This window comes from Budorcas taxicolor, chromosome 6 (genome assembly GCF_023091745.1).
Source record: "Budorcas taxicolor isolate Tak-1 chromosome 6, Takin1.1, whole genome shotgun sequence".
Taxonomy (NCBI): domain Eukaryota; kingdom Metazoa; phylum Chordata; class Mammalia; order Artiodactyla; family Bovidae; genus Budorcas; species Budorcas taxicolor.
The window spans coordinates 87,387,461-87,459,549 of NC_068915.1; the positions used below are offsets into that span (position 1 = coordinate 87,387,461).

At 39.5% G+C, this 72,089-nt stretch overlaps 1 protein-coding gene across 1 annotated transcript; it reads left to right on the forward strand.

The window, feature by feature from the left end:
* Positions 1-28,835: 28,835 nt before the first annotated feature.
* NPFFR2 (neuropeptide FF receptor 2) lies at positions 28,836-35,892 on the forward strand. The gene is made up of 3 exons (XM_052642356.1): positions 28,836-29,160; positions 31,815-31,914; positions 35,058-35,892. Exons 1-3 carry the CDS (start codon positions 28,836-28,838, stop codon positions 35,890-35,892), a joined length of 1,260 nt encoding a protein of 419 aa, XP_052498316.1.
* Positions 35,893-72,089: the final 36,197 nt, after the last annotated feature.

Below are 72,089 nucleotides of genomic sequence, written 5' to 3' on the forward strand. Positions count from 1 at the left end.
CATCACCTAAGCACAATAAGTAGTACAAGGATGTTACTGATTTTCTTCTAGGAAAGAATTTTTCTGCCTCTTTTTAGAACATGCCTCTGACAAACTCTCTTTGGACATGGATAAGGCATTATGTAGTCTGAGAAGTAATTGAGGGCCTTACTGAAAACATGAAAGAAAGCCATCTTTAGAATAAGTAGAAACAATGGAAGACAAGTATAGACAAACACAAACCAGTTTCTTTTTGATGCAAAACTATTGAATAAAACTAACTGTAGTTGACCCTACTTCTATTAATATATTTTCCAGTAATGTAAGCCATGAATCACTCTTATTATTAAACACATCTTTTGTGGGTCTCCTCTTGGATTGGAGTATGTAATAGATTGTAGTAATCAAAATAAGATTTAAAACTTTCAGTTGAACTGAAATTAGTTCTAAGAAATATTTTAAAGGCAAAAAGCAAGATGCATAAAGATTATGATGTTCCATTTAAATGAATGATTCAAAAATACTTAGAAGTGAGAGATTATAGACAAAGGGAGAAGGCTAGAATGATGCATATGGTAAAGGATTAGAAGTGGAGGTATCAGTATGAACTCACATTTAGGTTAATATAGAGAAACAGGGTGGCATATAAAAATAGGTGTGCATATATAGGTGCTGGTGTACATACTTATATTTCCCTGCTCTGTCAGCTAAGAGGGCTTAGAAGCAATGTTTCTGTTCTTTCCCTCCAACAAGCGCACCTACACCTAGAGCTGGGTTTCTAAAACTATTCTCAAATAAGCAAAGCTCCTTAGAGAAAAAGCTAATTATGAGATTGGGACAAGAAACTCACTAGGTGGACCTGAAACATCTCATAGTGCCAAAAAGTAAGAAAGTGTCCCCCGTCACTTCGAGAAAAAAAGATCAGGGGGTATGTTAAAGGAAACAAATATGAGAGCTCCCACTAACCAAAGCTGAAACAATCTGAGCAACAAAACAAATGAACTAGTATTAAATGACAACCCAAAGTATAAGGTATATCTCATGAGTCCATCTTGATAGAAAAATGAATAAAGAAATGGGAAAAAGGAGACAATTCTCTCATAAAGAATTCCTAATAATTTATATAGCTGTATACTTCATCTTCAAGATGCTGGAGGATACTGCTCAACTCCTTTAAGCGTGGGCGATGCATAGTTACTTCCTTCCAAAGAGTACAGTATGGAGGGTGGGGGGACGAGTGACTCTATGGAAGAAAAATCTGACAAATACACCTCAGTCAGGAGATTAAAGTCAATGTCAAAAGTGATAGTCATACTAATAATAGATACCCTTGATGTATAATTAGAATGACACTGTTTCTGCGGTCTCTCTCCAAAATACACAACCTTCACGTAATCATGGGAAAGACAGGAGATAAATGTCATTTTGAGGGACTTTTTACAAAATACATGACCAACACTCTTTACAACTGTCAAGGTTATCAGAAACAATGAAAGTGTGAAAAGTTGTCACATCCAAGTGGAACTTAAGGAGATGTGATGGCTAAATGCATTGTGATATTGTGAATGGGGTTCTGGAACAGGAAAGGACAGTAGGTAAAAACAAAGGAAACATGAATTAGTTAGCAATAAAGTACCAGTATTGATTCAGTAATTTAACAAGCATACCATATTAATATAAAATATCAATACTAGGGGAAACTGAGTTTAGAATATATGGAAATTCTCTGTGCTATCCTCTAAGACAGTAGTCTAAGTATCATGTAATAAAGATTGAGGGAGTGAGGAATTAGAAGGGAGAATCAGAGGGAAAAAGACTAGCAACATGGAAAATACCCAGAGCATAAATCAATCAGAGCACAGAATGTAAAATATATCAATCATATTGTAGCCATATGATACTTAAACATGCTTGTGAACAATTCAAATATTCCAGAAATAAACAAGAATATTGATGAAATCTTAGGATCAAGCAGGGAGGTTTTTATTCTTTTATTTATGTTATTTTTTATGCAGTACCAATAGTAAAATATTAGGACCAAATAATGTCGACACTAGATGAGGGAAAAAACATAATTCTGGACATCATCCACAGAAATTATGATCAATTGATCTGGGGTTATTTATCTTGAAGAATTTGCTTTTCTTTTTTTTTCAGCAACCCAATCCCTCAGGCCCCAGTGTTTCTAATACCCTAACATCTTTAATAAACAAACTGAAATGAACATCAGTACTTGTGGGTAATCTCACCCAGCAGAGCCATGGATTCATGGAGAAGAGTATAATTAAATATAAAGATCAGAAGGACATGAAGGAACTGATATTATATTGAATTTTGACAGGTGAGTAGGATTCTGGGCTGTAAGAAAAAGAATGTGGCCTAAAAACAAAATACAGATAGCACAGGCAAGGTAGGGAGGAGTGAATGACATACTTTTTGTGTTTGGGAAAAAGCAAAAGGGCCCCTCAGGCCACAGGGCATAAGGGATGGGCAATAAGTCTAGGAAGACTTGTCTAGTCACTCAGTTGTGTCCGACTCTTTGAGACCCCACAGACTGTAGCCTGCCAGGCTTCTCTGTCCATGGATTCTCCTGGCAAGAATACTGGAGCGGATTGCCATTCCCTTCTCCAGAGGAACTTCCCAGCCCAGGGATTGAACCCTGGTCTCCTGCCTTGCAGGCAGATTCTCTACCATTTGAGCTACAGGGAAGGAAGATAGGTAAATGCCAAATGCAGCAAATCATCACTTGCTACTCGGTGAAGCCTTTTGCTTATAGTTTATCATGAATCCATTTTTGTATTAAAGAATGAAATAACCTAATTTGGTCTATGTCATAGGAAAAATACTATGAAAGGATTGATTGCAAGAGAGTTGGGTGAGACATGTTTTGTATATTTGATATTTGGGGAAAACAATATTTTATCTTTCTTATAACTAAATAAAATTGATTTTACACATTCGTTTATATCTCACTTTTAGAAAACTGCATGCAAACTACTCCCCTAACAAGCATGTACCCCCAAGATGGATATTAAGCATCAAATGCATTAGAATAGACAAGAAGTCAAGATTAGACTGAAAAGAAGTCATTGGCTTTGACCATTAGGAAGTAGCTTTAAGAACAGATTCACTGAAGAGTGAAGGCAGGCACCACTATGGACTAAAGACAGAGAAAACTATTTTTCTTCAGGAAAAATGATGAGTGAGTGCTATACAGAGAGGCAAGTTTGAGAGTCATTTTAGCACAAATATGACCTAATGTATCCAAACCATGAGAGAGGAAGAGTCCGTGTGATAATCATCCCCAGAGAAGAATCACTCATCACTCACTTATGTTGCACTCCTAGACTGGAGATCTGTGATGTAATCATAGAAGGGAGTTAAAGAAGCAGTGTACACCATCAGCAAAAAATATTTTAAATTCTTATTCAATGATGCTGCCTATAGCATATAGAATTTTTAATAAAGAGTAAAATATTTCCTTTTTAATTGCAAAGTAATAAATGATCTAAATGTAATCTTATATTTTCTTCAAAATGAGAAAATATCCCCCCACCTCTGTGTATCTAGTTATGACTTTCCAAGGTACATAGAAAAATAAAATGTTTTAAAATAACATCTTTTGTATATGAGTTCAGTCAGTCAGTTCCGTCAGTTGTGTCCGACTCTTTGCGACCCCGTGGACTGCAGCACGCCAGGCCTCCCTGTCCATCACCAACTCCCAGAGTTTACTCAGACTCACGTCCATCGAGTTGGTGGTGCCATCCATCCATCTCATCCTCTGTCGACCCCTTCTCTTCCTGCCTTCAATTTTTCCCAGCATCAGGGTCTAGGGTCTAGGTGCATGTGCTAGATTCCCATTAGCTACCCCTACATTTATCCTAATGTTCAAGGTATTTCAAAATTTGTCATTGTTATTTAGTTGCTAAGTCATGTCCCACTCTTTTGTGAATCCATGGTCTGAGTCCGCCAGGCTCCTCTGTCCATGGGAGTTTTCCAGGCAAGAATACGAGAGTGGGTTGCCATTTCTGCCTCCAGGGGATATTCCTGACCCAGGGATGGAACCTGAGTCTCTTGTGTTTCCTGTGTTGGCAGACAGATTCTTTACCCTTAGTGCCACCAGGGAAGCCACTACTTAAAAGCACTCCTTTCCTAAATCAACTATAGTCCAATGAAAGTTTTTTTAAAGGTAAAGTAAAAATACTCTTTCCTGACTTTCTTTCATCCAGACTTTCACCAATGTAACCTGTGTATGTAATACGATATATTTATTGCATTTTTCTGTTTGCAGGCATAAACTACTATTAGAAACATAGTGTGGGACCACTTTAAGTACTCCTACTACCTCTTCCAGGAGCTGGGGTGGGCTAGCAAATGGAAAAGTAATGGCAAATCTAATAAAAAGTAAAATTAAATATAAAGAGAAGGAATATTCAACCACTCTCTTATTCACCGTCCTCTCACAGCTGAGGCCCCTTGCTTCTCTTCTCAGATGACCTTCAATGAAGAGAATACAAAATTTATTTGTATGAATTTGGTCCTGGGGTAAATAAAGCTCTTTTAAAAAGAGGTAGAATATTAATGCAGGGCTTTCCTGGTGGCTCATTGGTAAAGAATCTGCCTGCCAATGTAGGAAACATGGGTTAAATCCCTGGTCAGAAAGATCCCCTAGAGAAGGCAATGGCAACCCACTTCAGTATTCTTATCTGGTGAACCCCATGGACAGAGGAGCCTGGTGTGCTACAGGCCACAGGGTCACAAAAAGTGAGACACAACTTAGTGACTGAACAACAACAACAAAGAATATTTAGCATCCCAAAATGTTGTTTACTTTGCCAGTCTTTAACACTAAAATGAAAGTGCTACAGGCTTTGCCAGGCAGCCATGTAAAACCCTCACCTGAAGGAGCTCACAGCTCAGATAAGAGCTTCATCTGGAACCATCCAATCTCTTAGTAGAGATGTGTCTGATTTCTACAGCAAAGCTTCCATGAGGTTCTAATTTTCACTTCATTCCATTTGCCTGTTTAGATATGACAGTTATTTTTAGACATTTTAGCTCTAAGGAAGCCAGTATTTACTGACATATTCTTATAAAAATTTGATTTGCCTCAGAGGATATTTCACTCTAAAGTGAGTGTAAATTAGGTTGAGTTTTCCTCCTCATAGATTTTAAAGGTCATTTATATTGTACGTATGTGTGTTGGGATGGAATGGTGGTGGCATTTCCTCCTTTCTTTGATAGAACTATTCTTATTTTAAAAGTAAAAAGCACATATAAATTAGAAAAATAATGGTATCTGATCTCTTACAATGTATAGCTGATGTGTTATCTCAATGTTTGTTCAAAAAGGCATATAGTTCATCAGACAAACTTAACATGCTTTAGCATTTTGGAATTCCTCAGTAGTAGACTGTCTTATCCATCACTAAAACACAGTTTTAAAAAACCACATTTTTATTTCAATGTAGCAGCTAATTTGTAATAAAAGTTGATCATGTAGATTATTTAGCTATATGTTTTATTTTACAGTGAAGATTTTAGATACCACTAAAATTTTTAAAAGACAGTACTATTTGAAAGCATACAATATTTTTTTTTAAACTAGGAACCAAAGAAATAAAGGCCAAATCATTTCTCTTCCATCTTTTTAAAAAGCATTTCAGTTTGAGATGATTGTCGATTCACATACAGTTGTAAAAATAAAACAAAGAGATTCTATGTCCACTGATCAAGCCTCCCAAAATGGTAATATCTTACACAACTATTGCATACTACGATAACCAGGAATTTGATACAATTCATTGACCTTACTCAGATTTTTCCCATTTTATATATTCTTCGGTGTGTTTCTCTTTAGTTCTATGCAGTTTTATACCATGTGCAGATTTGTTGGACCACCACAATAGTCAAGATACAGAACAGGTGCATCTCAAGTGTCCCTCACGCTACCTATAGTAACAGTCACCTCCCATTCTCCAACCTCCTTAGGCCCTGGCAACCACTAATCTGTTCTCTATCTCTAGAATTTTGTGACCTCTAGAATGTTATATAAGTGAAATGACATGGTACAAAAAAGTTTGAGATTGATCTTTTCCACTCAGCATAGTTCTTCTGAATTGCTTTTGCACAATAGTCAAAAAACAGTTGGGCATGTTTATGTAAATCTACTTCTGGGTTCTCTATTCTGTTCTGTTGATCTGTGTGTCTATCCTAAGTTGATCTATACTTTTATTTCATTTCTATCAAATCCACACAAGATATTTTGTGGACATAGGCAAGTTCTTTCTGAACTTTAGATGAAAAGGCACAGCGCCATGAAGAGCTTAAACAACTTTGGAAAGAAGAAAGTGAAAGGAATCTCTCTTACTCGATACTAAGGCTTTCTATGTAGCTACATTCATAAAGGAAATGTGGTAGCGGTACAAACATTAACTCATAATGGATCGGAGACCTGAATGTAAAGAAAAAAAGAAATCTAAGGACTTCCCTGGTGGTCCAGTGGCTAAGACTCCAGGTTCCCAATGTAGGGGGCCTCAGTTTGATCCCTGATTGAGGAACTAAGATCCCATATGCCACAGCTAAAGATCCTACATACCATGATGGAAAAACAAACAAACTCAGAGTGCTGCAAGAAAGACTGATGATCTCTCATGCTGCAACTACCACCCAACACAGCCAGACAGCCAAATAAATAAATCAGTTGCTTAGTCGTGTCCAACTCTTTGTGACCACATGGACTGCTGCGTGCCAGGCTTCCCTGTCCATCATAATAAATAAATATATAAATGTTATTTTGAAAACCTAGAAAAAAATAGGAAGGAACATTTTGTGATCTTGGTTAGGAAAAGATAAAATCCATAAATTAGACATCATAAAAATTATGAACTTCAACTCTTCAAAATTCTGATTGAACCTTTACCAATATACCACCTGACCAGGACATGTAAAGGAGAAAGCTAATAACTGATTTCATAAATTTTAGATGACCTCCCAATATCCACTTCAGAAAAAATTTAGAGAGGCCGAGTGCCGTGAACACTTGAAGAGAGTATTTTGCTGAACAAAACTGGTAAGGGATGATTAGGAGAAAATATTTGCAAATGAACGCATCTGATGAATGACATATCTAAATATATAAAACTCTCAAAATTCAGTATTAAGAAAATAAACAATCCAGTGAAAGCTTGGCAAAAAATTTAAGCAAACACATAAGATATATACATAATATATAAACACATGGAAATGTGCTTCACCACCATTATCATTAGGGAAATGGAAATTAAAACCATACTGATTAGATAAGGCCAGAAGACAATGGAGTTGAAAACCTTCAGCTCACCTCCTCTCTAAGAGCACACCAAAATCACAACTATCTGTAGAATAATCATTTATGAAAAAGACCAAAACCTACCAGAAAACAGCTACAACTAAAAATAAGATGAAGGAACCATAAGCCAGGCAGACTCATAATACAATCAAGTCCCCTATCCCCAGGTGGCTAACCCACAAACTGAATTATATTACAGCAGTTCTCCTACAGGAGTGAGGATTCTGAGCCCCAGGTTGGACTCCCTAGTCCAGGGGTACTGCACTAGGAAGACCAGCCCCCACCCCGCTACCTCCCACTCCCCACCCCACCCCACCCCGCCTCAAGCATTTGGCTTTGAAGGGTACCAGTGTTTAATTTAAGGCATCCCACAGGACTAACAGAATAGACTCTGCCCTTAAAGGACTCACAAATAACCTCACTTGCCTCAAGACATCGAGCGAAAGTAGTAATTTGATAAGAGGCTGAACCAGTCTTACCTCTGGTCTTGAAGCGTCTACTGGAGAGGCTGGGTCAGCAGTGGTTCAGCCTTCAGACATAGTCAGTCTGTCGTGTCTAACTCTTTGAGACCCCATGGACTGTAGCCCACCAAGTTTCTCTGTCCATGGGGTTTCTCTGGGCAAGAATACTGGAGTGGGTTGCCATGCCCTCCTCCAGGGGATCTTCCCAACCCAGGGATAGAATCCTGGTCTCTGGTATTGCAGGAAGATTCTTTACCATCTGGAGCTCCCCTGATGACTCAGATGGTAAAGCATCAATCAGCCTGCAATGCGGGATACCCGGGTTCCATCCCTGGGTCAGGAAGATCCCCTGGAGAAGGGAATGGTAAGCCACTGCAGTACCCTTGCCTGGAAAATCCCATGGATGGAGGAGCCTGGTAGGCTACAGTCCACGTGGTTGCAAAGAGTCGGATATGATTGAGCAACTTCACTTTCTTTACCATCTGAGTAAAGAAAGCTCTGATTGCTAGGGGAGCCTAGCAATCAATCAGGCTGGGGCCCAACCAGGCCTACCAGACTATGGCACAGTCAGCCTGCCATGACAGGGGGACCCAAGCAATTATCTTGGGGGAACCCTTAGAGCATATATTGGGTTGGCCAAAAAGTTTGTTAGGTTTTGGTGTAAGATATTATGGAAAAACCTGAACGGACATTTTGGCCAACACAATAGTTGGGGTGAGGAGCTGGGAGTGTACTGCTGGGATGCACAGAATATTTCCTACAGAAGGCCACCTCTCCAAGATTGAGAAACCTAACTAACCCACCAGAGACCTAAAAATACCAATAGCAACCTTGACCAAATGAGGCGGCAGAGGAACAAGTTCCAGGTGAAAGAACAAGGCAAAACGCTCAAAGAAGAACAAAGTGAAGTGGATATAGGCAATCTACCTGAGAAAGACTTCAGAGTAATGATTGTTAGGAAGATGAAAAACTCAGGAGACTGGATTCACAGTGCACAATGTTAGAAGTTTTTCTAAAAGAGTTGGAAATTATGAAGAATGACCAGAGATAAAGAATGCTGTCATTGTTCAGTCCCTAAGTCCTGTCTGACTCATTGCAACCTCATGGACAGCAGCATGCCAGGCTTCCCTGTCCTTCGGTATCCCTCTGAGTTTGCTCAAACTCATGTCCTTTGAGTTGGTGATGCCATCAAACCATCTCCTCCTCTGCTGCCCCCTGCTCCTCCTGCCCTCAATCTTTCCCAGCATCAGGGTCTTTTGCAATGAGTCAGCTCTTTACATCAGGCAGCTAGAGTACTGGAGCTTTAGCTTCAGCATCAGTTCTTCCAACAAATATTCAGGGTTGAGTTCCTTTGGGATTGACTGGTTTGAGCTCCTTGCTGTCCAAGGATTCTCAAGAGTCTTCTCAAGGATCCCAATTCAAAAGCATCAATTCTTCAGTGCTCAGCCTTCTTTATGGTCCAACTTTCACATCCATACATGACTACTGGAAAAACCATAGCTTTGACTATACAGACCTTTGTCAGCAAGGTGATGTCTTTACTTTTTAATACACTATCTAGGTTTGTCAAGAATATAATCATTGAAGTGAAAAATACACTAGAAGAAATCAACAGGAGATGGCAGAGAAGGGCAAACTAACTACAGCTCCACTGCCTGTGTGTGTGTGTGTGTTTTAATGAAGTTCTATTACAAAATAACTCTGCTTATTTGTTTAAAAATTGCCTACAGCTGTTTTGTACTGTACAACAGAGTTGAATAGTTTATTACAGGGAACTTTTGACCCACAAAGCCAAAAACATTTACAATCTGGTTTTTTTTTTTTTTTTAACAGGAAACATTTGTTCACCTCTGAATATAGTTTCTATAAGAATTCCTTTTCCCACATGGTTCTTCCTTCCTGGCTGAACCCTTACTGATACAGCACCTGTATCAGTGGACATATAAAGAAGAAGGCTAATAATTGATGTAGTAATTCTTAGTTGGCTTCCCAGTAACCACCTCTGAAAAAAATTAGAGAAGCTAAGAGTACAGTGAACACTTGGAGAGGGTATTTTGTTGCAGAAAATTGGAGTTCTATCTCATTTTCCCTTGCCTATGGTTTCCCTAGCCACCTACAACATTCACACACTTCATAAGCAGGAGACAGATATAGTCCTACCAAATCCAGCCTAGTCACTGAGTGGGATGGAGATAAGAGGGAATTCAAGAAAACCACCTTGAGTTTGAGACTGAAGACTCATAACTGACTCAGAGGGCAACAGACTGCCTGACACTACCTATGGCAGCAAATAGATGGTTGTTTTTGGAAAATAACTGTACTCCCAGTCAACTTCTATAGCATGACTCTCAGGTAAACACAGAATTATTACTATTATTTACTCCTAGCTTTATATCTTATGTCATGGGTATCTCAAACTTCTTTGTTGTTTAGTCACTAAGTGGTGTCCCACTCTTTTGCAACCCCGTGGACTGTGGTCCACCAGGCTTCCTCTGTAGTGTAGTCCACCAGGCTTCTTGCCTGGGAAATCCCATCCCTCTGTATGGGATTTCCTAGGCAAGAATACTGGACTGAGTTGCCAGTTCCTTCTCCAGGAGATCTTCCCCAACCAGGGGAACGCCCAACTTCTGTACTGGCCAGCAGATTCTTTATGATTGAGCCCATCTGAAACTTCTAGAAAACTAAATAATCTTCAACTATGAAGGAGGAGGAAAGAGAGGCTACTGGGACAAAGGATCAACAGCTTGGATTTTTCATATATACATATTTTGCATTTCAACATTTAGTTATGAAGTTGTTTGGTTTTTTAATTCCCAGCATTTTTTTTCTTCCCTTTCCCTTACATGTTCTATGTTTTTTTCTTTTGTTCAACTAAATATACGTCATGCTGAGATTATCACAGAATAAAACACTTTTAATTTTAGACTTGTTTCTGCCTAATTGCCTGGGCAAATGATGTTCTTTTTTTTTCACTTTTTATTGACATAATTACTGATTAACAAGAGCAACTGAATTATGTCAGGTTCAATGAATTAGATCTGTGAGACAGTTTAGATGTAAAGAGTTGTTAATTGCTATCTAACTAAAAACAAAAGCTTCCAAACCCTCCTACAATGATTATACTCCCACCCCTCTCAGTGGTACGCAATGCCTTAGTAGAGAAAACTAAAATTTTGAAATGAAGCGAATGTCAAGTGACATTTTTGTAATTCTTGGGGCTACCAATTAAGACATGCATGCATATAGTCATAGCAAGCCAAAATCTAAGAAAGGAAAGAATGGGCTGAAAGTGGATTTCCTAATTTTATAAACTGAAAGAGGGCAGGAGCTGTGTATGACATTTGCATGATACACACTAATAAGAGGCTCAGTAATGACTCCTGGTCAACAGTGTGCCCTACAGGGTCTTTATGGACATTCTTTATGTGAAATAATGCATCAAGAATTGTTGAATACCAAGTACACAGTAAGGGCTTCCCAGGTGGCTCAGTGGTAAAGAATCTGCCTGCCAATGTAGGGGCTGCAGGTTCAATCCTAGGTTAGGAATATTCCCTAGAGAAAGAAATGGCAACCCACTGTACTATTCTTCCCTGGAAAATCCCAAGGACAGAGGAGTCTGGCAGGCTATGGTCCATGGGTTGCAAAGAATCGGACATGACTGAGCAACTGATGAGCACTGAGCACAAGTTCCTAATAAATGTAAAATAAATGTCTTTTCCTTGGTATCACCTATTATGTTCTTGGTGATAAAATGTCAACCATTGCTCTCTACTGAAGGCAGAAAGTATTTTAAAAAGTAGTCCATGAACTAGCTTAGACAAGATACAAATATTTAGACACTCTTTGTTTTGCAATGTGGAGAAGGTTTTAGCTCTTTAAGGCTCTCAAAGTCTTCTAATAGTTCTGATGGTCTTGTGCATGGATGTCATTAACAGCTCTATTTTCTGTCAGTCTAACTGTAGGCAGGCTACATTACTTAAAGCTATTCTTGCTATCTGTAGTGTTCTACTGAGGCCTCTTAGCATGTGAGTTGATAAACTGACCACTGAAAAATATATCTTAATTAGGTAAAAGCGTGCTAGAAATTCAGATATAGAAAAATAAGCTACATATATCTACATAGTTTTTTTTTCTGATTTTTCCCTGATTATAAGAAAATAACCTCATGTCTATTTATTTGAACATTTTAAACTCTATAACAAAGAAAAAAATTTAAATTGATGGTTGTATTAGTTCTGTTTAGTATTCAAAATACAATCACATTACTTAAATAATATGCAATTCTTCAAAAATAGATCCTCTTAAAGATGTTTGACAGAAAAGCACAAAATTCTGTAAAGCAATTATCCTTCAATTAAAAAAATAGAGTGGCAAAAACAACCAAATAAAGAAAGATATTTTAGAAGAATATTAACAGCTTATTGATAATGCAGAATAAATGCAAAATTATTGTTGGTAGAGACTGAGTTGAATATAAATAGTGTAAGATAACACAGGGTTTTAAAAAGTTATGTTTGGTATGAGAACACAAAAGTATATATTTTAAATCACTAAACTGTTGATGAACTTTGAAATGCATATTTAATGATAAGAAAGTTAGTAAGTATTTTTACAAGTCTATAATTTCCTTATAAATATTCTTAGAAATACTGGGAGAAAAAAGGAAACAAGTTTAAAACTATATAACATTAATAGACTGTTAGACACCATCAGAAACACCTGTAGCAGTTGAGAAGCTATTTCAGGCTAATATTTCAGTGGTGTCCATGAGTATTTTGATGTGTGGGTGTGATCTGAAGGTACATGACAGCTTGTAGTTCAATTTTTAACACTAACCTCTGAGCTTTGAAAAATATGAGTTGTGGTCCACACATCAGCTTGTTAGAAATATGTTTAAGACCCACTATAGTCTGTGAATTGCTTTGATAAATGCCTTGCTGTTTGCTGCTGTGGTTAATACACTGGAAAGAAAAATTAAAATAACATTCAAAAATTTTCCATGGCCCTTGATGTTTCTCCTGGAAAGATAGCTAATATGATTTCTACTGCTTTCAACTTACAGAGATTGTTTCAGAAGTAGACAGACTTGGCTAAAAATATAATTGAGGAAAAGTTAAACCAAAACTTGAAATTTTGCTGTTGTTTTTCTTTTTTAATTGCTAGGATTTAAGCATTAGTAAATTATCTTATTTAGTTAATTTTTATTTAGTTATGACAAGTGAAAAGCCCTCTAAAGGATCTAAAAGAATCAGAAAAATACATTAACTTTCTGAATAACAAATTAACAAGAGTTTGAGATTTTCCCCTAAGCTGACGATAAAAGGGCATTTGTTTGCTCTCTGGAAGCAGGTGGCTAGGACTGGACAAGAGAAAATGAAGGGAATGAATAGGGAGTGTTAGAGCAGTTCCCATCAGTTGAGGTTAAAATAAATTTCCCAAACAAAACCTCTTATTATGGTAGGTATGGCTGGGGGGACTGTAAGAAAAATGCGATGTAGCGTTAAGTTTAAGGTTTTTTCCATCTCTAGCTCTATTGCAATTCCCCAACATCATCCCAGATTAAATACCCAACATAAGCGTACTTTGAAATTTAGGCCAAGAAGACTAAAGGAATACAGAATTTAGTGAGGGCCAGAATCAGGGACAGGTCCCATTTCATCACTTTTCCCATATGTTTGCACACGCAAATATATGTTAGTATTCTCAACACAGACCTAATGTCTGGATTTGTTCCTTCAGAAATACTAAAATATTTTGATTCCTAGAATAATTTTAGGCTGTTTGTGCTTAAATTCTAATTTCATATTTGATATTGTCAAACTTTATAATAAACAGGTATATGGTTTAGCCAGCAAAATCACGTTTATTCTGGGATAGCAGAGGAATAGGCTTCCTAGGTGGTGATAGCGGTAAAGAACCTGCCTGCCAGTGCAGAAGACCCAGGAGACATGAGTTCCATACCTTGGTCAGGAAGTTCTCCTGGAAGAGGGCATGGCAACCTACTCCAGTATTCTTTCCTAGAGAATCCCATGGACAGAGGAGCCTGGCGGGCTACAGTCCACAGCGTACAAAGAGTCAGACACAACTGAAGAGACTTTATACACACACACACAGCAGAGGAATCATAATTTGAGACAAACTCTGGTTCACCATAAGCAAGTCTGGAACACAAAAAGGGAGAACATTCTTTTGCAGAGGAAAGGAGGAAATTGGACTATTTTGAATGAAAGTTTACAGGAGAAGAGCAAGCCTTTGTGGGTGTGACAGCTTTTCATTGGCTGAGTTGCAGCAGTTTTTTCATAGGCTAGGTTGTTGCTAAACAAGGAGAAAATCTTGCTTCTTCCTGCTGGGATCTGTAAAATAAGATTCTTCCTGCTGGGGTGTGTAAAATAAACTGCCACAGGTGGTACAAGCGGTATATATGAGGTAAATGCTCCAGCGCTCTTGGAGGCTTTCTGACTCCATTTTGAATGGAGCTTTCCTTTATCCGTTTCATATAAATTTGACATTTAACTTAATATTTGATAATTCTACTGCAGTTCAGATACTGTATTTTCAACATTCAATACTCTGCTTCAAAAATTAATAGTTTTCCATTATCCATAAAAATCTATATTTTATTAATACAAATGGGGAAACTGCTTACTTCAGACTAAAATAAATCAATAACTCAAGAACTGAATCCATAACTTAAGAACTGATAATAGACTGTATAGAATTTGCATTTAGACTTGAATTCAAATTTCACCTTTGTTGTTTAACTTCTGTATGATGATGAATAAGAATATTTTGAACTTTCAGTCTTTTTCATTTATAAAATAGGGATAATCATACATGAATTTCAGAGTTGCTGGGATCATTAAGTGAAATAATAAATGTAAACCAACTAACATGTAACTCAACAAATTTTTAACTGTTAGTAGAATATTCTGGTCTCTATAATAGGAATAATAATAACAACAATAATCATGTTAAATTACAATAATAATAATATTATTATAAGTTTTACCAATTTGTTTGAGTCATCTTTAAGTTCAGATAGGACAGGAAGTTTTGCTTGTTTTTCTCATTGTGTATCATTAGTAGGAGATTGAATTTTAGGAAGGAGGTTTCCTGTTAATATAATTTCTTGAATTTGCTTGCACGGTGTAATAAAATGCCATCTGAACAAAAAGGTAGTTATGCTATAATTGACACATAAGGAGCAGCGAATTGAAAGTGATGAAGACTTCAGAAATTTCTTAAGTGTTTGTTAGATAACTACTGCCAAGAAGATGGTTTACTTTTGGGCTATTATCATTTTCAACCAGCTAGAGAGAACTCAGGGTCTTTTCATAGCTTCATATTGAGATAAATGATTCTATTTTCTTGTCATGACAGTATCCAGTTGCTAAAATATAATTACTTGAAAACAGTTTTCAAGAGCTAATTTTCTATAGAGGAAGAAGAAATATCTGTGCTATTTCCACTCATTTACACATTAAGTAATGAAGTTCCATTAAGAAAAATAAAACAAATAGTTGGTCATAAAAATCTGTCTTTGTCTGGTACATTACTTCGTTCTAACAAATTTATTGGGATAATTCATATACCATTCAATTCACTGACTTCTGTACATTAATTCTTTTTTTGAAGTCATTAATTTATTCATTCAATATTGTTTACCTACTAGTAATCCTTAATGAAGGTATGCTTAGTCCCATTCAATCTAAGATTCCAAAAACAAGGTCAAAATAAGTATATTATATTGAATACCAAATCTGTAAAAAGAACTAAAGGAAATAGAGTAGGTCCTCAAATGAGACAGATATTTACAACATATTTTTTTCCTTGAGGCAATAACATTAAAATTAGCTGAACTAGACATAGGTACATAAGAAAGATATTTAAACAAGGCATTTAAACAGGATATATATATGACAGAATAGATACCATAAGATAGTCAAGGACTAATAATCAAATATATGGCATAAAATTAAAATGATTTAGGGATTCAGAGGAAGAATATATATTTCACACTAGGTCAGTCAATGACAATTTCCAAGATGAAATAAGATTTATGTTGTGACTTCAAAGAAGGCAGAGCAGAAGAGAAATAAATATCCTTGGATAAAGATGAAGGAAGGGGTGAAAACACAAACAAAAGCAAAGGAATGGAAAACCATAACACATCCACCAGGACTAATGTGTGAAAAAAGTCAGCTGGAGTGGAATGCCCCTCTTGAGGAGAACTGCACATATCCAACTGATATGCTCATGAGTAAGGTTGTTAGTCAGGAGTTTCACAAAGCCACAAGGTATGTAGCATACTTTTTAGAAATGTTATATTTTTACAGGAGAAATTAATTGAAAATAGGATTTTTTATTTTGAAAAATTCAGATATGAGGTGAAAATTTATAAGTCATTCTAAGTTCAGCTACTTCCCCAGATTTCATGGGTATGGGTCCATTCTCCTTAACCATGAGTCCCTTAGTGAAATAACCTGAGTACTGAGAATTGAAGATAAGGCTCATGAGGTCCATTGGGTATTGTTTGTCAAAGAAATTAAATGACAGATTAGTGAGTTTGGAGTTCAATTGGTAGGAATGAGAAGCCTTCAAAGAATGCTAAAGAGTGGGAAACCCCAAAATACACTATTTTAGGAAATTACTACCTATACTGCAATAATTACAACTTAATATACAAGATGAGAAAGAATTTACAGGATGGATGAATGAAGAGAAATTATAGGCTGAGACCAACTTAGAAAATGTAAACCCAAAGGATTTAAGAGAATTGCCTTGTTTTGAGAGTCAGTTCTATAATGTGATTCATAAGAACTGTCTAGGGTTCCTTCTTGATTATTCTTGAAGATTAAAAAGATTATTTCATTGGGTCCCTCATTTACTAATCTAAAATCTGAGAATAGTTTATAGCGAAAGAGAAAACCTATGAAGTTTCGACTTTAAGGGAATAAAAAGAGACAGTAAGTTATAGTGGCATGTCATTTCTAAACTGTACTAATGAAACAGAGCAAAACCCTATGGTCCTTCTCCACCATGTCCTCAGCCTGTCTTTAGTCTGTAGAAAAACTTTAGCCAAAGAGTAAGTTTAATCAAAGAAGCGAGAAAATGTAGAAGCAAAGAATAACAAGACAAAACTATAATAACTGAGTCAGTAAGAAAAATGAAAGACCTTTAGTTCCTTTTCAAGGGCTATAGATAATATTCTGAGCCTTTATCTGTGAGCTGTCTTATAGATACTGAAACCCTCACCAGGTGGAAGAAGTTAATTCCAAGAATTGGCCCCAAAGAAATAGGAACAAACCAACCCTGGAAGTGAAGATTAACTGTACTTAAAGCAATCAAGATGGTGCAGGTCAGACCACCCCATAACCAATTTCAAGATGACTGTCAGAACTCACTGTGCTCTTTCTCCACATAGATCCCTCCCTCTGTCTATAAAAGCTCTTGACCTCTGATTGTCAGAGTTGTGGGGAATTGGCCTTTGGACAGGCATCTGCCTTCTCCCCCCACACCACCCTGATTGTTGGCATCCAAAGCTCAGATGGTAAAGCGTCTGCCTACAATGCGGGAGACCCGGGTTCGATCTCTGTGTTGGGAATATCTCCTGGAGAAGGAAATGGCAACCCACTCCAGTATTCTTGCCTGGAAAATCCCACGGACGGAGGAGCCTGGTAGGCTACAGTCCATGGGGCGCAAAGAGTCGGACACGACTGAGCAACTTCACTTCACTTCACTTCCTTTCCACTAATCTTGTCTCTTTATTGTCTTTTGAGGAGTGAGCAGCCAGACCCCACTTTCAGTTACACCCTTAGAAAATAATGACAAATTAGTAATCTGTGTTGATTTGTCTTCATCAGAAAGAAATACACTTTCCAAATAAATCTTATCAGAAGTTATTTTAAAAAATACATCTTATTTACCATAAGAAATTGAAATAGACACAATCACAAGCTACTCTAAATAGCAAGCTTTCTTAGAAAAATAGCAGTGATCTCAAAGGTGATATTTTGGAGGACTGGACTTGTTGGTAGAATATTTAATGAGCAGTTTAACTGTGGCTCCCTGGGGATAAAGAGGTCTTAGAATCATAGAAACTATGACAGAGTAACTAGCCAAGTCTCATTTCTGCCCAGCTGGATCTGTGCTTCAGCCACCTAAGCCTCCAGCTGTATTTAATTCTCTCCATTTCTGTAGATGGTAAAACATTCCTACACAGGAAGTAGAGAAGTGACCATAAGAGCAAAACTCGTGGTGTTCCCCATCAGTCCTAGGCCCCTCTTGAAGATAAGTCTGTTATTTTTGACCACAAAAGTAAGTGTCAGCTTCAAAGCTCTGTCCAAGCCAAGGAACAGCCCAATGGCAACCCTAGAAAGAAAACTGAGACTTTTTCTGGTCCTTTCCACCTCCCTAACCTCTCCACCTACAACTCTGGCAAGGATGGAAACAGATTGATGAGATGAAAGTGGAGCTATGCTACAGCAAGTCAGCAAAGAGAAAAGACAAGAGGCATCCTTAGTGGAGATTTAAAATTTTGTTTATTATACTTGTATGGCTATGTTAATAACTATGCTGCTTTTTATCATCAGAAAATGATTAGAAAATATTAAGATGTCTTCCAAATTTTACCCAGGGACAATGGGGAAATTAGCCTTAAATAATAAAATTAAATGGTCAGTAGTATACAGAAAATGAAGATCATGGCATCTGGTCCCATCACTTCATGGGAAATAGATGGGGAAACAGTGGAAACAGTGTCAGACTTTTATTTTGGGGGGCTCCAAAACCACTGCAGATGGTGACTGCAGCCATGAAATTAAAAGACGCTTACTCCTTGGAAGGAAAGTTATAACCAACCTAGATAGCATATTCAAAAGCAGAGACATTACTTTGCCGACTAAGGTCCATCTAGTCAAGGCTATGGTTTTTCCTGTGGTCATGTATGGATGTGAGAGTTGGACTGTGAAGAAGGCTGATCACTGAAGAATTGATGCTTTTGAACTGTGGTGTTGGAGAAGACTCTTGAGAGTCCCTTGGACTGCAAGGAGATCCAACCAGTCCATTCTGAAGGAGATCAGCCCTGGGATTTCTTTGGAGGGAATGATGCTGAAGCTGAAACTCCAGTACTTTGGCCACCTTATGCGAAGAATTGACTCATTGGAAAAGACTCTGATGCTGGGAGGGATTGGGGGCAGGAGGAGAAGGGGATGACAGGATGAGATGGCTGGATGGCATCATTGACTTGGACATGAGTTTGAGTGAACTCTGGGAGTTGGTCATGGACAGAGAGGCCTGGCGTGCTACGATTTATGGGGTCGCAAAGAGTTGGACACGACTGAGCAACTGAAATGAACTGAACTGAACTGAGTATACAGATATAACAGTTTTTACATTGCATCTCCAAATCATGCTTGTTCAGTGTAGCTGCTGCTGCTGCTGCTGCTAAGTCACTTCAGTCGTGTCTGACTCCGTGCGACCCCATAGACGGCAGCCCACTAGGCTCCTCTGTCCCTGGGATTCTCCAGGCAAGAACACTGGACTGGGTTGCCATTTCCTTCTCCAATGCATGAAAGTGAAAAGTGAAAGTGAAGTCGCTCAGTTGTGCCCAACTCTTAGCGACCCCATGGACTGCAGCCTGCCAGGCTCCTCCGTCCATGGGATTTTCCAGGCAAGAGTACTGGAGTGGGGTGCCATTGCCTTCTCCACTGTTACATTCAAATAAAACTGTCTCCCTCCCATGTGTTTTGGAGAATCCAGTATCCACATATCTTCCCTACCGCAGTGTTTCCAGGAATTCTCTGGATAAATATGAAGAATTCTGTTCCAATCTTTTCCTTTATAGCTGCTCTCTTCTCTCTGCCCTACACTAGCCCAAATATTAGAACATATCCCTTGATAATTGAAAAATACCTCACAAAGGCAGTTATATCTAACAGATTTGCTGACAGTTTGGGAATCTGAGCATGGAGTGATATAAGAGTGAGTTTAAAATTAAATATTAGGCATGATAGATCTTATGACTTCCCTGGTGGCTCAGATGGTAAAGAATCTGCTTGCAATGCAGGAGACCTGGGTTCTATCCCAGGGTTGGGAAGATCCTCTGGAGAAGAGAATGGCAACCCACTCCAGTATTCTTGCCTGGAGAATTCCACAGAGGAGCCTTGCAGGCTGCAATCCATGGGATCGCAAAGAGTTGGACATGACTGAGCAACTAACACTTTCACTTTCATAATGGAGTCTAGAACTTCCTCAGCCATATCCATCTCATTGAACTTGATTCTGGCCAGTTTCCAACTTTCAAGTTATCCACTCCCTCAGCTGTGTTGCTGACCCTCCACTCTTAGGAGACCCTTTCTGTTTCCCAGCTTTTCCAGTTATAAGCTGTGGAGCCTGCGTCAGGTCGCTTAACATTTTTCTTACTTTCTTTATATATTAAATTGAGATACAGTTAATATCTACCTCATACTGAGATTAAATGACATACATAAAGCAATTACCACAGTTTCCAGCACAGAGGTGATATTAAAATACTCTAAGGTAATAAAGTTCTTAAGGTAATTTAAAAATGTAAGTATAATAAAGTATTTAACTGTATCTTTGGTTATTCTACTCAAAGTCTTTATGCCCTAGAGGGTAAGGTTGTATGAGGTTAGTCACTTTCTTATATGCAGAGAACTGTTCTAAGTATTTTTCTAAGTGAAACATTTTTCACTCCAGTAGAAGCCATAACCTCCTTGAAAATAATGTTACTATTCTTCAGAGGACATTTATGGAAAATATAAAGTAAAAATACTGGTAGGAGATAAACTGAAATATTAGACTGTGCCTTTCTAGATATAAGGATAGGAGAAGTTATTCAATTCTCTGTGCATATTGTATTTTATAGCTAAAACCTGAATTACTTTCTTTGAAATCTTACTCATTTTCATGACTTAGTAATAATTTCAAGGAAATTAAGGGGCTTAATTGAAGAAGGTCTGGAATACTGAAGGTGACTCCTTAGGAACACTCTTCTGGCATTAGATGCTTACTCTCTGGCCTGGAGTAATAGATGAGGTCTCCAAGTTAGGTTTTGTAGTATCACCTATCCAGCAGAGTGAGTGTTCAATCCGTGAAATATCTCCATTTTATATCTCAGCTTTCATGACATTTTCTAGGGAGGCATACCTTCTCAATCCATAGACTCTAGGTTTATTTATTATATGCAAGTCTTAGGAATATCCTATTAAAACCTTTAAATAGATAAGCCCATAATCTTAGATAATAACATTACTTTACCTGGAGGTCTAGTTATTATGTTCACTTAGTCTGAATCATCAGCCTTCTTTTCTTCTCTGAAGGCTTTCTCAGGATGTTTGGGGGAAAAGTGGGCTACCAACCAGCTGCTTCAGCACCTCCAACCAGTTCACTCTCTAACCTCAGTTAAAATTTCTTTGCCACAAGTTTCTGAAATTATTATTATATCATCACACCCTTTAATATTTTAAACAAAGAATAGTGCTTCTCGTACCTTGGCGATCACCAATATTTGAAATACCCGACAAGGAGTAGAAATAAGCCATGTTCACAGTGAACGTAACTCTTTCAAGATCTTTTGATATGCTTTGGCAATCTCAATTACTGATATCTTCAATTGTGCATAGCTATTTGAAACTTCTCCCCTGGTGGTTCAGTGGGTAAAGAGCATGCCTGCCAACGTAGGAGACACAAGAGACACAGGTTCAATCCCTGGGTTTGGAAGATCCCCTGGAGGAGGAAATGGCAACCCAGTCCAGTTATTCCTGCCTGGAGAATTCCATGGACAGAGGAGCCTGGCAGGTTATGGTCCATGGAGTCATAAAGAGTCGGACATGACTAAAGCTACTTACCACACATGCAAACTTCTTTATTCAGAGGAAAGAAGTCTAAGGGTTCTCTCCCAACACCAGCTATTAATCAGCACCAGATATGAGAGTGGTGTTAGTAAAGTTCCTCTTACCCTCTCTGAGGCTTCCGAACTTTTTTTGATCTAAGGGAGTGCTGGAATCTCTGCTCAACTGGAACTTCTACAGAGGCTCTCTCTTCTGTGGGTATCTTCCCTAATCAGCATCTTGCAGGTTTTCCCAGCTGTGGTTGAAGAGAGCTGGAACCAGTTCATGGGCTCCTACTGGTTCCAAAGCCCATATGAAGTTTGTCTGCCTATTAAGCAATGCCCAAGTGGGAGAGACTTCTCCAGAGTCCTTTGGCATTCAGCACTGGACCCCACAGTGGCACTTTTGTTCATGAATGAATTCCAAATTTTAGTTATTAAATGGGGGTGGAAAAAGGAAGGACATTTTGTACTTACATGATACTGCTGTCCTCTGGTGATATATTTGAAATTGTTTTGAAAATTAAAATATTAGGCCATATTATTCTGTCTCTTGTAGTTTTTCACCCCCAGTTTAAGCATGTGCCTTTACAGCATCTCTGTTATTGCTGTTTTCTCTGTCTCAAGTCAATGATTTTAGCAATCTAAGTTGTCATAACTGCTTGTATTTAATTTAGTCAGTTCATAATTATTAAATTAGTTGCTTAATAACTGCAATACCTTTTAATGATAATCATTAGACTTTAGATAATCCAAAATAGATAGAAGTAAATGCCAACACCTTCCTGTCCTTAAGTCCTTATACAAATACACAGAAATAAAAAGGAAAACATGAAGAATACAGTAAAATTAATAATAAGAACAATAATAATAGAGGCAATAGGGGAAAGGTCAAAGAGAGAAGGATGACAAAAATGTAGAGGGCTGGCCACGGTCAGCTTTGGTGTGTCTCACAGTCTAAGTAAACAATGCTTGATGACAGTTGCCAACTTGGTCCATTTAATGAGTCTTTGATGTAAGAATAAAAAATATAGACTCTTCTTTCAGATGGATAATTCTTTCTATAGTATGTGTGAAACACTATATTATAGTATATTTAAACCTAATAAATCAGAGTCTCTATGGATTCTTTCCTAACTGAAATTTGGGAGATACAACTATTTTGGGTAAAGTATAGCCAGAAATGAAGGAGACTTACAGGAGACTTGGGTTTGATCCCTGGATCAGGAAGATCCCCTGGCATAGGAAATGGCAAACCATCCTAGTATTCTTACCTAGAGAGAACCCATGGACAGAGGAGCCTGGCACGCTACAGTCCATGGGGCTGCAAAAGAGTCAAACGCGAGTGAGCAACTAAACAATAGCAACATATGACTTATTACTATTGTGAACTTATAAGAGGAACCTAAGCTATGTCAAGTGGTTTTATTCTGTACAAATGAATTCAGATAATAATATGGAAGCATTTTTTCCAGATTATAAAAAAATCTGGAAATAGGAAAAAATTTGAGAAATATAAATAAGTAAAAAAAATGATATTATCCAACCATTCCATCTTCCAGAGTAATCTATCTGCTGTCAGTGTTTTGGCAAGTACAATTCCAGAAGAAAAACATTTTAAATCATTTCTTCTCCTGACTTCTCTTCCTGAAGACCTACATACTCTTCCTATAGATGAGTCTGAATAAATTGTCAAAACAGGATTGTAAATGGAACTCCTGAAGTTTATCCTATTATTCTTATTTTTTCTCCCCAGAATGGAAGATGAATGAATGAACAAGAAAGCTCACAACCAAGTATTTTATTCATCAGGTATTTTCCCATGTAGATATAGAGAATATAAGACTAATTTTTGGTAAAATGGCTTATATGTACAATTTATCTACTTAACATGTATGTTCTAACTTGTAACATTTAGACTTTCTGTTATTAAAAAGACATTACACATTTTCAGTGAAGCATTTTGAAACTACTGAATCATCAGTATGCGTAAATTTGCCTTCCTCAAACTGATATACTCAAGTTTCTTACTCCTTATGTTATTTCATCTAGAAATGAATATGATTCACAGAGTATACTTTAAATAATTTTAGTTTTAAAGGTGTTCGACCAGGGGTACATTTCATTTAAAGCTTTTTAATCAACTGTATGGAACTTTTAAGTGCCCAGTAAGAAAGATGCCCAATGCATGAATAGCAAAGAGCAGTTGTCCCTGATGTATTATTGAGATAAAACAGGATCTGACTTTTCTCCACTTCACTATAGTAATTCTATGAGTAATGATCTTGTTTCCAAAGTCACATTATTATAGGTTAATCTAATGGTCAAAGCTCTGACCTCATGTGCAAAAATTTTATAATTGAATGTTAGGAGAAAATAACACTTAAAATGACAGACTCTTTGTTTAACTCCCTGCATTGCATTTTGCATGCTATTTTGCAGTTCAGTTCAGTTCAGTCGATCAGTCGTGTCCAACTCTTTGCGACCCCATGAATTGCAGCATGCCAGGCCTCCTTGTCCATCACAACTCCCAGAGTAAACTCAAACTCACGTCCATCAAGTCGGTGATGCCATCCAGCCATCTCATCCTCTGTCATCCCCCTTTCCTCCTGTCCCCAATCTCTGCCAGCATCAGGGTCTTTTCCAATGAGTCAACTCTTCGCATGAGGGGGCCAAAGTATTGGAGTTTCACCTTTAACATCAGTTCTTCCAATGAACACCCAGGACTGATCTCCTTTAGGATATACTGGTTGAATCTCCTTGCTGTCCAAGGGACTCTCAGGAGTCTTCTCCAACACCACAGTTCAAAAGCATCAATTCTTCAGTGCTCAGCTTTCTTCACAGTCCAACTCTCACATCCATACATGACCACTGGAAAAACCATAGCCTTGACTAGATGGATCTTTGTTGGCAAAGTAATGTCTCTGCTTTTCAATATGCTATCTAGGTTGGTCATAACTTTTCTTCCAAGGAGTAAGTACTGCAGTAATTTCATGGCTGCAGTCACCATCTGCAGTGATTTTGGAGCCCTCAAAATAAAGTCTGACACTGTTTCCACTGTTTCCCCATCTATTTCCCATGAAGTCATGGGACCAGATACCATGATCTTCGTTTTCTGAATGTTGAGCTTTAAGCCAACTTTTTCACTCTCCTCTTTCAATTTCATCAAGAGGTTCTTTAGTTCCTCTTCATTTCTGCCATAAGGGTGGTGTCATCTGCATATCTGAAGTTATTGATATTTCTCCCAGCAATCTTGATTCCAGCTTGTGCTTCTTCCAGCCCAGTGTTTCTCATGATGTACTCTGCATATAAGTTAAATAAGCAGGGTGACAATATACAGCCTTGATGTACTCCTTTTCTTATTTGGAACCAGTCTGTTGTTCCATGTCCAATTCTAACTGTTGCTTCCTGTCCTGCATATAGGTTTTTAAAGCGGCAATTCAGGTGGTCTGGTATTCCCATCTCTTTCAGAATTCTCCACAGTTTATTGTGATCCATACAGTCAAATGCTTTGGCATAGTCAATAAAGTGGAAATAGATGTTTTTCTGGAACTCTCTTGCTTTTTTGATGATCCAGAGGATGTTGTCAATTTGATCTCTGGTTCCTCTGCCTTTTCTAAAACCAGCTTGAACATTTGGAAGTCCACGGTTCAGGTATTGCTGAAGCCTGGCTTTGAGAATTTTGAGCATTACTTTACTAGCATGTGAGATGAGTGCAATTGTGCAGTAGTTTGAGCATTCTTTGGCATTGCCTTTCTTTGGGATCGGAATGAAAACTGACCTTTTCCAGTCCTGTGGCCACTGCTGAGTTTTCCAAATTTGCTGGCATATTGAGTGCAGCACTTTCACAGCATCATCTTTCAGGACTTGAAATAGCTCAACTGGAATTCCATTACCTCTACTAGCTTTGTTCGTAGTGATGCTTTCTAAGGCCCACTTGACTTCATATTTCAGGATGTCTGGCTCTAGGTGAGTGATCACACCATCGTAGCAAAACCAATAATAGGATTAGTGAAATCCATGTTGGCTCCCAAGACAAAATATGATTTTAGTTTATCAAAAATATACTGGGGGACTTCCCTGGTTGAGAATATGCCTTGCAATGCTGGGGATGTGGGCTTGATCCCTGGTTTGTCGGGAACTAAGATCCCACAAGATTTAGAACAACTAAATTCACACATCACACCTAGGGAGTCCATAAGCAGCAACTGAACATCCCTTGTGCCACAATGAAGACCAGAGGTAAAAAATTTAAAAAACTTATATTTAAAAAAATCTATTGGAATAAGAGGAAAAGAGACTTTTCTGTCTTAAATGACTGACATGAAGTTTAATATAATACACTGGAAGATTCCATATTAATCCTCCTAACCCTTTAATCTCAACAGATACATCATGAATGCATATCTGCTTTGGACACACGTGGTTGCTTTCAGCCTGGTTATAAGAAAAAGAATGTGTAAATATAAAGCATTACATCTTATGGTATATTCTACCCATATGTTTGCCAGCTGTAATTGAATCCACAGAAAAAATGTTTCTTATTAGTAACTCTTAGCTTCCTACATTTTTCTCATGCCTTTCTCATTTGTATTTAAAGTGCTTCCTTGCCTTAGGTACAAATATCTTTAAATATTTGTGTGAAAGCTTTTCTTTTGGAAACTTTAACTAAAATGATTTTTGTCAAGCTGGTAGGTTTTCTTACTGAGTCTCTGGACCCCAAAGACTTTCTCAGCTTGAATTTGTATAGCAGGCTACAGTTGGTTCTACTCAAATTCCTTTCATTTTCTCTCCTCCAGGCCCTCAAAGTGAGCCTTCTTATCCCATGCTCACTTTGCTTTTCACTTTGGTTTTTATCTAACTTTAGGAATATGAAGTACAGAAAAGCAAAGATGAATTTTAAAAATTTGAGGAAAGGGAAGAAATTAAATGGCAAAATAATGGGAGCTGTTGGAGAAAAATTATCCTCCTTGAGTTATTTTATATTAGTAAAAAAGTTGTTTACCCTTTCCTGTACCTAAAATACAAAAACTATCCAAAGTCAAGTATCAGAAGTAAGTAACACATATATTAATCTTATGTAGCACTGACAAAAATAGACATGCTCCCCTACTATGATGTAAATGTGTACCTGGTAAAAGACTAAAAAATGCTAAGTGATAATAAGGTCATGGTTCAGTCTTCTGCAAACTGGGGTCTGACTATCTACCTGTAAAGACATTTGGATTTATCCTCAACAATTCCTCTACTCCTAAAAACACAAATATGGGAGCTCCATCATACATGTCCACTGTCAAGCTGATTTTCATTTAAGGACACATATAACATTCTATCCAATTTACAAGGCATGCAGAAAAGAGTTAACAAGTAGGCCTGAGTCTGCTGTCTTTAGAAAGGTCCAGCTTGCAAGCTGGATTAGAGTCTGGGAATTTAAATAAATTTGAAACAGCTCCCTATCTTGATACCAGGTTTCCTTAAATGGTAGAGTGGGTCACTGGGCCTAGTTTGTTTATACAATCACATGGTTCATGCTGCACATTTAATTATTGTCTGGGAGCCTAGAATTTTGACACATACTAAAAAGAAGTTGCCCATATGATCGCTCTCTAAAAACCTTGGAGTTGAGTAACAAGCTTTCCTCCTAGACGACTTTAACACTTGTTGTCAAACTTGTCACAGAAGGAATGAAGCATGTCCTGTGAGACTCCACTGCGCTAGGACTCTTGGAACCTTGTGCCTGGTTTCCTGCAGATTTTACTCCATGTGCCTTTCTATTTGCTGATTTTGCTTGGGATCCCTTTACTATAATAAAACTAGCTGTGAATACACTATATGCTGATCTTCCCACATGGCCCAGTGGTAAAGAATCCACCTGCAATGCAGGAAATGTGAGTTCGATCCCTGGGTTGTAAAGATCCCCTGGTATGGGAAATGGCAGCCTCACTCCGATATTCTTACCTGGAAAATCCCATGGAAAGAGGGAGCCTGGCAGGCTACAGTCCATAGAGTTGCAAAAAGTCAGACACCATTGAGTGACTTAGCACACACACACAATATGCTGAGTCCTGTGAGTCTTTCTAATAAACCATCAAAATTTGGAGTGTTACCCGGGACCTCTGACACCCACTGATTTTTATCTTCCTTAAGATATATAGATTTTAAATAAATATTTATTCAATAAATACTATGTGAATTGAATTATGCTATGTGAAACCAAGATAAGTAACCCAGACTTATTTTAAGAAATTCAGTTTTGTTTTGCAGAGCACCAGGCTCCTCCGTCCATGAGATTTTCCAGGCAGGAGTACTGGGGTGGGGTGCCATTGCCTTCTCCTATGTCTACATACAGAAGTATATAAAAAGAATATCCAATTAACTGAGTCAAAGCAGAATAAGGAAAATACAGTAAGCTCTTTTCAGTGCAACTTTTGAAGATGTATACATTTCATCTCATTCAAATATCAGGAAAGCTCAAGGCATGTTAGTTAGAACAAGTAGATTTTGACAGGCTATGATATTTGAAGGCAAGAGAAAGAGGAGTTTGGAGAAATTTCCCTTGAAATTTTGCAAGTGGATAGAAAGTATGGTAAAGAAATGAATAATATAGAATATACCAAGGAAATAGACATAATAATAATTTTTACTTATATCACAAAGTAGAATTTTCAAATGCTCTTGATTAGAATCCTAATAATTTGAATGTCTGATTTGTAACTCATTTATATTACTGGAGTGGGTAACCATTCCCTTTCTGCAGGGGATCTTCCTGACCCAGAGATCAAACCTGGGTCTCCTGCACTGCAGGCAGATTCTTTACCATCTGAGCCACCAGGGAAGCCTTTTCAAGCAAAACTTATGTGTCACTGTGTGTGTGTTTGTGTGTGTGTGTGTGTGTGTGTTTGCTCAGTTGTGTCTGATTCCTTGCAACCCCATGGACTGCAGCCCACCAGGCTAGAATACTAGAGTGGGTTGCCATTTCCTTCTCCAGAAGATCTTCCTGACCCAAGGATCAAACCCACATCTCCTGAACCTTCTGTATTGGTAGGTGGATTCTTTACCACTGAGCCATCAGAGAAGCCCAGGGGTCCTTATAGAAAGTCCATCAAAATTCCATGGACTTTTAAAAGCATATCTCTAAAGCTCTCTTAAGCTTATATTCTCTTGACTTTTAATCATGTTTTTCTTTTCTGCCTCTTCTTTGTTCAGGTCCATCATGAGTGAGGAATGGGATTCAAACTCTACAGAAAGCTGGCATTACATTTGGAGCAATGACACAACACATGATCTGTACTCAGATATCAATATCACCTATGTGAACTACTATCTTCACCAGCCTCAAGTGGCAGCGATTTTCATTATTTCCTACTTTTTGATCTTCTTCCTATGCATGGTGGGAAATACAGTGGTTTGCTTCATTGTAATGTGGAACAAACATATGCACACAGTCACTAATCTCTTCATCTTGAACCTGGCCATAAGTGATCTACTAGTTGGTATATTCTGCATGCCTATCACACTGCTGGACAATATTATAGCAGGTATGTTGATCCACTCCAGTATTCTTGCCTGGAAAATCCCATGGATGGAGAAGCCTGGCGGGCTACAGTCTTTGTGGTCACAAACAGTTGGAAATGACTGAGTGACTTCACTTATGTTGATCTGTGTACAGCTCAAAGATAATATGAACAAATATTTGTCCCATGTCCCTGCAGCCATGGTACGGTCATCCATTCATTTCCAACATTAGAGTTCCAAGAACTTCTCCAAGTAGCTGTCCTCATGAGGCTTACATTATAAAGGAGGATAAAAAAACAACAAACAAAAAGCTGTATAAACAGTCAGAGAATAAAAAGAATCATGAGGAGAAGTAAAGCAAGTGACAGAGATGAGATGTGGAGACTGATATTTATAGAGTTCACTGAAGGTCATCCATGAATGATGATACTTCTTACTGAAGACTTTGAATTTCCTCGGCAGTTCTGAGAACATATAGTATGGTAGGAATGTTATTGAGACTATTATGGATCCTAAAGCTCAAAGAACTGCTAAGTGTGGTTTCCATTAATACGATGTCTTTGATATAATGTCAATAGATATTTAGACCCGCTTGTGGTTAACTGGGCTTCCCTGGTGGTTGTGAGGTTCCCAACAGTTTTTGATGGAAGGCAAGCAGCAGGACCAACGATATGTCACAAAGTGATAGTTTCATTCATGGAGTAGTAATTTACATGTGCAACATAAACAATGGTTTGGGTGCTACCCTAGAGGACTTCTGGGTCCGTATTACCACTTCCTAACACAACTTTATGTCCCTCCCTTGTGGCTCAGCTGGTAAAGAATCCACCTGTAATCAATCCCTGGGTTGGGAAGATTCCCCTGGAGTAGGACATGGCAACCCACTCTAGTTTTCTTGTCTGGAAAATCCCCATGGACAGAAGAGCCTGGCGGGCTGCAGTCCATGGGGTCGCGAAGAGCCAGACACAACTCAGCGACCAAGCACAAAACATCACATTATACACCCCAGAAGTATAGGAATCTACGTCTCCTGGTAGAGTTTTGGTACATAGTACCTGATTAATAAATATCTGTTGTATTAACTAATGAATAGCACTCAAGATACTCATATTCCAAATCTGCATAAGAAAATATAAAACGTATTTAGATCAAACAAGCCATATCATGGGGCTACTGTGGTGGCTCAGGAGTAAAGAATTTGCCTGCAATGCAGGAGATGCAGAGATGTGGGTTCAATCCCTGGGTCGGAAAGATTCCCTGAAGGAGAAAATGGCAACCCACTCCAGTAATCTTGCCCAGAAAGTAAACTGATGTTGAATGCCATAAAGGGAAAGAACTGCGGTGTGGTTTGTTGTTACTGCTATTTAGTCAGACACAACTGAGTGACTAAACAATAACAAAGTCATATCACAGTTCTTTTCCATTATGGCATTCAACATAGGTTTACTGGAAAATAGGAGATTTCTCTTAAGAATTTATTTCTGTTTCTTTCCTTTCTCTGAAGTGGGAGTCAGGGAATGTTTACAGTGGCTATTCTATCATAATATACTCCATAAATTCTGTGCTTCCATGACACTTGTCATTTAAAAGCAATATTTATTAATGATGTACATTTTTAAGTTGTTCTAGACAAAAAGAATTGATAAAAATTGTTGTCTCAATAAACTTAAGAAATGATCTCAATATGTCCCCCATAAGTATCTATAATTAAATTACTAGTTAAGTTTTTTTCATATACAGTACCCTTCCCTACCCCTGATTCCTATTCCCAGGAGGCAGCCACATTCAGCATTTTTGCATTTATTTTTGGTAATTACTATAATATTTCTGAATAACATGTTTTTATTCTAATATATTATCCAACTGCAGAAGATGCAATTTAGTTCTCATTATCCTCTTCTACCCCAAGAGATAGCTTCCCTCACCAAACTCCACTGAACTGACAGCACTAGGGCAAAACAATATAAATCCATAGAAACTGTCTGAATGTGAAATTGGAAAAACAACATGACTGGTTGAAATTTGGCATAAATGTCAACAGACACGTTTATACAGAGCCACAAATATACATTCATTTTTTTACCTCCCTCATTCTCTCAATATGAGCATATCATTGTTTTTCATTAAATCAAGATTTATGGTACACATTCCTATTATTATATGTACCTTACCCCTGCTGAACCATGTAGAGTACTATGATAGCAGCCTTTTCTCTTATAAAATGTTGTCTGTTTTCCTGGGCTTAATAAGAGCACCATATTTTGATTTGTTCAATGTTTTGAGTATAGCTATCAATAATGTATTCTCAGATTTTCTTCCAGGAGAGTTAAGTTTCTTGCCAATACCTTCAAACATATAAAAGCACATCAAAAAGATGTAAATGAGTTGAATAATAAAGCTTCCAAGCTTGTTGTGGGGATTAGATACGTTAATAGATACAAAATATTTATTAGAGCATATAGAATGTTGAAACTACTGTATAAGCTTTGACATTATTAATATACTGAAAAACAAAGCTCTGAATATATTAATGAAAATAATGGGAAACATTGATTGTTCCCTGGATCTTTTAGGAAACAGTTGCATCTAATTTCATGTCTTTCTCTTCGAAATTTCAGTAAATTAAAACATACATGTATGATCTCTCCGAAGACTAACTGTTCCATTTCCCTTTCAGGATGGCCTTTTGGAAGTACAATGTGCAAGATCAGCGGCTTGGTCCAGGGAATATCCGTTGCGGCTTCTGTCTTTACTTTAGTTGCAATAGCAGTGGATAGGTAGGTCAACCCCACACTCTGAATCCAAGAAATTGAGCATGTCTGCAACTATTCTACCTAACCAGTGAAAAATGTGTAATCTACTACATTTGGGCATATCTGTTGAAAATTGTATTCATAATATATCCCTTTATATATATATATAGTATATAATACATATGCATAGTATATATATTTATATATTATATATACATAAATTGTATCCACAATATGTATCCCTTTATATATATATAGAGAGAGAGAGAGTGTGTATGCATGTATACGTTCAGTCACTCAGTCATTTCTGATTCTTTGTGACAACATGGACTGGCCTGCCAGGTTCCTTTGTCCATGGAATTTTCTAGGCAAAAATACTGGAGTGGGTTGCCATTTCCTACTCCAGGGGATCTTCCTGAGCCAGGGATCCAACCCATGCTCCTGCATTTGCAGGAACATTCTGTACCACTGCACCACCTGAGAAACCACACACACACATGCACACACACACACACACACACACACACACACACAAAGAGTTTAGTAATAAAATAAAACTAGTAAAGTTTTCATATATTAAAATTAAATAATTAGAGATGATTCATGTCTTAGTTTGGCCTGCTATAACAAGGTATAATATGTTATTTGATGAATGAATGAATGAAAAACTAATACTTGAAGTTTCCATAATTGGTTTACAAAAGGAGCAAAAATACCTAGAACAGCACCTATGAAGTTATCTGTAATTTAAGGGTGAGTAAATGGGAGAATTCACTGATTAGAAGACTAAATGAAAACTTGGAGGTTAAGACAGAAGACCTATCACTTCGTGGAAAATAGAGGGGGACAAAGTGGAAACAGTGGCAGATTTTATTTCCTTGGATTCCAAAATCACTGTGGGTGGTGACTACAGCCACAAAATGAAAAGATGCTTGCTTCTTGGAAGTTACGAGGGAAGCCTCATGACAAACCTAAACAGTGTATTAAAAAACAGAGACATCACTTTGTGGACAAAACTCATAAGTCCAAGCTACGGTTTTTCCAGTAGTCCTCTAGGGATGTGAGAGTTGGACTATGAAGAAGGCTGAGAGCCAAAGAATTGGTGCTTTCGAACTGTGCTGCTGGAGAAGACTCTTGAGAGTTCCTTGGACTGCAAAGAGATCAAACCAGTCAATCCTAAAGGAAATCAACCATGAATATTCATTGGAAGGACTGATGCTGAATCTGAAACTTCAATACTTTGGCCACATAATGTGAAGAACTGACTTATTGGAAAACACTCTGATGCTGGGAAAGATTGAGGGCAGGAGGAGAAGGGGACGACAGAGAATTAGTTGGCTGGAGAGCTTCACCAACTCAATGGAGATGAATTTGAGCAAACTCTGGGAGATAGTGGAGGACAGAGGAGCCTGGCATGGTGCAGTCCATGGGGTCACAAAGAGCTGGACACAACTTAGCGACTGAGCAACAACAAAAACAAGACCTTACATATGCTTTGAAGGAGTTGTAAACAAAGACAACAGAGCAGTCAAAGCTCAAGCTAACTAGTCATTATATAAAGATATTAGATAAATTAGTTTGGGTGGCTTCTAAGCCATTTAAAAACTCTGTTTTCTTACCTGCAGATCTGGGAAACAGTAAGTTTCATAACATTTTAGTTTTATAGAGTCATCACAAAAATCCAAGAAAATTTAATAGATGATAATACTTTGAAAAATATATTACGCAGTTGCATAATTGTATGGTTTTCTCATACTGGAGAAGGAAATGGCAACCCACTCCAGTATTCTTGCCTGAAAAATTCCATGGAAAGAGGAGCCTGGCAGGCTACAGTTCATGGGGTCACAAAGAGTCAGACATGACTGAGTGACTGAGCACATGGTTATCTTATAATGAACATAATGAATATCAATAAGAACATTAAGAATCACAATGACAAAAATCAACAGCGTTAAAATGAACCAGTGTTACTCTTCATATGGATATTGAATCTTCATGCTCCTTAGAAGATATAGAACACCAGGAAGGTGTATAAACAGAACTCATAATCAGAAACTCTCAGACTCTTGCAGCTTTGGAAAAAAACACCATAACACTTGGTGGCTCAGAACAGTAGTGTTTAGTACTTCCCACAACTCTGTAGATTGGCTGGGTGTGGTTCTCCTACTCTCTGTCTGAAATCACTCATGGTTCCACTTATACCATGCTTGCTAATGTTCAACTAACTGGCCAAAGCAAATTCCATGTCCAAGCACACAGATCATATGTGGGCATGAAGGGCATGAAGGAGAGTATAAGAATATGGTCTCTGGAGCCAAACCACATGTGTGACTATGGGCAAGAATTTTTACCTTTTCTAAGCCTTTTCCCCATAAAAGGCTTAAAGACACAATCCATGCAAACCAATGGAAAGGACCCTAGAATAGAACATTAAATGTTCAATATGGGCTGCTTAACACTAACATTTTTATTATATCTTTTAAATTTTTATTGGAGTAGAGTTGATTTACAACGTTGTGTTAATTGCTGCTATACAGAAAAGTGAATCAGTTGTAAACACATATACATATATCCATGCTTTTTTTTCTAAAGGTTTATTGTAGTTATTTATTTAATTTACTTTTTGGCTGTGCTGGGTCTTCGTTGCTGTGCATAGTCTTTTCTCTAATTGCAGCGAGTGGGGCTACTCTTCGTTGTGATGCACAGGCTTCTTGTTGCAGCAGCTTCTCTTGTTACGGAGCACAGGATCTAGGAGCCCAGGTTTTAGTAGCTGCAGCACATGGGTTCTGCAGTTGAAGTTCTCAGGCTCTAGAGCGCTGGCTCAGTAGTTGTGATGCATCAACTCAGCCACTCTGTGGCACGTGAGATCGTACCGGACTAGGGATCAAACCAGCATCCCTTGCACTGCAAGGTGGATTCCTAATCGCGGGACCACCAGGGGAGCCTGAGTACTTTTACTATTAATAGTGTCTGATATACTCCACTTATTCATATTTTGAGTTGAAATTAATCTCATATAATAATTACAGAAAATACCTCTCTCCTAATTCTAACTTTCTACGTTTTAGGGAGAACGTGGATGGAAGAATGTAATTACTTAAATTTAATTAATTACTCAGCCAGAAGTTATGAGGCAGTCCTTCACTGATATTTGCCTTTAATTACAGGTTCCGGTGTGTCATCTACCCTTTTAAACCAAAGCTCACTATCAAGACGGCATTTGTCATCATTATGATTATCTGGGTCCTGGCCATTGCCATTATGTCCCCATCTGCAATAATGTTACATGTACATGAAGAAAAAAATTACCGAGTGAGATTCAACTCCCAGGATAAAACCAGCCCAGTCTACTGGTGCCGGGAAGACTGGCCAAGTCAGGAAATGAGGAGGATCTATACCACAGTGCTGTTTGCCAATATCTACCTGGCTCCCCTGTCCCTCATTGTCGTCATGTATGGAAGGATTGGAATTTCACTGTTCAAGAGGAAAGTGCCCCACACAGGTAAACAGAACCAGGAGCAGTGGCACGTGGTATCCAAGAAGAAGCAGAAGATCATTAAGATGCTCCTGACCGTGGCTCTGCTTTTCATTCTCTCCTGGTTGCCCCTGTGGACCCTGATGATGCTCTCAGATTATGTTGATCTGTCTCCAAATGAACTGCAGGTCATCAATATCTACATCTACCCCTTTGCACACTGGCTGGCCTTCTGCAACAGCAGCGTCAACCCCATCATTTATGGTTTCTTCAATGAAAATTTTCGTCGAGGTTTCCAAGATGCTTTTCACCTCCAGCTTTGCCAAAAAAGAGCAAAGTCCAAGGAAGCCTACACTCTGAGAGCTAAAAACACTGTGGTCATCAACACGTCTCATCTGTCAGCACAGGAATCGACAGTTAAAGACCCACGTGAGGAAATTGTACTTTGTAGGATAAGTGCTGAAAAGCCCTTACAGGAATTAATGATGGAAGAATTAGGAGAAATTACCAGTAGCAATGAGATGTAAAAAGAGCTGGTGTGATGATTTTAACTCTGCTGTGTGATATATATTGAAATATGGTTGACTTCTATGGCTTTGTACTTCCGTTCTTTCTATGAATGTTAGAAACCCTCTCTGGAAAAAAGTAAACAAAATGAACCTCCTGTTCATAATCAATCTTACTGTATTTAAAATATATACAGAAACTCATACACAAATTGGCATGGATAAATCTATTTTCTAGGACTAGTTTTCAAAGCCTGATCTTTTCCAACTTTGCTATTTATGTATGAGTCAAGCAAGTGTTTTATGTGTGTATATATGCAACACACATATACACACATTTTCATCAAATGGTGATAATGGGCAGTTCTTTGCATGAGAGCATGTTTTGCGAATTCTCCTTTTGCTTTTGAATTGGAAATTTTAGACTACAGAACTATTTATCTGTGTGTGCTTTTAAAATGTACTCAGCTTTCTTAGAAATAAGAACTGCAATAGCAAGTAAAGGGACACTGTATATCTTTGTATTTAAAGGTTGACTTTTTTCCTTTTAAAAAGTACAAAGTTGGTAACTATCGCTCCAAATGAGTTATTGTTGGGTTTTAATACTTCCATAGATGAATTTAAGCCCTAGCTGAACCACTTTTCTTGTAGAGATGATTCAGGATCCCAAGTTGACCTCCTTTCTAATAGAATCCCTGACGTAAAAAAGTCAATTTTGTAATAAAGCAGCAGTTGTCAGAGGAAAGCAGTTCTCTTTTGAAGGGCTTGATCAGAGATGTTCAACAGTCATCGTAAGACTCTCAGAAAATTTGAACTGATTATTCCAGATTTCCTACTGGGCAGGACATTTAAATCTGGAAGTCCCACTGGATTAGCAAATTAATACTGCTACTAAGAGAATGGTGAACCCCTGAATTCTTCCTGGTTAGGATTATGTAGTGATAATAGTCATAAATGCTGGCTTTTATTCTGGGGTGAGATAGTCCCTAGAAAATTGGGAATTATAAAATAACAAACAATTTTGCAAATAAAAATAAATCTCTGGGCTTGGACCTATCACATTTTCTAGGGCTGTAATGTGGTTCAGTGTAAAAGCTTTCCAACCCTATAGGCCTTTGAGAAAATAATTGTTTCCATTGGGTTTATGCTATATAATATTTAAATCTTTATGTGTTATATATTTCCAAAACCTTTTTTGAATTTCATTATTTCCTCTATATCATGTCGTCTATGTGTTCTGAAGAACTTATTTGGGACTTCCTCAATAACCACTTTTCTGATTATAAAATAATAAAAATTACATATGAAATATAAAAACAGTTATTATGAAAACAACACCTGTTACTAGTAGAGTTTTCACGAAAAACAGAATGGTCCAAAAATTGCATGTAATTCCTCTTCAAAGGAAAAATAAAACAGTGAAAACACTATGTAGATCAGCATCCTGTATGTATGTCTTTGCCAAGAGTGATTATTCAGGAATGACTATTTTGCCGTTGTCCACCTTAGAATATCATTAATACATACTACATTTCTACAATTGTGCTACTTTAATGGTGAAAAATCATTTAAACTTGTGGCTTTGATTACTAGTGTGGCTGAATATTATTCCATGTTTCTTATTGATTTGTATTTATTCCTCTTCCCATTCATTGGCCATTTTCCCATTGTAGTTTTGTTGTTGTCTTTTGTCTATTATTATGTACTTTGGGGGGCTTCCCTTGTAGCTCAGTTTGTAAAGAATCTGCCTGCAATACAGAAGACCTGTGTTTGATCCCTGGGTCAGGAAGATCCCCTGGAGAAGGAAATGGTAACCCACTCCAGTATTCTTGGCTGGAGAATCCCAAGAACAGAGGAGCCTGGTGGGCTACAGTCCATGGGGCTGCAAGAGTTGGACACGACTTAGCAACTAAACCGCCACCGTGCACTTTTTGTATCAACCATCAGTAATAGGCAGAATTGGTCTTTTTTTAAAACACACACACACACACACACACACACACAAATGGTGTCTTTTCTCTGCTTAAAAGCTATTAATCATTTCTTTTCAAATGAGGGGAAAAACAACAACAAACTCCTTATCAAGACTTACACTCATTTCTTTAGTTTTTCTGCCCCCCTGTCCACCTCTTAACCTTGTCTCATACCCTGCACTCATCATTCACACTCCCGGGGCTTGTGTTGTTGCATTAGGCACTCAGCCATGTCCAACTCTTTGTGACCTCATGCACTGTAGCCCACCAGGCCACTCTGTCCATGGAATTCTCCAGGCAAGAATACTGGAGTGGGTAGCCATTCCCTTCTCCAGAAGATCTTCCCAACCCAGGGATCAAACCCAGTTCTCCTGAATTGTAGGCAGATTCTTCATTGACCAAGCCACTAGGGAAGTGCCCTGCCTGCCTGTATGTTCCTCTGCCTTTACCAAGCTCTTTAATGCTTCTGCTCCTGCTGCTGCTAAGTCACTTCAGTCGTGTCCGACTCTGTGCAGCCCCATAGACAGCAGCCCACCAGGCTCTCCTGTCCCTGGGATTCTCCAGGCAAGAACACTGGAGTGGGTTGCCATTTCCTTCTCCAGTGCATGAAAGTGAAAAGTGAAAGTGAAGTCGCTCAGTCATGAATGACTCTTCGAGATCCCATGGACTGCAGCCTACCAGGCTCCTCCGTCCATGGGATTTTCCAGGCAAGAGTACTGGAGTGGGGTGCCATTGCCTTCTAGATTGTACCTATTTCCTTCCTGCCAGAAACATTCTTCCCATTGGCTTCTGTTGGTTCTCTCATCCTTTAGGACTCAAACTAAACCTCACCTGAGCCCTGTTTATTCCTTCAGAGTACTTCTCATTATCTGTAATTATCTTCAGAATTCTTTTATTTACTTGTTTATTATCCATATTCTCTACCAGAAGGTACACTCTATAAGGGCAAGAATTCTGTCTTGTGTATCATTGTGTTTCCATTGTCTGGGCAAGTGTTTGGCACATAATGGATGAATAATAAACATTTATTGAACAAATTAAGTAATTGCAAATATTTTCCATTTCTAATTTGCATTCTAATTTACTATGATTATATTTTATTTTTAGATAATGAGAAAAATTCAGAGTATAATAGAAACATTATATAAAGTAGAAAAACATGTGAAGTAAAATGACTTCTTATCTAGTTACCTAGTGGTAACCATTCTTACTGTAATTTGGGGGCATATTTACATGCTTTCTTTAATAAAGTTATGACTCTGGGACATGTACTTTATAATTTCTTATTCATTTAGTATATCAAGAACACATGTCCATGTTTTTTAATATTCTTCAAATATCCATTCCTTAATTTACTAAATTTCCTTTCTGAGGCTGAAAATATAAGCTATTTCCTAAATCTATAAAATGATGCAGTTATGTGTACCTTGTATAATACTGGGCATATTTATAATTATCTTAGACATATAAAAACACAACTGCATGACCAAATGCAGGTACATTTGATAATGTTTTAATACACATTGTCAAGTATTTCTTAAATAGGTTTTAATATTTCATACTTCCCTTAGTGGTGTAACTGAGCTTCCAGAAAGCCTACCCCACTCCAGTATTCTTGGGCTTCCCTGTGGCTCAGCTGGTAAAGAATCTGCCTGCAATTATTTTGCAGACCTGGGTTTGAACTCTGGGTTGGGAAGATCCCCTGGAGAGGGGAAAGGCTACCCACTCCAGTATTCTGGCCTGGAAAGTTCCATGGACTGTACAGTTTATGGGGTCACAGAGTGGAACATGACTAACTTTCACTTTCACTTTAGTGGTGTAACAGGGTTTGCTCATTTACACACTTATAATATGGCATATTCCATAGAACAAAATTGTCAGTTTGGTAAGAGAGAACTTGTATACCTATGTTTGTTTCATTTCATTGTTATGCAGCTGGGCATTAAAATAATCTTCGTTTAATTTGATTCATTTGTATTCACTTGTCTTCACTTGTATTTGTAGCAGAAGAAAATGTTTCCCTTTTCTTTTTAGTTTGTTGGCTGATCTATAATTAAATCGACATAAGACGGTACAGAAGGGAAACAAATTTAATTACATATGTATGGGAGCCCCATGAAGACATGACAGGCTCCTGGAGAGTCAGGCAACTGAGGCTTTTATGCCATCCTGGACTAAGGAGAAGAAGGGTAGGGGGTGGAACATCAAAGGGGAGGAAGATAATTCACAGGAAAATGGAAAGAGAAAATATTTGTTGAAGAAATGTTTGTCACACCATGCAGTCTTTTTTATGTAAAAAAATATATATATGTACATATATATATACATATAGTATATATGTATATATATATCAGTTCAGTTCAGCTCAGTTGCTCAGTCGTATCTGACTCTTTGTGACCCCATGAACTGCAACACACCAGGTCTTCCTGTCCATCACCAACTTCCAGAGTTTACCCAAACTCATGTCGGCAATACCATCCAACCATCTCATCCTCTGTTGTTCCCTTATATATACGTGTGTGTGTGTGTGTGTGTGTGTGTGTGTGTGTGTGTGTGTGTTTACAATAGCTTTCTTCTTGGTAGGCTCCCATCTAAATTATTTTAGGCATTTAAGGGAGACAGAAAAAGTTCTTCCTGAGCCTTTATCGTGTTCAGCTTGAAATAACACACCGGCCACAATGGCATATTCCAGGGTGGCCTCTGAAACCCACCATATTCACTTGTATCTCATTCTTAGTTAATTCCCTCTTCCTGTTCTTTACTTCCTTTTTGGTTAGATTATTTGATTTTTTTCTCAACAGTGTATAAAAGTGCTCCCTAAGTCAGGATATTAATCTTTGACTATCAGACATGTTTCAAACATTTTTTCTATTTGATGTGTGACTATGTATGTGTATATGCATAGATATGAGGACAAAGTTTCAGCCACTATGACAGAATCCTGAAATACACTGGATTCTTAAAGGATATAAATGTTAATTTTGTGCTTGATGTTAGCAGTCCAGCTCAGTGGGGACCTTATTACCACATAGTAGCAATTTTACAGATGAGGAACTGACTTCACAGAGATAAAGGAAGTTGTTCAGGGTTGCATAACAAGTGACTCATGGAGCCAAATTCTAACCCATTTCAGCATTTAATGAATATTTATTATGTGGCAGGCACTACATTAAGCTCTTTACAGGAATCATCTCATTGAATCCTTATATACTAGGAAGTAAGTTTTAATATTCACTTTTTCAAACAGACACAAAGGCTGAAGCTTTCAAATATTAACATAGGGAAGTATTTAAGAATATTTATTCAGGATTCAGATTGCCTAGGGTTGCATCTTGGCTCTGCCATCTAGATATCAGTTCCTGCTAAGTTGCTTCAGTAGTGTCCGACTTTGTGCGACCCCAGAGGCAGCAGCCCACCGGGCTCCCCCGTCCCTGGGATTCTCCAGACAAGAAGACTGGAGTGGGTTGCCATTTCCTTCTCCAATGCATGAAAGTGAAAAGTCAAAGTAAAGTTGCTCAGTCCTGTCCGACTCTTAGTGACCCCATGGACTGCAGCCTACCAGGCTCCTCCATCCATGGGATTTTCCAGGCAAGAGTACTGGAGTGGGTTGCCATTGCCTCAACTGTAAAATGGACATAATAATAGAATCATTTGGAAATTAAATGCAATGCCATATGTAAATAGATTAGAACTATACTTAGTATTCTTCCATTTATTAAGAGGAAACATAGTTTGTATCAGCCTAATGTCTGTAATCAATTTTTAAGAGACTTATTCCTACTTAGGTAAAACTCAGAGGTTAAAGATAACTGTTCTAAACTGGCTGCTTGGATAATAACCATAAAAAACAAAGAATATAAAAACTCAATCTTCTATTGCACCTTATGTACTAGAAAATAAATATAAGATGCATCATGATTTCCTACTTTATTGCTTGCTTTCTTATATATTTCTAGCTAACTTTCTTTTTCAAGCAGTATTTTTTTCAAAAAGATATTTACCTCATTACAAAATGAATTATCCTATACATATGTCTTCCAAAGATGTTTCCATGTAAACAAATAGTTCTCAAGTATACATTTTCACAGACAGTGGGAAAATAATGGAATGGTACTGCAGAAAAACAAAATGGTGAATGAACACAGCAATGTAAAAGTAAAGGCCTAGTGGGTCACAGTCCATGGAGTCGCAAAAGGGTCGGATATAACTTAGCAGCTAAACAACAACAATAACAACAGTATTTTCTATTCAAGTTCCATTTATAAGATTATAACCCAGGTATAACTAGGACCTGATAGTTATATATTGATTACAACATTGTATTGTTCTTGTTTTATTTCAGCCTTGGGGCAGGATTCAACACTTTTCTTCACTTCTTAAAATAAATCCTCACAATAACTGCAAAATATATACCAGCCACATCACATCAGAAAAATAAAGCCCATAGAGGCCAAATGAGGTTACGCAACAAATAAATTTGAAACCAGTATTTAAATTCAGGAGTGCTGAATGCCAAAACCCATAAAATAATTGGTTTAAAAAAAGTATTTTATGAATTCCTGTTTGCAAACAAACCTATTTTTTGTTTTTTTTAAAAATATAAATTTGTTTATTTTAATTGGAGGCTAATTACTTTACAATATTATATTGGTTTTGCCATACATCAACATGAATCCGCCACGGCTGTACACGTGTTCCCCATCCTGAACCCCCCTCCCACCTCCCTCCCCATACCATCCCTCTGGGTCATCCCAGTGCATCAGCCCCAAGCATCCCGTATCCTGCATTAGATAAAGAGCACAGACTGGAATCTGAGGCATTGAAATTTTAACTCTGCAACTTGCTAGCTGCATAACTATAGGAAATTTACTAAGATATTCTAAAGACTCACTTTCCTTATGGATGAAAAAGAATATATTTCTCACATTATTTATAGAAAGTAGTACAGTATTTGATACATATGGGAAGTTGGCTTTATCAGTTTAAGTGGCAAATAATTTCAAGATATTTGATTTTGTATGTGTGTAAGGCTGTAACAACTTAAGCCCAGAGACCTGAGACAATAGTGAAAAGATAATTCATCAAGTTTATCAACACTGAAAAGCCTTAAGTAGACTTACTCAAAATAAGTAAATGCTTTTCCATCTTAAGTACTTAAAATCAGCCACATTCATCATCTCGTAACTTTCAAAGAAATGTTACATTTTTCTATTTATGAAATATCAGTTCTTTAAAGAAAATGATGCTTTGTAGGTTCAGATGAGTTGGACTGAATGGATTACATCCATTGTCAAGGTGTAGTTCATGAGCTTTAGGAGGTAAATAGAGTAAGTGTTGTTGTTGTTTAGTTGCTGAGTCTAGTCTGCCAGGCTCCTCTGTCCAAGCAAGAATTTTGGAGTGAGTTGCTATTTCTCCAGGGGATATGGGCTTCCCTGATGGCTCAGAGTTAAAGAATCTGCCTGCAAAACGGGAGACCTGGGTTTGATCCCTGGGTCAGAAAAATCCCCTGGAGAAGGAAATGCAAGCCACTCCAGTATTCTTGCCCAGAAAATTCCATGGACAGAAGAGCCTGGCAGGCTATAGTTCATGGGTCCCAAAAAGTCAGACACAACTGAATAACAAACACTTTACTTTTTCTCCAGGGGATCTTCCCAAGCTAGGGATCAAATCTGTGTCTCCTGCATTTTCAGGCAGATTCTTTACCCCTGAGCCACCAGGGAAGCCCTTATGCCAGATGAGTCCTGCCCCAAAGACTGTAAACTTTTCTCTGAACAATCTCGAACCCTTTCACGCCCCTGTATTTTTGCTCATGATGTGGTCACTTTAACAAACAAAAAATGTTTAAGGAAAATGATAGTGTTTTTTTTTTAATATTAAAAAATGCAAAGACTAGTCTAGCTTTTCATTATTCAGGCAAAATTGAGTGGGTCAGAAAATATATTCCATCTGCAATAACCACATAATTCACCAATTTTACTGCTATTTACCGCTCCCCTATCTAACGGCAAACTTTCTACGTGTGCATCCTTCTCACTTATTCAAGAGCTTTCCTCCCGTGATTATGCATCATAAATTCCCTGTCTCATTCTTTACTGGATCATGTCTTGAGAATCAAAAATACTGTAGTGGGCTTCCCTGGAAGCTCAGTAATAAGGAATCTGCCTGGCAACGCAGCAGACACCGGTTTGTTCCCTGATTCAGGAAGACTCCACATGGAGAAGAGCAGCTGAGCCCGTGCACCCCAGCTATTGATCCTGTGCTCTAGAGCCTGGGAGCTGCAACTATTAAGCCCATGTGCCTTGACTACTGAAGCCTTTGCACCCTGGAGTCTGTGCTCTGCCACAAGAGAAGCTGCTGTGATGAGAAGCCGGAGCACCACAGCTAGAGAAGAGCCCTCTCTCTCTGCAACTAGAGAAAAAGCCTGGGCAGCAATGAAGACCTAGTACAGCCAAAAATTTAAAAAAAATTAAAATTTAATTCAGAAAATACTATAGTATCTGCAATTACAAAATTAAACACAAAAATTTTCTCCTGAGTGCTCATCTTTTTCCTAGTTCTTCTGCTTCACTTTACAGCAAAATTCACACGGGTATTTTAAAAGTCAGTGTTTACTTTCTTTGCCTTTTCATACTGTCCGTGGGGTTCTCACACCAAGAATACTGGAATGGTTGCCATTCCTTTCTCCAGTGGACCACGTTTTGTCAGAACTCTCCACCATGACCCATCTGTCTTGGGGGCTCCTGCACAGCATGGCTCAAATCTTTATCAAGTTATGCAAGCCCCTTCACCACAACAAGGCTGTGATCCATGGAGTTGTCAATTGCAATCCTTTGGCCACCTGATGCAGAAAACTGACTCATTGGAAAAGACCCTGATGCTGGGAAAGAGTGAAGGCAAAAGGAGAAGTGGGCAACAGAGAATGAGATAGTTAGATAGTATGACCAACTCAATGGACATGAATTTGAGCAAACTCCAGGAGACACTGACAGACAGGGAAGCCTGGTGGGCTGCAGTCCATGGGGTCACAAAGAGTCAGACACAACTTAGCAGCTGATCAACAACAAATTACTATTTTCAGTTATTCTCCATGGAGACCACTTCAATCAATCTCTTATCTCTTCCACTCCACCGAAAATGCTCTGGTCAAGGGAACATTGACTGCCATGGGGCTATCCAGTGGCCATAATAAGGCTATGATCAGGTCTTATTATACCAGACCACTTGTCAGCATTTTTGCCAACTGATCATTCCTTCCTTCCTTCTGAAAACACTTTCTTCACTTAGCTTTTGAATCATTACTACCAAGGAATTTATCTTCTACCTTACAACATATTTCCATCGTCCTTTCTGGGACCTTTCTCCTGTTGGAGATCAGGAACTCAGATATTTCTGCTGAGACTTAAATTTCATGTGCCAAATGAAAGGAAATTTATCTGGTAGTTAACAGAGTGATATGATGAATGCTGTGGATGATGCGATTAGAAGATGAAGATTTTTTCAGCTTAGTGAAAGTAACAGTAAAGGACAAAGGCTCATATCAGGAAAAAGCCTTTCTCAATTGTTTTAGTGGGGGGCTGTTATTAAAATGGAGAGGAATAGTCGAAGGCTGACAGAAAAATCAATAATATTTGGAAATTGATAGGCAGTGGGAGGAAAAAAAAATTTTAACTGTTATTTTGATAAACTAAGTATCTTCTTGGCATGGTTTGGAATATTTTTAGAAAATGCTTTATTATTTTAAATACATAAAAGAGTGATCAGGGCAAATAATTTGTAAGAGAAATCCCTTGGTCAATGAGGATTAAAGTAACAAATGTGTTTTGGCGTATTGTGGTTTGTGGAAGAAGTGAATTGAATTCATTTTTGTGGAGGACATTATATGCTGTATTTAGTCGCTCAGTCATGTCCGACTCTTTGCAGCCCCATGGACTGCCGCCTGCCAGGCTCCTCTGTCCATGAAATTCTCCAGGCAAGAACACTGAAGTGGGTAGCCTTTCCCTTCTCCAGGGGATCTTTCCAACCCAGGGATGGAACTCAGGTCTCCTGAATTACAGGTGGATTCTTTACCATCTGAGCCCCCAGGGAAGTTCAAGAATTCTGGAGTGGGTAGCCTATCCTTTCTCCAGGGGATCTTCCCAACCCAGGAATCCAACCAGGATCTCCTACATCGCAGGCAGATTCTTTACCAGTTGAGCTACTATGGAAGCCCGGAAGACATTATGCATTGGATTAAAAAGGAAAGAGATACACTTTCAGAGAACCCCATCTGGCCTTGTTAGGAAGGCAGGGGCATTTGGTATTGTTATTTGTTGTTGTTTAGTTGCTAATTCTGTCCAACTCTTTTGTAATCCCTAGGACTGTAGCCCACAAGGCTCCTCTGTCTATGGGATTTCCCAGGCAAGAATACTGGTGTGGGTTGCCATTTCCTCCTCTGGGGGATATTCCTGACCCAGGGATTGAACCCATGTCTCCGGCATTGGCAGGCGGATTCTTTACCACTGAGCCACCAGGCTCCTGCTGTCATTATGTAAACAGGTTTTGGCAGGAAAGAGCTTTCTGCAGGAGGCCCTTTTCTGCCTTGTCACTAACCTTAAACACTCGCCACCCCCCGCCCCCCGACCTGTGCTGTACTCACCTAGCTCTAGCACACATTTCAGATCTTTTGATCACCCAATATCTTGCCTAACCTGTTGCTTCTTCTGATAAAAGAAACAGAAATGGTGAATAAGTAATTAACAGATGACTAGATCTCTCCCCTAGCCTTCCTTTCAGTAATATCTAGAACAATCTGTGTGAATACGATAGCAGCTAAAGAAAAATGACAAGACATTGACAAGCCTGCCCACAAGCCTGCATGCAGTAGGGGAGGTTACTTCTCTGACCTTGTCTCATTGATTTACTGAGATTACTTACTTGTGTCTCTTTAAAAGGCTTCATGGCCAAGCAGAATCTTCATAGGTCATTTTTTTTTTCATTTCCCCAGACTGCCAGCATTCTGATTAAAAACAACTAGTCTTTCTAACAACATTGACTTCCCTGGTGGTTCAGTGGTAAAGAAGCCACCTCCCATGTGGGTTTGATCCTTAATCCAACAAGATCCCCTGGAGAAGAAAATGGCAACCTACTCCAGTATCTTTGCCTGGAGAATCCCATTGACAGAGGAGTCTACAGTCCATGAGGTCGCAAAGAGCTGGACATGACTTAGTGACTAAGCAGCAGTCCTTTCTACCAACACATCTCTCTCTCACACACGCACACACCTTTCATATTGAATTAAATCATGCCTAACAGCTAATTTCAGAACAAAATCTGATAAAATCAGAGAAATGCAAACTTCTCTGTACCTGTCCTCTCTGAGTTGTTTTCTTCAGTGTCCTAATATTCATTGCTGTGAAAGATGGAGAATGAGAATTAAATTTCCCACAGAATGAAAATTTTAATTTTTCTAAGGTTAGGTTAAATAAATGTCATAGGACCACAGGTGGTTATAAGCACTCTGATTTCACATAAGAAAAACAACTGATGGATATGAAAAACAATGAAAAATGTGAAAGTGTTAGTCACTCTGTCATGTCCAACTCTTTGGGTCCCCATGGACTTTAGCCCACCAGGCTCTTCTGTCCATGGTATTTCCCAGGCAAGAATACTGGAATAATACAGGCAGACTCTTTCCTGTCTGCGCCACCAGGGAAGCCCAATGGATGTGAAGAAACTTGAAATCATGTGCTCAAGCTGATGAAGTCGAAGTTGCTTGGCTGGCCGTTGCTGGCTGTCAGTGGAACGCATTGTGAGGCACATACAAGAAAAACAGGGCAGCAAAGGAGAGTGTGTTTTGCTGGGAGCTTTCTGATGAAGGTGAGCAATTTGCAAACTACAAGAAAGACTATAGAAAAAGAGAAGAGTGATGTAATTGGGCTGCCTCTTGATCAGACCTACCCCAACATTTAAAATGAAGAGTGACACATGTCAACTGATACTTGCTGCACTTCTATTCAAGCCCTGACTTTTAACTTTTATCCTTAACAGACCACATGAATGCTAATGTCTTACAGTTTTATAGCCTTATATCTATAGCATTCCCCCACCCACTTCAGTGGAGTAAACCCTGGATTATTTAACCACTAAATAATTTTGCAATTAGTTTTCTATTGTTTAACACTCATGCTTGAGAAGCCAAAGTAACATATGACATGAAACAAGGATGTATAATACACTTTTTAAAATTGAAAGTATGTTGTGTTTAAAGTATTTGAAGGAATAAATCTGATGATCTTCCTTGTATCTCATAATAACACTGAAATTTTAATCCAAAGTATATTTTGCAAGAGTAAATAAATGTATCACATTATGAGGACAGGAAGTGGTAATTAGCATATAAAGTATTTTTGTAAATATATAGAAGATGGTAAACAGACTCACATTGATGGATGAACCACAAAAGAATACAGAACATACAGAGAGGAAGACTGCAGAGAAGTGACAAATATTTTTCCTGAAAAAGAAAGGTTTATAGGTCCTGACAACCCACCCATCATACTTCATATCCTCTCCTACCTCAGGCAAATACAGAAACATTTGCCTGCAAGCTAAATGGCAGTTTCATTATGTATACACTGCTGAAACAGAAATATAAACTAAAATATTTAAATTTAAATTTTAGTTTTAAATGTGTTGAAATAAGATACTTTAACACCCTACAAATTCAAACATAAAATCAGATTTTTAAAAACTTTCTATTTTATATTGCAGTAAAGCAGATTGACAATGTTGTGATAATTTCAGGTGGACAGCAGAGCGACTCAGCCATACATATACATGTATCTTTCCCCCCCGGAAACTCCCCTCCTATCCAGGCTGCCACATAACATTGAGCAGAGTTCCATGTGCTATACAGTAGGTCCTTGTTGGTCATCCATTTTAAATATAGCAGTGTGTACATGTCCATCCCAAATTCTCTACTATTTATGGTAACCATAAATTCATTCTCTAGGCCTGTGAATCTGTTTCTGTTTTATAAAGTTTTGCAGATTGTTGAAAGAAACATAAAATTGATGGAATTCCATAAGATGTAATACATCATCGACTACAGAAGATGGATACACCAGTTCTCACTCTGCCCTAGATTACTACTGTCTAGAAAGTTTCCTACAGAAGCTCTTCTCACCTCACACTCCCTGCCCTACTCCCCAGTCCTATCCCAAGACAGAGGGCTTTTCCCTCAGATGGCCTTCCTATTCTTTGTTTTGTTTCAGTATATTTATCCCTGGTTGCACAGATGGTAAAGAATCTGCAGGCAATACAGGAGACCCAGGTTTGATCCCTGGGTTGGGAAAATCCCGTGAAGAAGGAAATAGCAATCCACTCCAGTATTCTTGACTAGAGAATTCCATGGACAGAGGAGCCTGGCATGCTATAGTCCATGGAGTTACAAAGATTTGGACACAACAGAGCCACTAACACTTTCACTTTCCATGTGCCATAGCTGGTAAGGGTGAAACTAGAAAAAAGGAGAGTTTTTCTCATCTACGCCAATGCTATTTGATTGTTATCATTTCTATGGAGATAACATAAGTAAGGCCAAAGAGATAATTTCAGGAGGCAAGTATTTGAATTTTGTCCCAGGTGGCTCAGATGGTAAGGAATCTTCCTGCAATGCATGAGACCTGGGTTTGATCCTTGGGTTGGGAAAATCCCCTGGAGAAAGAAATGGCAACCCACTCCAATATTCTTGCCTGAAGAATTCCATGAACAGAGGAGCCTGGCAGGGCCCAGTCCATTGGTTCACAAAGAGTCAGATGCAACTGAAGCAATTTAACACACACGTAGTCCTCTTAAAGGTTAAAAACAATGTCTAACTAATTACCTCCATATTCTGACCAGCTGAGTAATTCCTCCCTGGAGCCACTGGAAAAGACAGCCACAGGTCTGTGCACCCCTACTCTGGTGGCTGAGTTGCCCACATTGCCACCAGTAAAGTTTGGCACTTGGTCTGAAGGGCAGGGGCTTCCCTGGTAGCTCAGATGGTAAAGAATCTGTTTGCAGTCAAGGAGACCTGGGTTCGATCCCTGGGTGGGGAAAATCCCCTGGAGAGGGCATGATAACCCACTCCAGTATTCTTGCCTGGAGAATCCCATGGACAGAGGAGTCTGGCAAGCTACAGACCACGAGGTCGCAAGGAGTCAGATATGCCTGAGTAATGAAGGGCAGGGCCTGCTGGCATTCTCAAAGTGTCCGGCAGGTGGCAGTGTTTCCCTCACCAGTAGAGCCTAGTAGGGTCTAACACTGAGGGCTCTGGAAGAGACCTAAAGAAAAAGTTACCTGCCCAGATTTTGTTTGTTTGTTTGTTTTGCCTTTTTCTACATTTTATTTTTGAAACATTTTAGTAAAAATAAGCAAGGCAGGCTTTTGTGAAGATGGTAGAGATAAGCAGGTGCCTCCCTTCCCATGTCATTAGATATGCTTGACCTCCTGAGCCCCTTACTGTGATGTTCCCAGTGGAGCTGTCCTAGAGACACCCAGGAAGACGATTTCCAATCCTTAACGTCCTCCACCTGTCCTGCCACCCCAGCCAATCTGCTGCCCCAAATCCTTCAAAGCTGGTTCCCAGCATTGGTCACTCTCCTCAGCTGCAATTCTTCTGGGACACCCAAGCACACTTTCTGGAGGAGGCTGTGTGGGAGACCAAATCATCTGAGAAAAGGAGTAACTAATGGCCACAGCTACTGGCTGCAAGGAAAACCTGTCAGGACTGATGGAGACTTTGCCAGGTCTGTGCCTGCCTGGCCCATGGAAAACTACTGCTAGTTCAACCACAAGTGACAGTTGAGAACTGTCTCATTTTCCACCCATAGCCTCCATATAAATATTTCTTTCTACAATCAGTCACACAGCCTGTTAAGTCTCAGTACTGGAGATATACTTTTGATTTTGACAATGGTCAGGTTTTCAAGAACTTGCTGTTAAAAATTTAAATGCAGCATGTGCGCTAAGTCGCTTCAGTCGTGTCCGACTCTTTGTGACCGCATGGACTATAGCCCTCCACGTTCCTCTTTCCATGGGATTCTTCTGGCAAGAATACTGGAGTGGGTTGCCATGCTGTCTTCCAGGGGATATTCCCAACCCAGGGATTGAACCCGCATCTCTTATGTCTCCTGCACTGACAGGCGGGTTCTTTACCACTAGCACCATATGATGCACAGATATATCAACATATGACGACCTATGACATCTGACTGTTGTCCTGTGACTCTTGATGTATGACCCCTGACTTTTTGACCTATGACTTCCGACCTTCGATCCTTGACATTTGATCCTAGACACTTGACTCAGCACATTTTATCACTGGCCTTTCGACCTCTGATTTTGACCCCCAGTGAAGCAAACTATTTTGGTTAGTGAATACAAGTTCATGTGCCCGATGCACAGTGAGACTAAATAAACCCAAAACATTGGAATTCGGAGCAGCGAAATGTTTGCTGCAAGGAGATACTGAACTCTGAACTCCACAAAGTGTTTCAGCAAAGCATTTTAAAAGTCCAGGAGTGGGACAGGTATCCTAGAGTCTGAAAGGGCAGCAACTAGAGGCCCTTGATCTATGAGTTCTGACCCTTGAACTGTGACCCTTGACTACCATACAAAAAGTGAAATGGTGCAGCCACCACTGTGGAGGACATTATAGCAGCAATTCAAAAACTTTGCATAAAATTAACATATGTTGATTTCTGACATGTCTTTTGAAACCATGGTTTCAAGTGAATTATACTAGGTGTCAGAAGATAGCCCTTGCTTCCCCTTTTCTCTAAACATGAATATGAGCAAAGGCTATCACTGGCATCAAGGAGGAGCATATATCAGATCTTCCTCTGTTAATACTGTTGTAAGTTCCCATTGTTTATACTTCAGTTTGGCTTTTCTGGATGATGCTCAATGGCCATACCACATGATGTTCTCCACCACTAGAGGGGCAAATACAGAAAAATGACAAGGCCATCTCTTTGCCCCTATTGCGCAGGTTTATGTCTTATTTTTTTCCTCCTCTCCAGAAAGAAGAGAATCAAGATCAACAAAAAATTTAAGAAAAATACTATATACAGTAACATCTAATTACTATACAAGGCTATAGCACTTAGAGCAGCTGGGAGAAATAAAGGGAGGAATGACAATAGGTGCTCTGTTTTGTGTTCATTAGCTGAGCTGTTGGGTATTTGTATATGAGTTAGTCTTTTTAATCCCTGACTTAATTGCATTATCTGTTTTGTGCTTGGAGCCACACAGGTTTTATTGTGACTTTCTTCCATTGTATAATTGATGACTCACCTATGCATAAACACCAACATGACATGCAATATTAATAGACATTAACAGCAAAATTACCATAAGACAGTTTTATTCCATTTCACACAGTAAAGTTACCAGGTGGTTTAACTTACTGTTGCAAGTGATTTTTTTTTCATTCTCAGAAACTTCATGAATTTGTTATTGAATATTTAATGAACTTAAGTACATAGCTTACCATCTGTGCCTCAGGTTTTTCATCTTTCAAATGACAAAATGAGTGGCTTTCCTTCTATTTTTTCAATTGAAAAATCTTTCAACTGAAATAACACATTGGAGGATAAAGCAAACCAAAAATGTGAAATTTCCTCATTGGAATGGATACAAGGCTTTCAGCCTCCTCTGCACCCACCTCCTCTTTCTCCACACTTCCTAAGGGTTTCTCTCAGGACTTCCAGCTCTGGAAACACTTCTGAAACTACCAGGCTAGATCTTCTCTAAGGTTCTTTCTGGCTGTAATATTCAGATGATACAAAAACAGGAAGCCCAAAGCTGCAGCTCACGAGGGACCATTGCTATTTAACAGAAGAGAAAAATTGTGTCCATACATTTGCACTTGATGAATACTAATTAATAAAGGTGATAAATTAGAAAACAGTTTGAACCTCACTGTTTCAATGTGAGGTTCAAACCATTAAGAGGGAACCAAGAACTTTATCTTGCTGCTCAAAGTGTGGTACTATTTTATCTTAGTGTGAGAGGAGCACTCTGCTGCTGCTGCTAAGTCACTTCAGTTGTGTCTGACTCTTCACAACCCCATGGACTGCAGCCTTCCAGGCTCCTCCGTCCTTTGGATTTTCCAGGCAAGAGTCCGGAGCACTCTGAAATAACTCTCAACTCCGGCCACCTGGTAGAATTCACCTGAAAAGTTTTAAAGAAACACTGATCACCAACTGCAGACATTCTCTTTTAATTGGCCTATAATGGGACATTGTTAGTTTTATAGTTCTCAGGTGATTTAAATATGCAGCTAGGGGTGAAAAACATCTTTCTAAGTAAATAATAGAGCCCTACTCAAGAAACTGGAAAAATCTCTCAGGCATAAACAAACAGAAGACATGTTTCAATCCAGACCCCAGAGGAAGAGCCACGCATTGTGATAAGTGACTGAGGCACTCTGCTGAAAAGGGTACATGTCACTTATTAGTGGTCTGACAACCCTCAGAGGGATAGGTGCTGGCATTCCAAAGCAAGCAACTGAAGACAACAAACCTCACCTGACAAATGGATGGTTGAGTCTTGTAGAGACAGATATAAAAATATTAACTATGAAAAATGAAGGTCTAGATGGCTTAGTAAAACACTTTCAAACGATTTTACTTTTCAGATCACAGATTATGAAAACAAATGCACTCACTGTTAGCCATGGGTAAGTGCATCTCATAAAAGATGGAAACAATTTTTAAGTTAGGTAAGGGTTAATTTGTCCGTGTTCTCTACTCAGAGATGCTGGCTGCCAACAGAGCTCCATGAAAACCAACTATAGCCAAATTCTTTAGGCAATCAACTCAAGGAGAATATTGAGGTGGCGCACCAGGCCACTGGTTCACCACGCCATCAAGCTTAGAATGCAAGTGTTAAATCCTGGACTTCTCATCACACCAGAAGAGGGGTTGGGGACCTCTCAGCCAAAGAATGTGAAATGGTATAGTTGGACTGGATCCTAACCCATAGCTACAACAGGGCAGGGACTCTCCGTTCTCTAACCTTGTAGTTAAAGTTCTAAGTCATGGAAGACAGCATGCCTCTCCTCAAGTCCTTGAATCTGATGTCAGGTGTGACTGGGTCCCTGTGCAGTATTTCAGAATTCTCTGAGCGACAGTATACCCACACATAGCTGACACTGCTACTTTCTGCGCATTCCTCCCTGAAGGTACTGTTCCTTCTGAATATGTGTGATCTCCAGTATTTGCTTAACAAATACATTTGTTTGGAGGATTAGCAAATGACCAGTAAAGGTACAAAATGAAATCTGTAAAAAAAAAAAAGAGAGACAAAAGTATCCAAACAAGACAATAAGATGGGCACTTTGGAGAATGTGACAGCTAATGTTATGTGTCAACTTGTCAGAGCCACTGGTAAAATATTATGGTGTGTGCCTCTGTGAGAGTATTTTGTTGGATGAGATTATCATTTAAATTTGTGGATTTTGAGTAAAGCGGTTGCCCTACATATAGTTGGGCCTTATCCAATTAGTTGAAGGCATGAATAGAACAAAAGACTCATCTCCCCTGAAACAACAAATTCTTGCCAGCAGATGGTTTTCCAACTTAGACTGTAATATCAGCTCCTCTCTGGATCTTCAGGCTGCCAGCCTGCCCTGAAGATTTTGGACTTGCTAGTCTCCATTAAAAAAAGTAGAGACATTACTTTGCTGACAAAGATCCATATAGTCAAAGCTATGGTTTTTCCCGTAGTCATGTATGGATGTGAGAGTTAGACCATAAAGAAAGCTGAGCGCTGAAGAATTGAAGCTTTTGAACTGTGGTGTTAGAGAAGACTCCTGAGAGTCCCTTGGACTGCAAGGAGATCCAACCAGTCCATTCTGAAGGAGATCAGTCCTGAATGTTCATTGGCCACCTGATGTGAAGAGCTGACTCATTTGAAAAGACCTTGATGCTGGGAAAGATTGAGGGCAGGAGGAGAAGGGGACGGCAGAGGCTGAGATGGTTGGATGGCATCATCGACTCAATGGACATGAGTTTGGGTAAACTCCGGGAGTTGGTGATGGACAGGGAGGCCTGGCATGCTGCAGTCCATGGGGTCACAAAGAGTTGGACACGGCTGAGCAACTGAACTGAACTGATCCCCTGTGGGCAAAGCAAGGAGATATTTTGCAAGATAAATGGCATTTTTACTTTACTTCCTCACTGCCTCTCCGTCTCTGATTCTATAAAAGAAGCTGGCATCCGGACCCCGATAACGGTCTGCCTCCTTTCCGAATAAAGTCATATTTCTTGCCTCAACCCCTCGTCTCCTGATTTATTGGCCTGTCATGTAGCAAGCAGAGCGAGCTTGGACTTGGTAAAAATGTCTACCATTTGGTGGTAGGTTTTATCATCTAAAAAAACTCTGGAAATATGCATGAGATACTATTACCTGGGTACTTTAGAGAGGAACTACCACAGAGGATATGGAGGAGGGGTCTGTCCCAGGAAGACCCTAGAGGGTCCTGCTAGGTGTTTATAGACACCTTCCTCCCAACTACCCATTCCCCACTGTGCTGCTGATTTTTTCATTTCTATTGAATGAATTTTGCTGTGTTTTTCTACCAATATTCAAATGTATTTTTGATATCACCGAAGATCAATTTTGGAGAAGGCAATGGGACCCCACTCCAGTACTTCTGCCTGGCAAATCCCATGGACTGAGGAGCCTGGTAGGCTGCAGTCCATAGGGTCGCTGAGTCAGACATGATTGAGCGACTTCCCTTTCACTTTTCACTTTCATGCATTGGAGAAGGAAATGGCAGCCCACTGCAGTGTTCTTGCCTGGAGAATCCCAGGGATGGGGGAGCCTGGTGGGCTGCCATCTATGGGGTCACACAGAGTCGGACACAACTGAGGTGACTTAGCAGCAGCAGCAAGATCAGTTTCTCTGGCCTCAGATTCTCTGATAATCTTCCACAGTGGGGAATGTTTCCGCAAATATTCACTAATCAAGCTAGCAATTTTCTTTCACAGTGGCTATAAGGAGCAGATGTCTCAGACAGCCTTTCAGCGTGAACTTAGAGGTCTCTATGCATAGTCATTTGATTTCTACCTGTACGTGTTGGTTAATAAAAAATATTTAGCTGAACTCCAATACTGGGTTACAAAGTAGGCCTTGGAGTCTACAGTGACATACTTTCCTCTCTTCCTCCACACACCCATGACACGCTGTTCTACAGTCTTTACTATATCAGATATTGCTGAAGCAATAGGATGAGTCATCTCATATACTCCATTGTTAATCTCCAGGAGATAGCTATCTGAGGGGATGACCAGTCAGACTATTAGAAAGGGAACTAGTGGGAAACAAAGGTCAAGTCTCACTCACTTCCTTAATCAAAGCAGTGATTTTAAGTCTCTGACCAAAGCCTCATCTCCCCAATCTCCCTCTAAGCTGCTTCTACTTGATGCTTTTACTTCTTTCCCTAAATCTCTACATTACTTGCTCTTTTGGAATTCTTAATGTTTACTGCAAAGAAGACTCAAAGACAACTCCAAGGTTACCATTTAGCATGGCTCATTAAAACTGTGCATGTTCTCAGAACTATCAATGTCCCAAAGAGGTAAGGGAGTAGACAGGATATAAACATTTTGCTGAAAAATAAAACAGACAAACTAAGAAATGGAGTATTTCCTGCCACATCAGTAAACAAGGATGTCGCAGTCATCAGGGAATCTGGCCTTCCAAATGCGAATTCCTGAGCCCTAAGGGCACTCAGGAAAGAGAAGAATACCTGTGATCCAGCAGTTATTAGGCTGTGGCCACTCCCTACAGTGAGCACTGAGGGACTCAGAATGTGAAAAAAAGGGCAAGAAACTGACTCCAGATAGCTCAGATGCCTATGAATGGTGACAGGGCCTACATGCAGGCTCATTGTTAAAATGGCTCATTATGTTGACCTCACAAACAAATAATAAAATCCCAGTGACCCTTGAGACTGACCAAATTACCCGAATGACATTCTGTTTTCCAACTGGCACCTGCCTTCTCAAGGCTACAAGACCACCAGATTCCAGACCTCCAGCTACGTGACCACAGGACTCAGCTACAGGCTAAACATTAACCATCCCTTCAGATAATTTTTCATTGGTGGGGTATAAGGAAGACCCTGTCAGAAAGGGAGGACACTGGTTCTCTTTAGGGGCCAGTCATCCTCTTGTTTCCCTCTAATAAATTTCCCTTTTCTTTGCCTGACTGCCTGGCTCGCCCTTTTATTCTCCACACTCGCCTTACAAAAGGAATGATTTCAGGGAGCCCAGATTCTTATACCTTTAGAAAAACACTAAATTCCTTAACTTGGGATATCTGGTTTTCTTTAATTCACAAAAATACTTTTTGTATTCAGACTACCTGTCTTTGTTGAAAACTTCTATATAACATGACTCCTCTCCCCACCTCCTTAGCACAGTTCTCTCAGGGCTTCTTGAGATGCTGTCTCCTGGGCTTGAAGTCCTAAAAATTCCCACAGAATAAAATATAATTCTCAACATTTAGGTTGTGACTATATTAAGTCTACAAAACAAAACTTTTTTAAAAACCATGAGGTTTAACATAGATAATTGCTAATCACACACAGACACATGCACGCAAAACCTAGACATCTTAAGTTAATGGTTTTAGTAATCTTCTATGTATGGAAAGATGCAAAGTCTAGGCTCACTGAAATTATGCCTTTGCTTCATATTTTAACTCTTGAATGCCAGTATCCTATTTTTTTCCACCCTGAATCCCACTCAGGGCACACCATTAGAAACAACTGCCGTGACTGATGGCAGGCAACATCTGTCGTTTGCCAGAATGGCAGACACCTTTTTGAGTTCATGTGAGCCAGCACGTCATTCATTGCTTTCTGAATATTATTTTAGCTTCACAGGAACAAGCTTATCTTCTCTAGGTTTTCTTGCAGGTGGAAGAGCAAATACAAATGAAAAATAAGAGGCTTAATTTTCCTTGGGGAAGATAAGGGAAGAGACTTCTCACTCTCCTTTCTTAGAGCTTTTTTTTATAACTTTCAAATAATTTTAATACTTAGGAGACATATAGGTATAGGAAGTTAAAACCAATTTTAAAATGTTTATTCTGAAGGCTGAATGGGAGAAAATAATAGCAAATGAAGCAACTGACAAACAACTAATCTCAAAAATATACAAGCAACTCCTGCAGCTCAATTCCAGAAAAATAAACGACCCAATCAAAAAAATGGGCCAAAGAACTAAACAGACATTGTTCCAAAGAAGACATGCAGATGGCTAACAAACACATGACAGGATGCTCAACATCACTCATTATCAGAGAAATGCAAATCAAAACCACAATGAGGTACCATTTCACACCAGTCAGAACGGCTGCGATCCAAAAGTCTACAAGGAATAAATGCTGGAGAGGGTGTGGAGAAAAGGGAATCCTCTTACACTGTTGGTGGGAATGCAAACTAGTACAGCCACTATGGAGAACAGTGTGGAGACTCCTTAAAAAACTGGAAATAGAACTGCCTTATGACCCAGCAATCCCACTGCTGGGCATACACACCGAGGAAACCAGAATTGAAAGAGACACATGTACCCCAATGTTCATCACAGCACTGTTTATAATAGCCAGGACATGGAAGCAACCTAGATGTCCATCAGCAGATGAATGGATAAGAAAGCTGTGGTACGTATACAGAATAGCGAATACTGAGCCATTAAAAAGAATACATTTGAATCAGTTCTAATGAGGTGGATGAAACTGGAGCCGATTATACAGAGTGAAGTAAGCCAGAAAGAAAAACACCAAAACAGTATACTAAAGCATATATTTGGAATTTAGAAAGATGGTAACAATAACACTATATGTGAGATAGCAAAAGACACAGATGTATAGAATAGTCTTTTGGACTCTGGGAGAAGGCAAGGGTAGGATGATTTGAGAGAATAGCACTGAAACATGTATATTATCATATGTGAAACAGACCACCAGTCCAGGTTTGATGCATGAGACAGGGTGCTCAGGGCTGGTGCACTGGGATGACCCTGAGGGATGGGATGGGGAGGGAGGTGAGAGGGGGACTCAGGATGGGGAACACATGTATACCCATGGCTGATTCATGTCAATGTATGGCAAAACTACTGCAATATTTTAAAATAAGTAGCCTACAATTTAAATAAATTTTAGAAAAGTTTATTGAAGTATAATTGTTATGTAACATTATTAGTTTCAGGTGTACAACATGATGATTTAATATCTATATTATAAAACGATCACCAAATAAGTCTTATTAACATAAGCGATTTTTATTGCAGAGTAATATGACAGGGTAATCAATAACAATTTTTTAAAGTAATAATGTTACATTAAGATAAAATTATATGGAAAATATGGAAAGGAAATATAAGTGGAAGGGACATTGTACAGGAGACAGAGATCAAGACCATCTTCATGGAGCAGAAAATGGCTGTCTGGGGAGGCCTTACAAATAGTTGTGAAAAGAAGAGAAGCGAAAAGCAAAGGAGAAAAGGAAAGATATAAGCATCTGAATGCAGAGTTTCAAAGAATAGCAAGAAGAGATAAGAAAGCCTTCCTCAGCAATCAATGCAAAGAAATAGAGGAAAACAACAGAATGGGAAAGACTAGAGATCTCTTCAAGAAAATTAGACATACCAAGGGAACATTTCATGCAAAGATGGGCTCGAGAAAGGACAGAAATGGTATGGACCTAACAGAAGCAGACGATATTAAGAAGAGGTGGCAAGAATACACAGAAGAACTGTACAAAAAAGATCTTCACAACCCAGATAATCATGATGGTGTGACACTCACCTAGAGCCAGACATCCTGGAATGTGAAGTCAAGTGGGCCTTGGAAAGCATCACTATGAACAAAGCTAGTGGAGGTGATGGAATTCCAGTTGAGCTATCTCAAATCCTGAAAGATGATGCTGTGAAAGTGCTGCACTCAATATGCCAGCAAATTTGGAAAACTCAGCAGTGGCCACGGGACTGGAAAAGGTCAGTTTTCATTCCAATTCCAAAGAAAGGCAATGCCAAAGAATGCTCAAACTACCACACAATTGCACTCATCTCACCCGCTAATAAAGTAATGCTCAAAATTCTCCAAGTCAGGCTTCAACAATACATGAATCATGAACTTCCAGATGTTCAAGCTGGTTTTAGGAAAGGCAGAAGAGCCAGAGATCAAATTGCCAACATCTGCTGGGTCATGGAAAAAGCAAGAGAGTTCCAGAAAACATCTATTTCTGGCTTGTTGCCTATGCCAAAGCCTTTGACTGTGTGGATCACAATAAACTGTGGAAAATTCTGAAAGAGGCAGACTACCCGACCTGCCTCTTGAGAAACCTATATGCAGGTCAGGAAGCAACAGTTAGAACTGGACATGGAACAACCGACTGGCTCCAAATAGGAAAAGGAATATGTCAAGGCTGTATATTATCACCCTGCTTATTTAACTTCTATACAGAGTACAACATGAGAAACGCTGGGCTGGAAGAAGCACAAGCTGGAATCAAGATTGCTGGGAGAAATATCAATATCCTCAGATATGCAGAATGCACCACCCTTATGGCAGAAAGTGAAGAGGAACTAAAGAGCCTCTTGATGAAAGTGAAAGAGGAAATTGAAAAAGTTGGCTTAAAGCTCAACATGCAGAAAACTAAAATCATGGAATCCGGTCACATCACTTCATGGCAAATAGATGGGGAAACAGTGGCTGACTATATTTTTGGGCTCCAAAATCACTGCAGATGGTGACTGTAGCCATGAAATTAAAAGACACTTGCTTCTTGGAAGGAAAGTTATGACCAACCTAGACAGCATATTAAAAAGCAGAGACATTACTTTGTCAACAAAGGTCCATCTAGTCAAGGCTATTGTTTTTCAAGTAGTATGTATGGATGTGAGAGTTGGACTATAAAGAAAGCTGAGAGGCAAAGAATTGATGATTTTTGAACTGTGGTGTTGTATAAGACTCTTGAGAGTCCCTTGAATGGCAAGGAAGTCCAATCAGTCCATCCTAAAGGAGATCAGTCCTGGGTGTTCATTGGAAGGACTGATGTTGAGGCTGAAACTCCAGTGCTTTGGCCACCTGATGCGAAGAGCTGATTCATTGGAAAAGACTCTGATATTGGGAAGATTGAGAGCAGGAGGAGAAGGGGACCACAGAGGATGAGATGGTTGGATGGCATCACTGACTCAATGGACATGAGTTTGAGTAAACTCCAGCAGTTGGTGATGGACAGGGAGGCCTGGCGTGCTGTGGTCAATGGGGTCACAAAGAGTCAGACACGACTGAGCGACTGAACTGAACTAGGCCAAGAAGGTGGTCTGTAGCACTATCATGAAGGTATGAAAAACTGCTGCTTCCACTGGATAAAACTATTGATAATTATTTAACCCAGTTGGCCACCTCAGTTACTGAGAGAGTATAATGAACTGTGTGACAAGAGGTGTTGTTAAGTCCTCCTACCTGAGGATTAGACATTGTTCATTTTGAGAACATCTGTGTCATGGGTCTTATCTACTCGGCTACATAAAAGGCTGAAATTTCTTCCGGTCTTTGCAGTATCTTTAGTGAATTACCTGTGACTCAATAACATTCTGGTTTAATCCTTTTTCTATAATAAAACTTTTATTTCCTTTCTACCGTTTTGGAGAGGTTATCTGGTTTGGCAGAAGATTTTAGTCCTGATTACATTTCCTCCACAATTCTGGTAAGGAAAATGGCATGAGTCCCACAGGTCTTGAATTGAATAGGTGACCTGAACATCTTAGGGCCACACAAAACCAGGGTCAGAGACCTTGAATAATTAAGCTTCCCTTCTAGTTCTCTGCTCTTTCAATTTTTAAAATATTTATTTATTTGGCTGTATCAGGTCTTAGTTGCAGCACACGGGATGTTCCTTGCATCATGCGAGGTCTTTCATTGCGACACACTGGCTTCTTTAGTTGTGGCGTGTGGGCTTAGTAGTTACTGTAAGTGAGCTCAGCTGGCATGTGGGACCTTCGTTCCCTGTTGTTGTTGTTCAGTCGCCAAGTCGGGTCTGAGTCTTCATGACCCCATGGACTGCAGATGACAGGTTTCCCTGTCCCTCATCATCTCCTGGAGTTTGCCCAAGTTTATGTCCGTGGAATTGGTGATGCCATCCAAATATCTCATCCTCTGCTGGCCTCTTCTCTTGCCTTCAATATTTCCCGGTATCAGGGTCTTTTCCAATGAGTCAGCTGTTCACATCAGGTGGTCAAAATAATGGAGCTCCAGCTTCAGCATCAGTCCTTTAACCATAACAGCGCCCTGCTTGGTTGGAGGACTAGGTCTCCCGATCCAGCTCTATGTCTCCTTCATGTACCAGCCCAGGAGTATTCCACCTCCAGGAGTTTCTTCTCATCACACAATCACATATCCTATAGCTAGAAAAGCAGACATGACAAAGTGACTTGCTCAGGAACTAATTAAGAACTTTGATAAAAGATCATCCCCCATATGAGAGGCAACAGGATAAGTAGCAGCTGCAGTCATTACTTGGAAAAAGACAAACAAATGAAACATTAAGTTGATGAACAACAACATGGGAGAGAAACCAATTTATATATATAGATGTAGAGACAGATTATACAGTGGAAGTGACAAATAGATTCAAGGGATTAGATCCAATAGAGTACCTGAAGAACTATGGACAGAGGTTCGTGACCTTGTACAGGAGGCAGTGATTACGACCATCCCCCCAAAAAAGAAATGCAAAAAGGCAAAATGGTTTTTCTGATGAGGCCTTACAAACAGCTATGAAAAGAAGAGAAGCGAAAGGCAAGGAGAAAAGGAAAGATATATCCATCTGAATGCAGAGTTCCAAGGATAGCAGGAGGGATAAGAAAGCCTTCATCAGTGATCAATGCAAAGAAACAGAGGAAAACAATAGAGTGGGAAAGATTAGAGATCTCTTAAAGAAAATCAGAGATACCAAGGAAACATTTCATGCAAAGATGAGCACAATAAAGAACAGAAATGGTATGGACCTAACAAAAGCAGAAAATATTAAGAAGAGGTGGCAAGAATACACAGAAGAACTATACAAAAAAGATCTTCATGACCCAGATAATCACGATAGTGTGATCACTCATCTAGAGACCAGACATCCTGGAATGTGAAGTCAAGTGGGCCTTAGGAAGCATCACTATGAACAAAGCTAGTGGAGGTGATGGAATTCCAGTTGAGCTATCTCAAATCCTAAAAGATGATGCTGTGAAAGTGCTGCACTCAATATGACAGCAAATCTGGAACACTCAGCAGTGGCCACAGGACTGGAAAAGCTCAGTTTTCATTCCAATCCCAAAGAAAGGCAATGCCAAAGAAAGCTCAAACTACCGAACAATTGCATTCCTCTTACCCAGTAGCAAATAATGCTCAAAATTCTCCAAGCTGGGGTTCAACAGTACATGAACCATGAAGTTCAAGATGTTTAAGCTGGATTTAGAAAAGGCAGAGGAACCAGAGATCAAATTGCCAACATCTACTGGATCATTGAAAGAGGAAGAGAATTCCAGAAAAACATCTACTTCTGCTTTGTGGACTACACCAAAGCCTTTGACTATGTGGATCACAACAAATCGAAAATTCTTTAAGAAATGGGAATACTAGACCACCTGACCTGCCTCCTGAGAAATCTGTATGCAGGTCAAGAGGCAACAGTTAGAAATGGACATGAAACAACAGATTGGTTCCAAATCAGGAAAGGAGTGCATCAAGGCTGTATATTATCACCCTGCTTATTTAACTTATATGCAGAGTACATCATGTGAAATGCAAGGCTGGATGAAGCATAAGCTGTAATCAAGATTGCTGGGAGAAATGTCAATAACCTCAGATATGCAGATGACACCACCTTTATGGCAGAAAGCAAAGAGGAACTAAAAGAGCCTCTTGATGAAAGTGAAAGAAGAGAGTGAAAAAGTTGGCTTAAAGTAATATTCAGAAAACTAAGATCATAGCATCTGGTCCCAACCCTTCATGGCAAATAGATGGGGAAACAGTGGAAACAGTGGCTGACTTTATTTTTGGGGGGCTCCAAAATCACTGCAGATGGTGACTGCAGCCATGAAAAACTGTGACCAACCTAGACAGCATATTAAAAAGCAGAGACATTACTTTGCCGACAAAGGTCCATCTAGTCAAAGTTATGGTTTTTCCAGTAGTCAGGTATGTATGTGAGAACTGGACTATAAAGAAAGCTGAGTGCTCAGGAACTGATACTTTTGAACTGTGGTCTTGGAGATGACTTGAGAGTCCCTTGGACTGCAAGGAGATCCAACAAGTCTAGCATAAAGGAAATCGATCCTAAATATTCGTTGGGAGGACTGATGCTGAAGCTGAAACTCCAATACTTTGGCCACCTGATGCGGAGAACTGAGTCATTTGAAAAGACCCTAATGCTGGGAAAGATTGAAGGTGAGAGGAGAAAGGGACGACAGAGGGTGAGATGGTTGGATGGCATCACCGATGCGATGGACATGAGTTTCAGTAGGCTCTGGGAGTTGGTGATGGACAGGGAAGCCTGGCGTGCTGCAGTCCATGGGGTTGCAAAGATTTGGACATGACTGAGTGACTGAGCTGAACTGACTATAGAGACAGAGAGAGAGTTAGAGATTTCTTTGTGTCCCAAAGGGAGAAAAACCAGCTCTTTATTCCTTTTCTGGACCTCAGAAAATTTGATGTCACTGATAAGTTATGCAGGGCTCCCAGGTAGTCATATGCTTTTCTTGCTAATAGATACTTTTCATGTAAAGACTTCTTTCCCCGTGTGCCCTAGATGTTTGCAGAAGCGCTCTGCAGCAAGTTTTCAGCTTACTGCCCCCCATGTGGGTGTATGCACTCTCTATAGGGTGGAATTATGCAACAACAGCTACACAGAATTATACAACCAGCAGATTCTTCTCCTTTCATGGAGCAAGCTTGTCTGGGGTCAGAAGGAAGATCACATGACAAGGGATAAAGTAGCCAAGTGAAGCTGACTATTCACTCCCCTCCCACAATTGTGAATAATCTAAGCACATTAGAGACCTGAAAGAGGGTTGCTGACATCTGTACCTGAAGACTTTTTGCTAAAAGTGAACTGAAGAAGGAGCAGCATTGTGCTCAGAAGACAGTTGAAAACCCCATTGATTTTCCAGCAGTGTTTCACTAAGGCTTTCTTGAAATGTATTGACATGGACCCAAGGGCAGATCAAAATGCCCTGTGATCCTAAACACCTTAGTCTCAGCTCTCTTGCTGACAATGCAAACTCAAATTAGGGAAAAGACCACAGATGGCAAGAACAGAGTATTACTCAAATTTTAATAGTAACTTCTTAGTTTTGGGAATAATCTAGAGAAATATAAAGAAGAAAATAATATATTTGAAACTGTGCTGTTGGGGGCTCAGTTAGAACTGTTTACTGGAAGGAAACAACCCCTACCCTGGACAGTGCATAAAGGGAAGAAAGGTAAAAAGGAGGTTATGTTCTTATTGCAAGATGCCAGGATGGCAGAGAGAGGCTGTGAGACAAGACCTGGGGGAAGCAGGAATTGCAGGGACAAGAGAATCAGATGAGTCTCAGAGGGCAAAACTCTATGAAAATACTTGGCAAAATGGCTCAGTTGAGGAGAATCTTGGTGGAAATCAGTGTCATGTGAACCAAAGTTATTGAATCATGTGTCAATAACTTTTCCTCAGTAATTGATCTCACCATTTCGGATAGACAACTGTTTCTACTTGTTCTGCCATTTCCTTGGGAACTTTATCCTTTTTGTTTGATGACAGATCAATACAGGTTTTTGGTATTGGGGATCAGCTCTCTACTTGTTCATTTCCCTCCATCATTCAGGCAGAGCCTCTTATTAGGAACTTGTGCTCTCATTTTCTCCTGATTCTCTTGTTGAGGAGAGACATGCTGTACAATTAAAGGCTATCATATTCTGCATGGGCTTCCCAAGCGGTACTAGTGGTAAAGAACCTGTCTGCCAATGCAGATGTAAGAGACATGGGTTCCATCCCTGGGTCAGGAAGATCCCCTGTAGGAGGGCATGGTGACCCACTCCATTATTCTTGCCTGGAGAATCTCACGGACAGAGAAGCCTGGTGGACTACAGTCCATGGTGTCGTAAAGAGTCAGACACAACTGAAGTGACTTAGCACGCACGCATGCATATTCTATACTCTAGATGAAATGTCTTTGGAACCTGTGGAGCACCTTGGAAAAGACCCCCTGAGCTAGTTACTTTACTTTATGAAAAAAAAATAGAGTGTAGCAAACAATGGCAGTCTTATACTAGAAAGGTAACCTGAGCTGAAACAAATTGATACACCACTTTGAGCCCTAGGAAATAATGCTCTGGCTGGTGTTTAGGGACTTCCCTGGTGGCTCAGATGTTAAAAGCATCTGCCTACAATGTGGGGAGATTAGGGTTTGATCCCTGGGTTGGGAAGATCCCCTGAAGAAGGAAAGGGCACCCCACTCCAGTATTCTTGCCTGGAAAATCCCATGGACGGAGGAGTGTGGCAGGCTACAGTCCATGGTGTTGCAAAAGAGTCGGACACAACTCTTTTCGCTCACAGAAAGGGAAGTTAGCGACTTCACTTTGAGTCTGACTCTTTTCCAGGCCTCTGTATCCATGGGATTTCCCAGATAAGAATACTGGAGTAGGTTGCCTTCCCAACCCAGGGATCAATATGGTGTCTCCTGCTTGGCAGATGGATTCTTTACCACTGAGCCACCTGTGAGGCCATGATGCTGCTTTAATTCAAGATAATAGAATCAAAGGCTTCCCAGGTGGCTCAGTGGTAAAGAATCCGCCTACTAATGTGGGAGCCTCAGGAGATTCACGTGGGATCCCTGGGCTGGGAAGATCTCTTGGAGAAGGGAATGGCTCCCCACTCCAGTATTCTTGCCTAGAGAATCCCATGGATGGAGGAGCCTGGTGGGCTACAGTTTATGGGGTCGCAAAGAGCTGGACACAACTGAGCACAACAGAATCAGTAATAAATTTACCAGAGAGGTAATCCATGGCCCTGTGTAAAATAATATCTTTTGTCAAGTGCTCAGTTAAAAGGGATAAAATCAGGTATAACATAATTAGAAAAATAAGGAGTCATTTTTAAAAAGGATGTTTTAGCCCATTCAGGGTGCTATAGGAGATTATCATAGATTAGGTATCTTATAAACAACAGAAACTTATTCCTCACAGTTCTGGAGGCTGGGAAGTCCAAGCTCAAGGGGGCTTGGTGTCTTACCAGATTAGGTGTCTGGTAAGAACCCACTTCCTGGATCACAGACAGTGGTCTTTTTGCTATCACTTCACAAAGCAGTAGAAATAAGGGCTAGTTGAGCATCTCTTATAAGAGTCCTAATCCCACTCTTGGGGACTCCACTTTCATGCCCTAAACCCCTCCCAAACGGCCCCACCTCCAAATATCATCATATGAGGGTTAGATTTCAACCCTCATGAATTTGGGGGGACACAGTTTATGGCAAGGGACTAATCCCCCTTAACACTCCCATACTGCCAGTAATGAAAGAAGTAAATGTGATAAACATGGTCATTTTATAGACTTGTCAAGAACTTAGCCATTAATCCCTGTGGCTCCTAACCCTGCAGCTGTTCTGATTTCTGACTTTAGTACATTTATCTGCAAAGTTATTTCTCCGTGATTGACTTATGTTCTGCATTTTCTTTCTCTCTTTTCTCTCACTCTCTATTTTTCTTTCTCTTCCTCTAGCAGATGCGTCTAAATTCTTGTTTGCCTTTACTTATGGTGTCTGATACTTACATCAAAGGATTCCTCAAGGGTTTCACAATTCTTCTAGCATGCTTTTCTCATTATTAAAGAAAAAAAGAACAGTCGACGAATTTGTCTCACCCAAGAGATGTATAATTAATAAAAATGCAGTTGATTTGCCAAAAGTGGCAGAAACTAGAGAATAAAAATGGATATTTTGCCTCTGATACAACACTTTGCTTTGCAGGAGCCTAAGATCTCACTAGACAAATGGGAATAGCACCACTGAGGTAAAATATTTAGGGCATCTGCTGTCAGCTGTGGTCCACCAAATGCGATAATCTTAGAGTCAGCCCATTTTGTAGATAAAATGGCCAGCTATCAAAACAAAAACAAACAAACAACTAAGACAATATTTGGAATTGGTACAGAATAGTGAACAGTGCAAAAGAGCACACCTTTTGCAGAGTGAACAAAACCTCTGGTAACAATTAATTATGCAGTTCTCCAGAACCTCCAATTTATCTCTACACTCTCAAGAGGCTTTTGAGCAACTAAAATTGACTACATGCTCTCCCTCAGCTTTGACATTTCCTAATTAAAAAAAAGAAACTGATTGATTTTTCTGTGGGAGGGTAAGAGTTCAAATCTGAAAGTTTGTCATAAAAATATAAAAATTATACTTATTTATTTTAGGGCTTCCCTGGTGGTTCAGCTGGTAAAGAATCTGCCTGCAATGCAGGAAACCCTGGTTTGATTCCTGGGTTGGGAAGATACCTTGGAGAAGGGAACAGCTTCCCACTCCAGTAGAACTGCCTAGAGAATTCCATGGACAGAAGAGCCCGGCAGGCTACAGTCCATGGGGTCGCAAAGAGTTGGACATGGCTGAACGACTTTCACTTTCATTTATTTATTTTGGATAAAGTCAATTAGCAAACTCTAACCCAGATGGCCACCTTAATTACCAAGTGGTATACGATGAACTATGTGTACCAAATGGTGTTGTCAAGTCCTCTTACTTGAGGATTAGGTATCTGCATCTTGTGAATGTGTCTAAAATAAGTTGTATCTGCTTGGCTATATGAGAGAGTGAGATTTACCTCTGTCTTTGAAATCTCTGTAGTGAATTGCCTGTAACACATACCATGTTCTGGTTTAATGCTTATTTAATAATAAAATAGTTTACTTTCTCTTCTACCACTGGAGAGATTTTTTGGTTTAACAGGAGATTTTATTTTTAATTACATTTTCCCAATACACCCAGGCCGTGCCTATCACTTCAGAAAGAGTATTTAATTCATGGGTGGAAAAGGAGATGTATCAGTTACCTTTTTCAGGGTAAACTGGTCAATCTCTTACCTTCATCAAATGTAGGAGGTCAACTGTCATACCATCTGGAGATATCTGCTCACAAAAGTTCTTAGCCATTTGGAGATCAGTCATCAAACACACTTTTTTTTTCCCTATTCTGCAGTATCCATCATTACGTTGTACCAGTTATGATTTGCCAGCTTTCTGCTGGCAGAAGGTAATCTCTCACAAGTGGCCTCATCTTTACAGAATACACTTGGAATTCTGCAGCCATCTAGTCTTGGCCTCCTACTACCTGTTTAGAATTTGATCGATCAGTTGACTTCACATGGTAAGTGAGTAAGTGAATATAACATCTTTCCAGGTTGCCGCCAAATTACTAGGCTTCTCAATAACAGGGGGAAAATGATCTTACTGCCTTTTTTTTTTCCTAATCGCCACATCTCTTAGAAGATGTGCTTTAAAGGGAAAAGGAAAGCAAAGTGAAGTCACTCAGTAGTGTCCAGCTCTTTGCGACCCCATGGACTGTAGCCTACCAGCCTCCTCCGTCCATGGGATTTTCCAGGTAAGATACTGGAGTGGGTTGCCATTTCCTTCTCCAGGAGATCTGCCTGATCCAGAGATTGAACCCAGGTTTTCCGCATTGTAGGCAGATGCTTTACTGTCTGAGCCACCAGGGAAGTCCTTTAAAGGGGGCTATGAATAAAATTTTTGTCAATTTCTTTTCTGTTTGCCACTCTCTATTTTCTCCAAATCTCATGAGAAAGATTTTTCTCCTGTAGTCTGCCCCAAGGTGTTTCCTACTTCAATCCAGGGATGGGTAGACAGCTATCCTGACAGCTAGTTATCATCATGTTTTGATGTCCTGTCTCAGTCCACTTGGGCTGTGTAACAAAATAGCCAGCCTGGGAGGCTTAAACAATAGACATTTATCTTTCACTGTACTGCTTAATCACTTCAGTCGTGTCTGACTCTGTGCAACCCTACGGACTGTAGCCCACCAGGCTCATCTGTCCATGGAATTCTTCAGGCAAGAGTACTGGAGTGGATTGCCATGCCCTTGTCCAGAGGATCTTCCCAACCCAGGGACTGAACCCTGGTCTCCTGTATTGCAGGCAGATTCTTTACCACTGAGTAACCATGTAGAGGCTGGGAAATCTAAGATCAAGGGACTAGAAGATTTGATTCTTGGCAAGGGCCCTCTTCCTGGTGAATACATTTTTTTTTCTGTGTCCTCATATGATGGAGAAAGCTCTAGTCTCTTCTTATAAGGTTGCTAACCCCATTATGGGAGCATCTCCCTCACAACCTCATCTTAATTTCTTTCCAGATGCCCCATATCCTAATACTAATACATTAAGGGCTCAGTTCAGTCACTTCAGTTGCTCAGTCATGTCCGACTCTGTGACCCCATGAATCGCAAAACGCCAGGCCTCCCTGTTCATCACCAACTCCCAGAGTTCACTCAGACTCACGTCCAGTCAGTGATGCCACCCAGCCATCACATCCTCTGTTGTCCCTTTCTCCTCCTGCCCCCAATCCCTCCCAGCATCAGAGTCTTTTCCAATGAGTCAACTCTTCGCATGAGGTGGCCAAAGTATTGGAGTTTCAGCTTTAGCATCATTCCTTCCAAAGAAATCCCAGGGTTGATCTCCTTCAGAATGGACTGGTTGGATCTCCTTGCAGTCCAAGGGACTCTCAAGAGTCTTCTCCAACACCACAGTTCAAAAGCATCAATTCTTCGGTGCTCAGCCTTCTTCACAGTCCAACTCTCACATCCATACATGACCACAGGAAAAACCATAGCCTTGACTAGACAGACCTTAGTCGGCAAAGTAATGTCTCTGCTTTTCAATGTGCTATCTAGGTTGGTCATAACTTTTCTTCCAAGGAGTAAGCGTCTTTTAATTTCATGGCTGCAGTCACCATCTGAAGTGATTTTGGAGCCCCCAAAATATATGCTGTTTTATGAGGGGGAGAGGAGACACAAACATTGAGTCCATAACACATCTCATCATTTTTTTTACCAAAATTGTCTGTCATTTTGACTGATGGGCCCAAAAGACAACTCTGCCACAGTGCCCATCTGATCTAACTGAAAGGACTGGACAGTTCATTCAGATATCCACTAGTCAGAAGCCCTGCTGAGAATCAAGAATTGCTAATTATTTCCAGGGCATAATCATTCAGGAGCACAGGTAGACCAGGGAGAAATCAAGGTCTCTATTGCAGCTCCCGGGTCCTTTCTTGCTACTCCACTTGAAGATCAGCATAAACCTCTCTAAGCACTGTTTGTTGTCCTATCACTTACACACAGAAGCCATTTAAAAGGTCATACTATGTCTTCATTTATCTATTTTTTAAGTTATTTATTTATTACTTTGGCTGTGTCGGGTTTTCTTTGCATCATGTGGGATCTTCTATTGATGTGGGATCTTTCATTGTGGTGCACAGAGTCTAGTTGTGGCCCGTGGGCTCAGTAGTTGTAGCCCACAGGCTTAATTGCTCCACGGCATGGAGGATCTTAATTCCCAGACCAGGGTTGGAACCTGCATCCCCTGCTTTGCAAGGCGGATTCTTAATCCCTTCCCAGGGAAGTCCCACTGTCTCCATTTATACTCAGACATTTACATAGCTTAGGTGACATTTTCCAGGGAGCCATCCTCTATAAACTGAAAAGTCATAGCTCTGTTAGCGGTTTGTGCTCGGTTGCTCAGTGACCCCATGGACTGTAGCCCACCAGGCTTTTCTGTCCATGGACTTCTCCAGGCACGTGTACTGGAGTGCCATGCCATTTCCTCCTCCAAGGGATCTTCCTGACCCGGGGATCGAATCCTCATCTCATGTGTCTTCTGTGTTGGCAGGTGGATTCTTTACCATTGGGCCAAAGCAGCAATCCCAAATAGCCATGGCCCTATCACTAGAAGAATTCCATAAAATGATTCTCCTGCTGGAAAAATCTTTAGACTGTGCTGACAATAACATGTTTACAGGAATATTTGATCAGCCCCCTTTTTTTGTTTCCTCGAATGTTTCCATGATGAACTTTAATTCATTTGCTGTTTTCTGATTACCCCTCTTCCCTGTCTCTGATGACCAAACAGTTTCTAAATCAAGGAACCATAGGACATTGAGTTAGAAGCAATGCC

Coding starts and splice junctions, on each gene's coding strand:
- NPFFR2 (XM_052642356.1), top strand. CDS start 28,836: ATGAGTGAGGAATGGGATTCAAACTCTACAGAAAGCTGGCATTACATT. Junction 29,161..31,814: donor GCTGGACAATATTATAGCAG/GTATGTTGATCC, acceptor TTTCCCTTTCAG/GATGGCCTTTTGGAAGTACA. Junction 31,915..35,057: donor GTTGCAATAGCAGTGGATAG/GTAGGTCAACCC, acceptor CTTTAATTACAG/GTTCCGGTGTGTCATCTACC.